The 63,100-nt window shown below is 42.3% G+C and overlaps 4 protein-coding genes across 5 annotated transcripts; 2 read left to right on the top strand and 2 right to left on the bottom strand.

The window, feature by feature from the left end:
- Positions 1 to 5,243: 5,243 nt before the first annotated feature.
- LOC138796059 (interleukin-17A-like) lies at positions 5,244 to 8,302 on the bottom strand. The gene is made up of 3 exons (XM_069975951.1): positions 8,092 to 8,302; positions 6,615 to 6,865; positions 5,244 to 5,569 (listed from the first exon to the last, which is right to left on the bottom strand). The coding sequence occupies exons 1-3, from the start codon at positions 8,119 to 8,121 to the stop codon at positions 5,335 to 5,337; spliced, it is 516 nt and encodes a 171-aa protein (XP_069832052.1). The 5' UTR covers positions 8,122 to 8,302; the 3' UTR covers positions 5,244 to 5,334.
- Positions 8,303 to 12,073: 3,771 nt separating this feature from the next.
- Positions 12,074 to 13,623, top strand: LOC138795295 (interleukin-17A-like). The gene is made up of 3 exons (XM_069974285.1): positions 12,074 to 12,100; positions 12,706 to 12,935; positions 13,386 to 13,623. The coding sequence occupies exons 1-3, from the start codon at positions 12,074 to 12,076 to the stop codon at positions 13,621 to 13,623; spliced, it is 495 nt and encodes a 164-aa protein (XP_069830386.1).
- An 8,673-nt stretch (positions 13,624 to 22,296) lies between these two features.
- Positions 22,297 to 26,096, bottom strand: LOC138795090 (interleukin-17F-like). The gene is made up of 3 exons (XM_069974047.1): positions 25,880 to 26,096; positions 24,358 to 24,608; positions 22,297 to 22,607 (listed from the first exon to the last, which is right to left on the bottom strand). Exons 1-3 carry the CDS (start codon positions 25,907 to 25,909, stop codon positions 22,373 to 22,375), a joined length of 516 nt encoding a protein of 171 aa, XP_069830148.1. The 5' UTR covers positions 25,910 to 26,096; the 3' UTR covers positions 22,297 to 22,372.
- Positions 26,097 to 57,229: 31,133 nt separating this feature from the next.
- On the top strand, positions 57,230 to 61,575 carry LOC138795089 (interleukin-17F-like). Of its 2 annotated transcripts, none has more exons than XM_069974045.1 (3): positions 57,230 to 57,269; positions 60,142 to 60,338; positions 61,166 to 61,575. In XM_069974045.1, exons 1-3 carry the CDS (start codon positions 57,231 to 57,233, stop codon positions 61,401 to 61,403), a joined length of 474 nt encoding a protein of 157 aa, XP_069830146.1. In that variant the 5' UTR covers position 57,230; the 3' UTR covers positions 61,404 to 61,575. The 2 variants fall into 2 exon arrangements, with proteins under 2 accessions (XP_069830146.1, XP_069830147.1); XM_069974046.1 differs by lacking the exon at positions 57,230 to 57,269 and adding an exon at positions 58,729 to 58,859.
- Positions 61,576 to 63,100: the final 1,525 nt, after the last annotated feature.

The following is a 63,100-nucleotide window of genomic DNA, read 5'->3' as shown; positions in this document are numbered from 1 at the left end:
CTGCTAACAGCACGGGAACGGCACCGAAGAGGAAGGTAAGAGACATACCTTCCTTCTCGGAACCCCATGCATAATAGGGGACTATAAGCAGGTTAGATTCTACTAACCTGCTGATAGTTTCCCTTTAACTAATGCGGCACCATCTCTATATATTTCTTATATATTCTTCATAATCTCATCCTTTTATTGAACAGTTTGTATCTGTACATATACATATACTGGCTGGTGATCTGCTCATGCAGCTCTATGTATACTGGTATGGCCGGGCCTTTGTGCATCCCCTGTGTCACTCCTATGTCCTATTGTGGCGCACGTGCCTAGCAGCAGGGGGTGCTGCTGTTGGCCAGGGTAACTAGCTGGGTGCGGGTCACTTGGGCACTTGTCACGGTAGCCTGGAGTGGTGTTGGTACCCACCTCCAGTCAGACAGGCACTGTTTCCGCAGGTTTGGATAACCCAAGGGTAACCTGGTGTGTAGGTGCAAAATTACTAGCAGAGTCCAGTAGCTTGACCAAAATAACATCTGTTTATTGAGGCACTGTTTCAGTGCAATACAAGCCAAAACTTTCATAACTACAGGTGCAGGTGAGAGGTAGAAGTAGCTGGAACAACAGAAGTGAGAGTACAGGAGCGTCTTGAGGGCCCTGTCCAATTTAGATTTACACTCTGCCAGGATAGTGTAGTTGAGAAGTGAAGAAGAAGAAAACTCGTACTCACAGGAGGACCCACATTCTTCTCTTACAAGAGACCCATTTCAAGACAAGTTCAATACCAGATATTAGGGACAGGTACTATACCACATGGTTCCACAGCTCTAACGCCGAGGGGAAGTCTAAAGGGGTATCAATAACAATAAATAAATCCTTACAGCATGAAATGGTCGAATCTGTGGTAGATCCTGAGGGCAGATTTGTGTTCATAAAGATTAGGGTTAATGGACAGATTCTTTCATTAGCAAATTTGTATTTACCAAATAAGACACAGGTACAGATGGGGAAGAAAGTCCTGAATATGTTCTATGAGTTTGCGGAGGGTGTATTGTTTGTTGGAGGAGACTTTAATCTTACATTGGACCCAAGGGTGGATAACTCGTCTGGCTATAGTTGTTTGTCGGCCTCACAGTTTCATCAAACAATAAGTAATCTTAGATTGGTGGATGTCTGGAGGGTTCTGAACCCAAAGGGCAGAAATTACACTTATTTCTCAGCTACGCACCGGTCATACAGTCGGTTAGATTTCTTTTTAATAAGCCAACAGGCCTTGGCCTGGCACCCTAGAGCAGACATTGAGTCATCAATTTGGTCAGACCATTCTATTGTATCCATATCTATGGAAATGCCGGGATTTAAATCACGACCTTGGACATGGGTATTAAACAACAACTTGCTAGACAGAAGGGAGTGCCTTGAGGAGGTCCAGGCGATGGTGGATGAATTTGTTTTAGTACATGAGGCCGATTCAACTTCTCTACCCTATCAATGGGAGGCACTAAAATGTGTCTTAAGGGGTATTCTGGTGAAATGGGGGGCTCGGGTGAAGAAGGAGAACGCGGCCAAAATAACAGTATTATTGGATAAAATTAATTAATTAGAAATACAACATAAACAAGACTTAGCTCAAGAGACACTATTAGAGCTGCTCTCGGTACGAGAGGAACTAAAAGAATTATTGGAAAAGAGATATAGATACCTCAGAGAATAGCAAAGGAGGTTTTTTTTTACGAGCGGTCTAATAAATGTGGTCATTCCCTGGCTAAACTTCTTCACCCGAGGGTTGCACAGAACAATGTAACTTGTGTCCAAGTGGCAGATGGCGTCTTGGAGCATGATCCCTCAAAGATACCTGAAATATTTAGGGCCTATTATGAGAAGTTATACAATTTGAGGGGACATTTTGATGACTTGTCTGGCGAAGAACTGAAGTCAAAGATGTCCACTTATATTCAAGAAACGGCACTCCCGAGGATTCCCGTAGAGTCCAAGGAATCTCTCGATAAGGATTTTTCTGTGGATGAGATAAAAGATGCAATTGGGGCCACCCCGTTGGGAAGAGAACCCGGGCCGGATGGCTTTACTCCGTTGTTTTATAAAAAATTTGGAGAGAGGTTGGCTCCATTTATGACAAGTGTCTTCAATAGTATATCGATATCTTCCCCTTTTGTAAAGCAATCCCTGGGGGCCAACATTTCGGTTATTCCAAAGCCTGGCAAAGACGGATCCCTGTGCTCCAGCTATCGCCCGATCTTGTTGATTAATGTGGATATAAAAATCTATGCTTAAATTCTTGCAAATCGTTTAAATCCCATTCTCCCCTCTGTTATCCATTGGGATCAGGTGGGTTTTATTAAAGGAAGAGAAGCCAGAGATAATATCAACAAGACGATCTTGGCGATAGCTGGTGCACAGGTTAAGGGAATCCCAATGTGCCTACTCTCGGTTGATGCAGAGAAGGCCTTTGACCGTGTGCACTGGGGCTTTCTGGGGGCATCACTGGAACAGATTGGCTTGGGGCCTAACTTCAGGGATAAGGTGATGTCCCTGTATACAGAACCTACAGCCCAGGTGCGGGTCAATGGCTTCTTGTCTCGCCCGTTTTCAATCCGAAACGGGACGAGACAGGGATGTCCCTTGTCCCCACTATTGTATGCCATTTTTATGGAACATCTAGCGGTTGCCCTCAGGGGTGGCTCTGGTGTGCACGGTCTAACCCTGGGTTTTTCTTCCCTATATGGGTTGAATTATCAGCCTCTGTTGGAAAGAATAGAATATGACTTGAGGAGGTATGCAGGGAAACCACTCTCATGGTTTGGCAAAATTAACGCCCTCAAAATGGATATATTGCCCCGTTTATTGTATCTGTTTCAGGCCCTGCCTATAGATATTCCAGCAGCCTTTTTAAAAAAACTTAAGATTATGTTTACGTTTTTTATTTGGGGGGGAGGCGGATGTAGAATAAGTTTCAGAACCCTGGCACGACCCAAAAAAATGGGGGAGTGGGGCTCCCCGATCCAAAACTGTATCATTCGGCGGCAGTATTACAGCGGGTATTCGACTGGCACTTTCATAAGGAAACTAAACAGTGGGTTGGGATTGAATTACAGTTAGTACACCCTCAATTATATAAATTTCCTTGGTTATCACGGTCTGATAGACCAAAAGATTGTAAGTTTTCACTTTTTTCAGATAAGGTTTTGAGTTTATGGGATAGTATTATTAAGGGGAAGGGGCTTATAACGGAAGTTGGGCCTTTGACTCCACTTTTTCACAATCCATCCTTTAGGCCAGGAATGACGGGAGGTAGATTTATGGGTTGGCATAAGGAAATGGATATTAGATTCTATCACATCCTAGGTGGGAAACCATTGTTGGCTCTAGAAGGAATGAGAGCACAGTCACCAGGGGTTTCTATAACATGGATGGAATATTATCAATTATCATCATTCGTTAACACTTCACATAATAAGTTTACACTTATAGCAGCACCTACAGCACTTGAAAAGAGGTTTTTGCAAAGGGAAAGTCCTACACAGACACTGTCACTTTTGTACTCAGTTTTGTTGGACACTGTTTCACGAGGTCTTCCTCCATATACTGGCTCATGGGAAAAGGAGATGAGGGTCAATATCTCGCAAGATGAGGGGTTTAAAGCCTTTAGATCCACACATAAGATAACCATTTCCTGTACTGCTCAGGAGAAGAATTATAAATTACTCTCCAGATGGTATAGATGCCCCGCTAAGTTACATAAAATCTACCCAGACGTGCCCAAGGAATGCTGGAGATGTGGAATGAGTGAAGGGACAATACTTCATATTTGGTGGGAATGTCCACTTATCCAGCCCTATTGGGGGAGGATATTTGAGGTCTGTGAGAAGATTTTGGGTTCTCCAATAGAAAAATCCCCTAAACTGGCTCTATTGTCTATTATACCTGAGTGTAGGGGCCTTGTGGGGAGGAAGTTAATTTGGTATTTATTGTTGTCGGCTCGAACAATAATACCAAGGAGGTGGAAGAGTCAGGACCCTCCTTCAGTTGTTGAGTGGATCCATGAGGTTAATATAACACAAAGGATGGAGGAATTGGTTGCAGAAGGGGAAAGAGCCCATAGGGGCTTTCAGAGTGTCTGGGGTCCTTGGGGTCAGATGTTGGATTCACAATTTATGCGTTCACTCATAGATTGAGTAAGTGTTTTGTTTTTGATGGTTGTCCCTTTTTTTTTTTTTTTTTTTTTTTTGTGTGTGATTTGGGGGGAGGTGGGAGGGGGGGAAGGGTTTGTACATGTGTTGTGAGTACAACAATACAGCAACGGAAGGGGGGGGGGTATGGGTGTAGTGCTTTTATGCTCACCCCTAGGTTTTTAGGTAATATGGTAACATGTTGTATTTGCTATGTACTTGTATTGTATTATTTGTTTGTTTGTTTTTTTTGTGAGAAATTTGCTAAATAAATAAAGATTAAAAAGAGAAAACTCGTACTCACGTACTTGAAAGCCTAATACCCTACAGTGTGGGGATACCCGTCCTATAAGGGTAGTATGAGGCTCCAGGTTTCTCCGCTGGGTGAAGCAGACTTCCTGAGCTGTGCGTTATGCTGTAGAATACTTAGGCTAGTTGCAGCTTTGTTCTACTGGGGTCACTGCCCTGTACTGTGTTGAGAGTATCCCTGGCGTGGACAAGGTGTTCCTCAGAGGACGTTCTTTCCTCCTGAGAAGTCTAGCACTGCTGCAGCGGTATTTACTGACATAAGAAATAAAGGTAAGTCTCTTCGTCCCTGAAAGGTCCTGGCCTAAGCCAGGCCCTGGCTTTACTGCAGCAGGTCTCTGTGTGTTCCTCTCTCCAGTTGAACTGACTTAAAGAAGACCCTCCCACCAGGAATCTCCTTTTATAGGGTTCCCTTAGGTAGCCTGTGATTGGTGGGGCTGTGTAGTGCAAAAGAAAGGAGAAATGAGGCAGAAAAGGGAGGGAAAACAGGCCTACATCTGTGACAAGAGGAAAACGAATATATGACATAAAACCCAGTGTTTCCTTCAGCTGTGCATAGAATAAGCCATACAAAACACAGTAGTGACACCTAGTGGGGAAAACACAGAACACCTCTGACCATATCCCACTGTGAGAACCTGATACGAGTTACTTTACCCAGGTGCAATAAAAAGCTAGTGGCACACCAGCACTGGGACATTACATTATAGAGTGTAAGCTCTTACAATCCCTACAAGCCCTATAAATAATATGAAATGATAAAAATAAGAGTAAGGAATCTGTTTATTTTTTATTTATTACTTAAATATAAGGGCAGCAAATTCCAAAAATCCCAAAAATATATATTTCTTCATATTCAGTAATAGGTGACGATAGGTGTGGCACATGTGCAGCCCACTGTGACCTCCTCAGTCTCCAGTCTATAGAAGAAGCTGCAGCCTTTCTGCTCCCGTCGTAGGACCATCATCTCCTGCTGGATGGGGTAGGACATCAGGTCGGGATTCTCATTGCCGTCAGCGTCTACACAAGCAAATGTGAGACAATTGGCCTCTGGGATTACGAAGGGAAGTCTGTTAGGATCTGTGTTGAGACTGAAAAGTATAATGCAAAGTATTATAGAAAATACATTACACTTGGTGCATTCCTATATTGCTATTGTGTATACTGTTAAGCCCCCTGCTACATCCTGTCACTTAAAAACTGCAGCTGCATCCCCCTCCTCCACTATAGATTGATTTTTTGGAGGTTTTTGAACATTTACTTGGGAACAATTTTCTGGCAGAGAAAGGAGAACTACAGGACATGAAGATGCCATGTTCCTCAATATAATATTTTCTCATGTACTGGTTATGGATTATGAATTATGGAAGGAAGAGAAGGAATAATGAGTTAAAGGGGTATTCCACTCAAACCAAACTTTTGATATGTTGCTGCCTATAGTGAGACTAACGATTCCTTCCATACTTATTATCTATTCAGTTTTCTTCCCCCAATTCTGAGCTACTGCATTCTGCTGAAGATACAAAAATCTGCGTGTGAGCCTTTCTTTCTGTCTTCCCCTCCTACCCCTCCATCCCGAGTCAGCTGATGTAAACTGGTCCCTGACTATCTTGATCTGCAACTTTGTAGCTTCTTTGTAATGCTGGGAGGGTTATTTTGAGGTCAAGTTGCTAATGAACACACTGTAATTAATCCCTCCTAGCATTACAAAGTTGCAGATACAGCCAGCCAGGGACTTGTTCACATCTACCGCCTCGGAGGGGAGGAGGGGGAGACAGAGAGAAAAGCTCACACACAGATTTGTGTATCTTCAGTAGAAAGTAGCAGCTAAAAACTGGGGAAAGGAGACTGAATAGATAATAACACGTATGGAATGAATTGTTAGTCTCACCATGAGCATATGAAAAGTTATGTTTGAGTGGAATACCCCTTTAAGGCCATTCGCATGCATTATCTATTGGCACTCATTACTTATGTATAGAGCTTTCACCCAAGACTTTTCCCATGAACTAAAAGTCGCTTCCTCTTACATGCTTCATTATGGAGTTTCAAGCTCTGACCTCAGTAGGTTTTATATAGGTTTAATATATATATATATATATATATACACTGCTAGTAACAGAGTAAGTACATTACCGATAGTCCCAGGGTGATAGAGAGCGGCTGTGGATATTCTCCATCCTCACCAAACTATGCAGATAACCGGTGTCGATGAGACTGGTGTCCACTGTCACAGAAGATGGCAGGCGCCTATTCCTTCTTCCAGGACATCTGTCTCTGGCCTCTAGGGGGAGCTCTTCATCTCTAGAGTCTTCCTCAGTATTTATTTGGGACAAATACTCATCTGGTAGAACGGCCGATGAGCAGAGTGACACCAGGAAAGTCACCTGAGGAATGGATAAAGACTTTGTGTGTCTTGTTTTTAAGAAAGCACAGCTACTTTCTAGCAAAAACAGTGCCACCCCTGTTTGCAGGTTGTGTGTGGTATTACAATTTCCCTTCATACACTTTAGCGTCTTGTTTAAAGAAATGTTAAAAGGAACCGATCACCACCAAATCATCCAGAACCCTAAACATATGGTGTAATAAAGCCTCCAGCAGTGCAGGCTCCTGAATCGAGAATTACCCTCAGAGAGGTGTGATCACAGATGAGTCTTCCCACCAGCCACCACTACTTCGGTGATGAAGACGACCCCGATGCCTAGATAAGTGTAGTTTACATATGGCATGGGAAATTTACAAAGTGTATTTTTGCAGGATATGAACTAAAGGGGAACTCTGGCGAAAATATTTTTATTACAAATCAACTAGTGTCAGAAAGTTATATAGATTCGTAATTTAAATCTATTTAAAAATATCAACTCTCCCCATACTTATCAGCTGCTGTATGTCCTGCAAGAAACAGTGTTTTCTTTCCAGTCTGACACAGTGCTCTCTGCTGCCACCTCTGTCCATGTCAGGAACTGCCCAGAGCAGTAGCAAATCCCCATAGAAAACCTTTTTTTCTCTCTTCACCTTGTATATTATCTTTACTGACAAACCAGTATACTTTACACCAGGAGGTGCTACACCTAACGTAATTCCACCATGCTGAATGTATGTTACCACAATTTTATATCTATATAATAATGTTATTACTGTTGTTTCTATATTCTTTGTTAACCCATATGTTAGCTTGTTGTACAAACATGTTAACTTTACTGTTGCCACTAAAGTCAGTGCTTATAGATTTTCTCTTTTGTAATATGTTCTTAAAAAACCTAATAAAAACATTGAACCAGAAAACCTGTAGATGTAGAACATTTACAAAAAAAATAAAAATCACTAACCCCTAAAAACTCAACAAAGACCCCAAAAGTCCTAAATGCTATTTTATGTATAAGTAAAATGAATTCTGTTTGTGGATCTAGCCATACAAAACCAATACGTCAAATCATATCTATATGTAAAAATTACACAAAAATCCCTTTAATCTGGTATCCAGAGTATCTAAGCTATAGATGTAGGCAGTGTTCTTTTCAATATTAGACTTGACTGATTGCTGGATTCTGGATTAAAGGATTTTACCAGAATCAACCTCAATACAATAGTGTAATACGGCCCTTACACTCACCAGTATCAGGGATGTTCTTGTAAGGACCATTCTTCCTCTTCTGTCGGACGCTCTGTAGGTTGTAGAGGATCTTTTGCTCTGGTGCCTGGATCCCCGTCTTTCTCTCTATTTATCTCGGTTGCAGCTCCAGTCGTCATCCCAGGAAACATAACTTTCCAAGAAGTTTCTGTAAGTTCCAGTGTGTGACCGGTGTATGGACTGCCCAACTCTATCAGGTTATGTCAGACTCTAATAGTAATAAACCGGCCTGAGATCTCCAGCACTTCCCTAAGTAGGAGCCATAATTTATCTGGACTCTCGACGGTTATCTCAGACCATAAAGATAACAGCCCAAGGTAATGATCGTCACCAATGTTTCCTAAAAAAACTAGGACCTAGATTTTTTTGTCTTGTAATATATCAATGTCTAATCTGAATCCGTTCTCCAATACCCCCCCCCCCCCCCCCTCATGCTCATTGGTGCCCCTGTTGGGCAATGCAATATCTGTAAGCTGCCAAGAGTAGTGGAAGCTGCTCCATACACATTTCTATGGATTATCCTGAATGTCCATCAATTACAAAGACAGCTCTGTAAATTTATTGGTAATGATGTAATGCATCTCTTCTCCTGCAGAGGCGCTGTAGGAGAATAGAACATATGCTGTTGTGTACCCCCAATCATTACAGCTGATCAATGGGGGGTCCAGTAATGGGCCACTCTGTGATCAGTTTATTTTTGAGGAACCCTGGTAAAAGAAGGTTGCTCAAAGTTAACAAGTTTCGTCCAGATCACTTCCATGTTGTCTATGTTTGGGTGGGGGAGTAGGACCCATAGATACCCACTATTTGAGTGGGTGGGGGAAACGGGACTCATAGTGGGATATTTATTAAGACTGGCGGTACTCGTGCGCCAGTCTTAAATTAGACCCCGACCCCTCCTCCCCACCTTGCCACACCCCCTGCCCATCCATTGGCCGAACGGGGGATATGGCAGGCATATGCCAGGGAGAAGGGGCAAATCTGCGCCTTCTCCCTGGCATATGCCTCTGGCGCAACAATGATAAATCCCCCCATAGACTCTATATAAGTGGCTGGAACAACCAGGACTCTTAGGGCCCTATTCCACCAGACGATTATCGTTCAGATTATCGTTAAATCGTTCGAATCTAAACGATAATCGTTCGGTTAAAATGCAGTTAACGATTAACGACCGAACGAGAAATCGTTGATCGCTTTATAAGACCTGGACCTATTTTTATCGTTGCTCGTTCGCAAAACGTTCGCAATTCGTTCGCATTGAATAAGACATCGTTCGGTCGTTCGCAATAGATACGAACGCAATAGCGAATAAATAGCGAAGAAGAAACGATCGCAATTACGATCATAAGTAACGATTATCGTTCCATGGAAATGAGTGAACGTTTTCAGGTCTTTCGCATTAGCGGTCGTTTGAGATCGTTAATCGTTAACGATTATGCAAACGATAATCGTCCGGTGGAATACAGCCCTTAGGCTGTGTATGAGAGGACAGGGGTATCAGGCCTCACAGGCTTTCTTTATATGTAGGTGTGGGAAAAAGGACTTATAGGCTTTCTCTATTTGCCAAGAGAACTCACAAACAGTATACTGAGACCTACAGTCCTGGCCAAAAGTTTTGAGAATGATACAAATATTATTTTTTTTACAAAGCCTACTGCTTCAGTTTTTAAAATGGCAATTTGCATATACTCCAGAATGTTATAAAGAGTGATCAGCTTAACAGCAATTACTTACAAAGTCAATATTTGCCTAGAAAATGAACTTTATCCCCCAAAACACATTTCAACATCATTGCAGCCCTGCCTTAAAAAAACCAGCTAACATCTTTCAGTGATTGCTCCATTAGCACAGGTGTGGGTGTTGATGAGCACAGGGCTGGAGATCAATCTGTCATGATTAAGTAAGAATGACACCACTGGACACTTTAAAAAAAGGCTGGTGCTTGGCATCATTGTTTCTCTTCTGTTAACCATGTTTATCTATAAAGAAACACGTGCAGTCATCATTGCACTGCACAGAAATGGCCTAATGGGGAAGAGTATTGCAGCTAGAAAGATTGCATCTCAGTGAACAATCTATCACATCATCAAGAACTTCAAGTAGAGTTCCATTGTTGCCAAAAAGGCTCCAGAGCGCCCAAGAAAGACCAGCAAGCGCCAGGACCGGCTCTTAAAAGTGTTTAAGCTGCGGGATCGGGCTACCAGCAGTGCAGAGCTTGCTCAGGAATGGCAGCAGGCAGGTGTGAGTGCATCTGGTCTCAAGGAGGGCAGCAAAGAAGACACTTCTCTCCAGAAAAAACATCAGGGACAGACTGATATTCTGCAAAAGGTACAGGGAGAGGAGCAGAATGCCCTCCAAGAGCAACTTCTCCCAACCGTCCAAGAGCAGTTTGGCGATCAACAATGCCTTTTCCAGCATGATGGAGCACCTTGCCATAAAGCAAAGGTGATAAATAAATGGCGCAGGGAACAAAACATAGAGATTTTGGGTCCATAGCCTGGAAAATTCCCATTGAGAACTTGTGGTCAGTCATCAAGAGACGGGTGGACAAACAAAAACCAACAAATTCTGACAAAATGCAAGCATTGATTGTGCAAGAATGGACTGCTATCAGTCAGGATTTGGTCCAGAAGTTGATTGAGAGCAGCCAGGGAGAATTGCAGAGGTCCCGAAGAAGAAGGGTCAACACTGCAAATATTGACTTGCTGCATTAACTCATTCTAACTGTCAATATAAGCTTTTGTTACTCATAATATGATTGCAATTATATTTCTGTATGTGATAAAAACATCTGATAAACACACATAAAAACCAGAGGGCAGCAGATCATGTGAAAATATAATATTTGTGTCATTCTCAACTTTTGGCCATGACTGTAGGTGTCTCCATGGTTACAGACTACAAAACTTACATGTAGTCTGATTTAGTCATTCGGTCATTCCCTCTTCCACCTGCTTTTTGGAATTTTATTATGTTCACACTATGGAATCAGCGTGGAATTTCACGCCACAGCTTCCGCTTAAAGTTCCACCTGTCCCATTGATTCAATAGGATGTCTCACGCACATGAGACAATTCTTTGGGCGCAAAAATGATAAATCCCCCCCATAGACTCTATATAAGTGGGTGAAGCAAACAGGACTCACAGACTGTGTATGAGAAGACGGGGGCATCAGGCCTCACAGGCTTTCTCTATGTGCGGGTGGAGGGAACAGGAATTATTGGCTTTCTCTTTTTGCCAACATGACTCACAGACATTTTTTATGTGCGGGACGGACTCACAAGCTTTTTTTATGTGAGGGTATGGGGGGGGGGGGGCAGGACTCACAGGCCTCTTCCATGTGTGTGGGGGGAAAATGTGGGGGGGATTAAGGCAGGACCTAATGGCGGTCTATGACTCCTGAGAGCATTTATCCCGGTTTTGACACAAAAATACTGGTCCATATAAATGTATTATTTGGTTTTCTGCGCTCAGCTTTTCCCCTTCTACAGTATATTGCCCCATTGACACTCAGCAGAATCATTTTTCCAGCTCTATGTGATTTTAGTACCCACCATTGAAGCCCTGGAATACCCCTCTAAGTATAAAGCATCACACAATGACTTCTACTTGTGAATCCTATTGGGTATTACAAGCTCCCGACTGGGTTTATGACTCCTTTTATCTCTATCAGATAACCAGATGAGTAGTATCCACTTGTGGTTAATCAATAATGAAGGGATTCCATAGCGGAGATGTTCCTGGTCCTGTAAATACTCAAAATATTTCCTATTCATTTCCTTAAGATTAAAATTATATCACAAAAAAATACCCCGAGCCAATAAAAGCGTAATATTAGGTGATGAACATTTCAGTATTTTGGAAAAATCCAGGAAGAGCTGTGATCCTTATATAATGGGCCCTGGAGACAGCAGCCCAGCACAGTACACCGGCAGAGCCTCACCGGAGCACATCTATGAGAACAATGGCCGCCCACTGGGAAACATCAATGGTAAGAGCTCTGATCCACTTCAATGGCATTTACCAGATTTAGGTTCATGTCAGATTATTATTTAGTAAAGGAAAATTGCTAAAATTGGTCGAGTAATGTACCTGTGTTAAGCCGGGTGTCATCTAACCTCTACAGCCAGCCAGCACCCAGCTCTGTACTCATGGGGGGGGGGGGGGCAATAAACCTAAAAATGCTTTGCTCCAAGGAGAATAGCCACTTCTTCTGCTGAGTTTTCTGTCCCGTCTTAGATCCCCAGTCATGTTATAAGGCTTCTAAATGGAGACAAAAACACATATGTGAAGGAAGGCTACTTCCAAAAGGGGAGCTGCTTTGCATATCATTCTACCCAGGATTCCCAGTGGAGCATGAAGGGCCTATATGCCTTTACGTGGCTTTATGGTGCAATTCTCATTGAGAAACATTAGCCCATTGGTCCCATAATACACCTGGTCAAGGCTGGTCTAACATGCTTTGACACAGAGCCTTTAGTTTTTGATAGGCCCATGAGTCATAGCATTCTACTGTATAAATCTGATGACCTTATTAGTCAATATATAAATCTGGATGATGTTGATCCATAATGACCTTATGTATATAATCCTCAGGTTCTTTCCATATGGCTTCTTCTGGGCCTCAGCTCTTGTGTCCATGGAACAGGAGAGCAGATACCTGGTGCAGATGGGTGGGATGTCCCTCCAGTGTTTGGTGGGGATTGTCTGTTCCCACCAGACACCACATTTCCATCACATGTGAAGGTTGATATGAAGGTCAGCAGTTCTGCTCAGCTCGTAACTGATGGTGTGAGAAGCCGCTCAATGTCTCCATGGGAATACAGGTAAATATATATATGTAATAATAGCTTATACAGTATAATGGTATTATAAAGAATTATAAAGAAAATCATAGTTAGAGAGTGGGTGAGACTTGTGCCCTGAGTGCCAGGTGGTACAATAAGCCTCTATGGCTTGGCCAGGGTATTTAAAGGGTATCTGTCAGCTGCAGTTCATGTTCCTGACACTGTGGATACTGTTAGATGTTAGCTGTTAGGGCAAGGAGACACATGGTACCTATTATATTTCTATCCGCACTTCCATGATGTATGAAAAAAAAAGTCTTACTGATATGTCTCAAAACCCATGTGAGGGCTCTAACGTCTCCTCATTCCCCCTCCCATCCCAATTCTTGATTGATTGACAGTCAGTTGGAAGCCGAGACGTGTTTCTAAATCTCGCTCCTATGTTGTTGCCCCTGATATGTATAATTTCTGGTTCTCTCCTTCCACCAGCTCTAATGTGGACCATAACAGGCTCCCTGTGGTCATCAATGAGGCCAGATGTCTCCACCATGGCTGTATGGACTCTGAGGGTAATGTGGACCTCAGCATGAACTCAGTCCCCATCAGACAGGAGATCCTGGTCCTGCATCGTGAGATGAGAGGATGCCTCCCTGTGTATAAGATGGAGAAGCAGATGGTCACTGTGGGCTGCACCTGTGTCCGGCCCATCACCCACTACCTCAAATAGAAGACGACATTGTAACTGAGCCCCATTCGTTAAGAAATTACGTTGTTACTAGGGATGGTCCGATCCTGGTTCGGTTCAGGTTTGTACGAACCCGAACTCTCGGAAATGATTCCTGTTGTCTGCCCGCTCCGTGGAGAGGGTGGATACAGCGGGAGGACCGCCTGGAAAACTGGGATACAGCCATAGCCATCGGCTGTATCCCAGTTTTCCTGGCGGTCCTCCCGCTGTATCCACCCGCTGCACGGAGCGGGCAGATCGGAAATCTGATTTCGAGTGTTCGGGTTAATACAAACCCGAACCTCGGCAAGTTCGGACCATCCCTACTTGTTACCCATAGTGACCAATCGGATGACACATCTAGCTTTCTACTATGATTTAAAGCAGAAATCAGATTGGTTGCTATGAGCAACAACGATTTTAGACCTACTGAGAATTCTTCTCTGTAAGGAATACTGTGTGTTGCTCATAGCAACCAATCAAATTCCAGTCATCAGTTTCCTTGCTATTATACAGCTACAGTCTGATTGGTTGTCATGGGCAACAGTTCCAATAACTTTATTTAAACATCAAAATCCTGCGATGTGTAATAGTATTATACAACTCTGTAAGGGGGGAATGCTCTATATTCTTGGCTTTATAATTTAAATATTTATTATTTATTATGTTTTATGGCAATGTTCCACATATTTATATGAATATTAATTAAATATGATTAAAACTGTCAACCTATGAGTGTATAGAGTGTTTATATAAATGTATATGTCATATAAGTATACCTTTTTAGTTCTAAAAGGATACAGATAATTTTGAAATAGTAATATGTATTACTAATAAAAGAAATGAAGAAAAATAACTTAAATATAATCTGTGTATACAGCTTTTATGCCGACCTATGTGTCTCCTTGGTTACAGACTACAAATCTTAAGTGTAGTCTGATTCAGTCATTCAGTCATTCCCTCTGCCACCTGCTTTTTGGAATATTCGGGTATGTTCACACTACGGAATCAGCACGGAATTTCAAGCAGAGTTCGCGGCGCGGACTCTGCTTGAAGTTCCACCTGTCAATTCTTTGGGCGGATGGCGGAATGCGCTTGATACATCCTATTGAATCAATGGGACAGGCGGGACTTCAAGTTGAGTCCACGGCACAAACTCTGCTTGAAATTCCGCACTGATTCCGTAGTGTGAACATACCTAAAAGTGTGCATTGCTCAGTGATTGCAGAACATAGTTCCCTTTTTCCTTGCTGCTTTTTCTTTCCTTTCTTTGTACAGAAGGCACGGCCCACGGACCTGATTATAGATTACTACTTATTTAGAGAGGGTTTTACTAGTGAGGATTTACATTGTAGCATTGTATGCTGTGGCCAGGGTTGCTGGAACTGGTGTTGGGCCTGCTGGTGGGTTCTGGTGTATGGAGGCTATTTGTCACGGTGGCCAGGAGCAGTAACAACAACCCCCAGACACACAGTAACTGGACCTTGGTTAGGACTAAGGTGAGGTGCAAGGAGTCCAACTTTAATAAACTTGTAAACTTTACTTGAAAAAGGTATCTTAGTGCAGTTAGAATCAGTGCTCAAGTGCAAAAAAATAATCAATAGAATAGTCAAACAGGTATATAGATGAGTTGATAGAAGAAACAGTAACAGGAGATAGAGACTGGATAGGAGGACCCTTGCCTAATGTACTATGTGCTCTGCTGGGATGTGGTGAAGTGTTGAGAAGTGTTAGTCTCAGTTATCTCACCTAAATGCCTTCTGCCCCGTCCTATTGGGGTAGTACGAGTGCCAGGTCTCTGCTCTGGGTGGAGCTGGCTTGTAGAACCCTTCCTACAAAGCTGAGTGTCTTGTCAGTAGAGAGCGGCAAAACTTGCACTGTGCTCTACCGTAGCATCAGTCTTAAGTTTGTCCGTCCATTTTCTAAGATGGTCGACTGTCCTGTTTTAGCTAGACTGTCCTCGGTGTAGGCAAGGGTGAAAACTCCCTTGTCTCCAGTTCCTTGTCTAGCAACCCATGAAGGTTGGGGAGTTAGTAGCAGGAACAACTATACACACTACTTCACTGGCCTGTAGACAGACACTAACTGCTAACTAAAGTAAGTTGTTACTAGAGAGGAAAAGGTGTATGTGTAGCTAGACCTAGAGTTAGCTGCCGCTGTGCTGTGGGAGAGTGACATCTAGTGGTTGGAGTAAGGAACAGCGGCCACCTATCTTAACCTGTGACACTAGAGTGATTACCAAGGTGTAAGAAGAGAAAGAAAAACACATAGCGGGACACTACATGTACCTCATGTTTATAGCATGCAAAGGCAATTTCTTTGGTCATGATCACGTCTATTATTTTTAAGTGACCCTCCCTACTTTTTTTTAGTGGGTGGTGCTTAGCTGAAGAGGGTAGAGCCTCCCCTCAACCCAACACATTTACTAGAATTTATGCTACTAATTTGAATTATTTAAATTTGAATTCTAGAACTCTAGGATTCAGTCTGTGGCAAACAGTTAGCAAGAGATGCATCACATTGAAAAAGTATCTGACCCCCCCCCCTTTACTAAATTAAATAAACAAGCTGAATAAATATGCTGAAGCATTTCCATTTGAGCCCTGGGCGTGCACTACAAATACAGTGTGACAGTAGCCCTACCTTGGGAGTGCAGCAGTTACCATAAAGCATTAGCACAGAGTATACATAAGTTAGTAATATTTTTGTTCTGATCCAACTTTACTTCAGAGTGATATTTTTTTTTATTAAGGATTATTACTAATGCACAATAAAAACATTTTTTATTGGTGCATTCCAAGGCCAATAGCTTTTTCCCATCAATGCTTGATGGTTATTTTTCCAGCACAACATGTAATTGGTTTCATATTGCAGTGTATATGCAGTGCATTGATTTATTTGTTCAATTTTTTGGAAAATGAGACAGACTGAAATTTGCACTTTTTTTTTTCAAACAATTTATTTATTTATATATTTTTTCCCATTTACTAAGAGGCACAAACAACATATTGATTTTCCAGTGTTGTGATACCGGCTATGTGATTTTTTTTTATTATTTGTATTTTTTAAACAATAAAAAAGGAAAAAAAGTTTATTTCTGTAAAATAACTACAACAGTAACAGAAGCATCTGAGTTAAAAACATCCTAGTCACATAGAGGGGATTAGATGAATGAGCGCCCATCTTCTCAATCCTTTATTTAAAATTTTTTTTTTTTTTAGAAAAAAGACTTTCTTATATCACAATTTGAGAGCTAGTTTGCTTACTGATTGATAATAAAAGTCCAGGTGATTTATGCTCACAAAAATTTGAATTAGGAATAGAGCTGGTAATACAAAGGCATTGGTCATTTCAAATATACAAAATACAGTGGACAAACCAATGTGGAGGTCCTTTTGCTTGTCCCACTGGCCTACTCCACCTATCTAGTCTTGCGGTGAGGCGCAGGGAGTGTTTGTCGAACTCCCGCCAGATCAGCTGTTACGCTGGTGTGGTAGCTAAGTGGGTCTAGGGTCGCTTGGGCACTTGTCTCGGTAGCCTGGAGTCAGGGCCGGCGTTAGGGGGGGGCAAAGTAGGCACTTGCCCAGGGCCCCCATCCCCCAGGGGCCCCCTAGCTCCTTCCTTCATTAGTGGAGCAGGAAGCAGAGCAGCACAAGCAGCTCCCCTGCTCCACTAATGAACGAAGGAGCTGAGCTGTGAGGACGGAGCGCCCCTCCTGCAGAGCTGCCTGTGCCCTACAGAAGAGGAGGAACGGCAAGCCCAGGTAAAGAAATAGGGGGGGGGGGGGGGGTTAGAGGGTCACGGAGACTGGGGGTGGGACTTGCGGCCAGGGGGCGGTGCTTACGGCCGCGGGTGGGCGGAGCCTCGGGTGTCTTTATAAAACAGTAACCCCCTCCCCATATACTAGCCTAGCGAACAGTATACAGGAAGGGGGCAGGGGATCTTGTATGATGCAGTCCCCCCTTCCACCATATACTGTTCAGGGCCCTCCTCCCTCTGTATCTATGGCCACCAGGCCCTGAGCAGTACATGATGGAGGTGGGTGCTGAATCACACAGTATCCTGTATGATAAAGTACCCCCATATCTCTCCTCTGCTCTACTACTACCCCCAATACTACTCCTAATACTGCTCTACTATTACCCCCAATACTACTCCTAATACTGCTCTACTACTACCCCCAATAGTGCCCTACTACTACCACCATCAATACTACTCCTAATTCTGCTCTACTACTACCCCCAATAGTGCCTTACTACTACCCCAATACTACTCCTAATACTGCCCTACTATTACCCCCAATAGTGCCCTACTACTACCACCATCAATACTACTCCTAATACTGCTCTACTACTACCCCCAATAGTGCCTTACTACTACCCCAATACTACTCCTAATACTGCCCTACTACTACCCCCAGTAGTGCCCTACTACTACCCCCAATACTACTCCTAATATTGCTCTACTACTACCCCCAATAGTGCCCTACTATTACCCCCAATACTACTCCTAATACTGCTCTACTATTACCCCCAATACTACTCCTAATACTGCCCTACTACTACCCCCAATAGTGCCCTACTATTACCCCCAATACTACTCCTAATACTGCTCTACTACTACCCTCAATACTACTCCTAATACTGCCCTACTACTACCCCCAATAGTGCCCTACTACTACCACCATCAATACTACTCCTAATACTGCTCTACTACTACCCCCAATAGTGCCCTACTATTATCCCCAATACTACTCCTAATACTGCCCTACTACTACCCCCAATAGTGCCCTACTACTACCACCATCAATACTACTCCTAATACTGCTCTACTACTACCCCCAATAGTGCCCTACTATTACCCCCAATACTACTCCAAATACTGCTCTACTACCCCCAATACTGCCCTACTACTACCCCCAATACTACTCCCAATACTGCTCTACTACTACCACAAATACTACCCTACTACTACCCCAATACTACTCCTAATACTGCTCTACTACTACTCCCAATACTGCCCTACTACTACTCCTAATACTGCTCTACTACTACCCCCAATACTGCTCTACTACTACCCCCATACTGCCCTACTACTACCCCCAATACTGCTCCTAATACTGCTCTACTACTACCCCCAATACTGCTCTACTACTACCCCCAATACTGCTATACTACTACCCCCATACTGCCCTACTACTACCCCCAATACTACTCCTAATACTGCTCTACTACTACCCCCAATACTGCTCTACTACTACTACTCCCAATACTACTCTACTACTACCCCTAATACTGCTCTACTACTACCCCCAATACTGCTCTACTACTACCCCTAATACTGCTCTACTACTACCCCTAATACTGCTCTACTACTACCCCCAATACTGCTCTACTACCATTGCTATTATTACCTCCACTCCTGATACTACTACTACTCCCAAAACTGCTACTCCCCTTATCTACTACTACACCCCTCATCTTATATGCTTCTACTATTGCTACACCCCTTATCCACTATGCCTATACTACTACACCCATCAAAAAATAAATAAAAAAAATCGAGAAAAGAAAAAACGAGATTTTATTTTTTGCCCACATCACCCCAGCCCTAGGAGATGCTATGTGCTGGGGGCGGGGGGGCATTTAACTATCAGTGGAGATGCTATCTGCTGAGGGGGCAACTATCAGTGGAGATGCTATGTGCTGGGGGGGGGGGGGGAACAGGGGAGATGCGATGTGCTGGGGGGGGGGGGGGGGGTAACTATCAGGGGAGCTGCTATCTGCTGAGGGGGCAACTATCAGGGGGCTAGCTAACAGGTGTAAAACCTACAGTGAGATGCCTCCTATATTGGTGGATACTACATACTGGGTGGTGGAGGTAACTACCAGAAGAATTACCTACAGAGGGATACCGACTATATGTACTATGGAGGCACAGAGGGACCTATCTACTATATAGGGCACAGAGGGGTCTTATTTAAGGTCACAGAAGATCACCCCACCTCGAGCAGCGCGCCAACCGCTGACAAAAAAGTATCGGGACCTTAAATTGCTGCTACAATGTTTTAGCATTTGGGGCCCCACCTTCAACTTTGCCCAGGGCCACATTTTGTCTAAAACCGGCCCTGCCTGGAGTGGTGTAGGACCCATCCCGGACAGTCTGGCACCTCACCAGCACAGAAAAGAGATTAAACCAAGTGTAGAGCTGTGTGTGGGTGCGGAAGAGATAAGCCAGAGTACAATGCTTTTGCAAAGTTGAACAATTATTAGGACAAACATAGTGCAATACAAGAATAGTACTCCTGGTGGTAATACAGTCCAGTGCAATACAACAGTTATAGTCTTGCAATAACTCAGGTGCTAATAGTTGAGGTAGAGACCAGGTGCTTTTAGTAAGAAAGTGCTTTGCAGTAGAGAGAGTAGAGGAGAGGAATTGCCAGAGGGGCCTTGTCAAATGTAGAAGTGTACTCTGCCAGAACAATAGAGGTGCATAGAAGAAATAATAGAGAATACTCATACTCACTGACGACTTCTAGTCTTGACCGCCTTATGGCCCCTAGTTGCGAGCTACCCATCCTAGGTGGGTAATACGAGCTCCAGGCCTTGTTATATGAGTTGAGCAGACTCCCAAGCCTTCCCAGTTGAGAATACTCGTACTCACAGAGGACTTCTAGTCTTGACCGCCTTATGTCCCCTAGTTGCGAGCTACTCATCCTAGGTGGTTAATACGAGCCCCAGGCCTTTTTATCTGAATTGAGCAGACTCCCAAGCCTTCCCAGTTGTCTTGCGCTGCGCAGTGGAATACATAGACTTTCTGTACCTTTGTTCCACTGGGGTCAGTTCCTATTACTCCAACAGTAACTTCCCGGCACAGGTTCCGGCTTGGACAAGGTGTTTCCTGTTTGGCTTCTCTTTCTTTAGCACTGCATAGCGGTTCTTGTGCTCATCCAAAGAAACTGACTTGTCTAGTTGTTTCCCTGTTAGAGGACCTGGCCAAAGCCAGGCCCTGGCTTGGCTTCTGCAGAGACCTGTCTGTTGTGCTCTCTCTCTCTCTCTCTCTCACTGAAACTAGACTACAGACTGAATAACTCCTCCCACTGGGAACTATGGCCTAACTACAGGGGTTATCTAACCCCGTCCGTGATTAGTGTGGCTGTGTGTGTAAAGAGAGAGAGAGAGAGAGAGAGTGAAGAATATAGGCTAGAGAAAGGAGGCAAAGCACCTGCACCTATGAGTGGGTAAAAGACAACATGTGACACATAACAGTTAACCCTTGGGGACCTTCAGCTGTGCATAGAAATAAGTTACATAGAAACACAGTAGTGACATTTACTGGGAAAAACACTAACTGCAGTGGATACCTCATCCCACTTGTGTGAACCCGAGGGAGTTACCTTACTCAGGTGCAATAGAGACTCAGGTCTAGTAGTCTGACAACCCACTTGTCACATGACCATGTTCAAAAAGGGGCCCAGGAAACAATCTGCCGCTTTTTTGCCTCCCACATCTTGCTGTATATTTCTGTACAGTGCTACGATGTTGGCACTGACTGTGAGTGTAGCAGGAGCCGCTCTCTACTACATTGGTGAGAGGGTGGTGTGACATTGTTGTGCCTATACCCCCACCAGTGATTGGATCACAATTTGAAGTTCATGCCTCTTACCCACAAAGTTCTCACAGTTTTGCACCTCCTTAAAGGAGAAGTCCAGGCAGACCTCTTTTTTCACCGGTTTGGCTGTATGTGGCCACCAGCGCTGGAGCCAGGGAGGTGAGAGAATGTTATTTCTTTCATCCTCCCTGGAACTTGTGAAAAAGAGATGTCTGCCCGGACTTCCCCTTTAAATTTCCTCCCTCATCTTTGACTACTAATCCATCTGAGCTAACTGATCAGACAACAATGTAGTCTGAATAATTTCCATAATCCAAACCTCCCATCACTGTTTATTGGGATTATTCTTCATAATTTCATACCTTTATTCAACAGTTTCCCCCTGTACACCCTACACCATTATACACTTTATAGCTATGTTCACATAATGTAAGTTTCCTAACAATCACAGATGTTGTTGCCAATTTGCGACAACGGCCGTGATTAATAGGAAATTTATGTTGTGCTGCCATCTATGGAATCATGGCCGAGTGTATAAACATAGTATACACTCTGGCCGGGATCGCTAGCGGCCACACAAAAAACTAATATGTCAGTTTTGTGCGGCCGCTATTCATTGAATAGCCTGACAGTGCACACAATGGCTTCGGCGCGCACACACGCATCCCAATTCAGCACAAATGAAGATCATCCAGTCGGGATGATCTTCACTAACACCGGCCGTTCCGTAATCCGGCCAGGACACAGAACGGCCAGTGTTTTACATAGTGTGAACCTGGCCTTTATCTATATACACATATACTGGCTGGTGGCTCATGTACGTTTATGCCGACTAGTCACCTACTCAGCAGAGAAGACAGCCGGACCATTGTAGAATACAAGCACTCTGATCTCTTGTGTCACTACTATGTCCTATAGATTGTCAGCTCCTATGACCAGGCTCCTTGCTCCTTTTTGTTTCAGTACTTTATGGTGATCTTGTGTGTATGTGTGCTCTTTATTAGAATAGAATAGAATATAAATAATATGAAATGATATCGACAAGACTTAAGAACCTGTTTTTTTTTATTTATTACTTAAATATAAAGGAAACAAATGCCCCAAATCCCCCCAAACTCTGTCCATATATATTTCTTCATATTCAGTAATGGGTGACGATAGGTGTGACACATGTGCAGCCCAATGTGACCTCCTCAGTCTCCAGTCTATAGGAGAAGCTGCAGCCTTTCTGCTCCCGTCGTAGGACCATCATCTCCTGCTGCATGGGATAGGACATCAGGTCAGGATTCTCATTGCCATCAGCGTCTACACAAGCAAATGTGAGACAATTGGCCTCTGGGATTACGAAGGGAAGTCTATTGGGATCTGTGTTGAGACTGAAAAGTATAATGCAAAGAAGATATTAGAGAAAATATACTTGGTGTATTCCTATATTGCTATTGTGTATCTTGCAGATTTTGGTTGTTTTTCCCCCCTTGCCGGGCAAATTCTTTCTTCATATTTGATAAGTAAGAAGGTTCTTCTTGTTAAATTCAGTGCAGAGCCCCCTGCTACTTCCTTTCACTTAAAAACTGCAGCTGCATCCCCCTCCTCCACTGTTTTCTATTTATTGTATTACTCTAGATAGATTTTTGGGTGCTCAGTTTTCTGGGTATTTACTAGGAAGATGCTGTCAAGGAAAGGAGAACTAGAGGATGCCGGGAGGAAAAAGAGGAAGAAGAGGAATGATTAGTTAAGGCCATTCACATGCATTATCTATTGGCGATCATTACTCACATATATTATTTTAGGCCAAGATGTTTCTTGGGGACAATGAAGACGCTCAGGTTACACTGTATTGTGTATCTTTAGACCCACTTCCTGTGGCATCTTTACTTGTGGAGCTTCCAGATCTGTGCTCAAGTTTGTGTTCTCTCTGATGCTCTTTTCTATTCTCCTCTCCCTCTTCCTTTGCTATAGTCTGTGTATCTGTGTCTCCTTTCCTCTCTTAACTGTGACTTCTTGGGGAAGAAAGGAAAGGGGTAATGGTAAAAGGGCTTCAAATTATGCTTTCAGTGCGTATAGGACGCCAATGACGGTATCTGAGCCTGGGCCCACTGGAGAATCCTAAAAGTATCCCGCTGACAACACTTCCTGTCCTGAGCATTGGTTGTATATCTTTGTTATAGGGATATTGGGGGATATTTACTAACAAATCTAAAAACACGATTTTGTCAAAGATGTTTTGGCATAATTTCCAATCTAATTTGTTTAGTCAAATTTATGTAAATTGTCTAATAGCATAGTAAATGTGTCCTAAAAATAATGGTCTTTTTATTAGTCGAATAAATTCACCTGGTTCGGAGCAGACGTAGCGGTGCGCCAATATATGCGACCTTTTTAAAAATTGCGCAGTTAATAAATTTAGCTAAAAAAGAATTCTGGCGCACTTTTGATCTAATTATCAACAAAAAATCTAATTCAAAAAGTCGCATCTAATTTGGATAGTCTGGTCTAAAAAAGCTTCATAAATTCATATTAGATTTATTTTGAGCGCAAACTAGATATATTAGACTAAAAACAGGCGCAATTAGTTTGATAAATGCCCCCCATTGTGTTTGTACAAAATAATGTGCCTGTACCCACCTAAATTTAGGGTGCTTGACCTTGCTGTGAAATAGATGGTTTTTGAGTTGTTAATGGCTATATGAGTCTGGGGTTTACCAACTAAACAAATTGCTATTAAAGGGGTTCTCCAGCGCTACAAAAACATGGCCACTTTCTTCCAGAGACAGCACCGCTCTTGTCTCCAGTTTGGGTGGGGTTTCCCACTTAGTTCCATTGAAGTGAATGGAACTTAATTGCAAACCGCACCTGACCTGGAGACAAGAGTCATGTTGTCTCTGGAAGCAAGTGGCCATGTTTTTATTGTGCTGGAGAACCCCTTTAACAATTAATTTGAAAACTGCACCATATTACGGAAAGGCCACCTAGTGGAACGGCTACATCATTACCAGCTACGCCTGGAATTTACATATTTTTTATATTCTGGCTAGGGTAGTGGAATTTACACACAAACACACACACACACACACACACACACATATATAATTATGAGCACTGCTAGTAACAGAGTAAGTACATTACCGATAGTCCCAGGGTGATAGAGAGCGGCTGTGGATATTCTCCATCCTCACCAAACTATGCAGATAACTGGTGTCGAAGAGACTGGTGTCCACTGTCATAAAAGACTGCAGACGCCGATTCCTCTTTACAGGACATCTGCCTCTGTCCTCTAGGGGGAGCTCTTCATCTTGAGATCCTTCCTGAGTATTTATTTGGGATATAATGTCATCTGGTAGAACAGCTTGTGAGCAGAACGACACCAGGACAGTCACCTGAGGAATGGATAAAGAGTAAGACTTAAAGGGGTAGTGCACCAAAAAATTTTTTCTTTCAAATCAACTGCTGCCATGAAGTGCCAGAGATTTGTAATTTACTTCTATTAAAAAATCTCAAACCTTCCAGTACTTATCAGCTGCTGTGTGTCCAGCAGGAAGTGGTATTTTCTTTCCTATCTGACACAGTGCTCTCTGTTGCCTCCTCTGTCCATGTCAGGAACTGTCCAGAAAAGGAGCAAATCCCCATAGAAAACCTCTCCTGCTCTCCAGACTGGAAATAATACCACTTCCTGCTGGGCATACAGCAGCTGATAAGTACTGGAAGGCTTGAGATTTTTTAATAGAAGTAAATTACAAATCTCTGGCACTTCATGGCAGCAGTTGATTTGAAAGAAAATTTTTGGGGGTGCACTACCCCTTTAATAGCGTCCTGTTTTTAAAAGAAATCTTATTTAATCTGTCTACTACTAATATATCTCAGTGCTTCTCAAACTTTTCCTACTAGATCCTCACCCAACCAACAAAATGATGCCTGGGCCTCACCAGACTGACCAAGAGGATGCCAAGGCCTCACCATCTATGGTGAAAGTCCATGCAAATATAAAAACTGTTGCTCAGCCTACCCTCCATTTGTCTCCTAATCTCTGTATAACATTAAATAAGTACAAAATGAGTCAATAATGTTCCTAAAGCAGAGATTGTTGCAGTCAATGAAAGGACTGTGCAGCTTATGGTCACTTTAGTGAGAACTGCCGCCCCCCCCCCCCCCCCCCCAAAGCTGTGCCTTACCAGCAATTTTGCCCTGTTAGTTCCATTCCATTTTTGATCTAAAAAAGACTTAGGGAAATTCTGTGTATGAACATAGCCTTATTGTGTTTGGGCCAAAAATTGTTGTAAATTTTTGAGCTGCTGCTGGAACTTCATAGCCGGTCTGTGCAGTGACAGGCTGCTTAGCCAATCACTGGCTGTGGTGCTGTCCCATCTCGGTCAGTAATTGGCTGAGCAGCCTGTAACTGCAGAGATGGGTGTGGGAACTTCCGTGGCGGCTCCTGACAGCAGGGAAAAGCTAGGAGGACACAGAGGAAAATGGAGAGGTAAGTACATTTTTAAAAATTTCTATATATATAGCTGGGGCTGCACAGACATTGCTAACAATATATTTACTGCCCCTGCTGCACGATAGCCGAGCAGTGTAATAGGCTCTGTAAGCGAGCACCAATCTAGTAGATTGGCGCTTTCTTATCCAAAATATAGGCCCTTACACTCACCAGTATCAGGGATGTTCTTGTAAGGACCATTCTTCTTCTTCTGTCGGATGCTCTGTAGGTTGTAGAGGATCTTTTGCTCTGATTCCTGGGTTCCCGTCCTTTTCTCTATTTATCTCGGTTGCAGCTCCAGTTGCCATCCCAGGAAACATAACTTTCCAAAAAGTTTCTGTAAGTTCCAGTGTGTGACCGGTGTATGGACTGTCCGACTCTATCAGGTTATGTCAGACTCTAATAGTAATAAACCGGCCTGAGATCTCCAGCACTTCCCTAAGTAGGAGCCATAATTTATCTGGACTCTCGACGGTTATCTCAGACCATAAAGATAACGGCCCAGGGTAATGATCGTCATCGATGTGTCCTAATAAAACTATGACCTAGATTTCTTTTTGTCTTGTAATATAACTATATATCAATGTCTAATCTGAAGATGTTCTCCAATACCAATGTAATAACAATGATTTTTTATATATATTTTTTTAATTAATTTTTTTTCACATTTTTCAACAAACAAGGGATGTGAAGTAGAAATAATCCCCAATCCGGCTAAAAAGAGTACAAGATACAAAAGGACCCACAGGACCTCCAATAGGAAACATCTAAGGCACTTTCATAAGATCTAGGTCACAGCCAAACAACACAAAACATATAACATGATATCCCCCCCCCCCCACTCTATCTTGCGGACCGACCCCCCACGTTACCTGATCACAAAAGCCAAAGCAAAGGCCTCAGTCCACCACCCCGACCAATACAGACCACACACTACTGGAGTTTAAGCCTCCCCAACCTAACCGCCTGGTCTGCCTTCAAGTACCAGTCATTGTGGCGGAACAGAGAGACTACCTAAACAATTTCACCCTGGTCTAAGAAGGCACAAATAAAGGACTTCTACTTACTCATAAAATGTTACTTTTTTGGTCTTACATTGTTCAGTATCTAATTGATCCATTTTCGGATATTGTTTGGGATATAACCTCAGAAATGGGAGGAATGGATGGCTGCAACCACTGGGCCAGTAAGCACCTCTTATCTACCACCTGGGGCAGGCTGTCAAGCGGTTGGGAACTAGGGATGGTCCGAACCCGCCAAGGTTCGGGTTCGGATGAACCCGAATGCTCGGCATCGGATTCCTGCTGTCTGCCCGATCCGTGCAGCGGGCGGATGCAGTGGGAGGACCGCCTGGAAAAATGGGATTCAGCCTATGGCTATGGCTATATCCCATTTTTCCAGGCGGACCTTCCGCTGGATCCGCCCGCTGCACGGAGTGGGCAGACAGCTGGAATCATTACCGAGGATTCGGGTTCGTACAAACCCGAACCGAACTCGGTTCGGACCATCCCTATTGGGAAGTAGGCAGGGAGAAGCCATGAGCAATGTTATTTCTTTCTCTGCCAAGAGTAGTGAAAACTGCTCCAAACATTTTTGGTTCAGAAAAGTGGTTAGTCCTTTGGATTATCTGGAACTTCCATCAATTACAAAGACAACTCTGTAACGTAAATGGAAACTATTTAATGCATCTTTTCTCCTGCAGAGGCACTGTGGGGGAATAGAACATATGCTGCTGTGTACCCCCCGGATCATTACAGCTGATCACTCTGTGATCAGTTTATTTTTGGGGAATCCTGATAAAAGAAGATTGCCCAAGTGTGGTCCAGATCACTTCCTCACCTAATAAGTAATTTAGTGATCTATGAACATTTGTATGGGTGGGGTGTAAACACTTCAGGTCTAATTTCTATATAGTTTTAATGGAGCAAAGACTTACTGAGAATTCTTATAAACCCCTCTTTCTTTCCTCTTGTATAGAAAAAGTGTCCTAATTCCCCTTAAGAGAGTCTGTACAACCCCCCCCCCCCCCCCCCGAGAAATAGAGTATCGCTTCTGCAACTCATACGCAGCCAATAAAAACTCTATCCATGTAATGGTTTATAATCAGAAATGTACTGGGTCAAGCTCTTTCACACGTTCAGTGATTTTTCTGGGCCGCAAAACCTACCGCATTTTTTCCTCCGTGATTCGTGGAAAATCATCTGTAACTGCATCCGTTTCCGTATCTGTGAAATGTGAATAGTACTAGTTTGCTTAGATTTGATCTGTGGTTTTTACCAACTTCACGGATGTGTCCGTAAAAAATAAGGGTCCCATATAATTCTTACTGCAATCACTATCTGCACTAGGACATGTCCTTTTTCTTATGGAACGGATTACGGATCAAGATTGAAACGGACTGTGTGAATAGCCCAATATAAACCAACGTGCAGTAAATTGAACCGTGATTGCAGACAACTTTACTAGGAGTGTGAATAAGGCCTATGTGTTATAGTATGATCGTATAAGGTTGAAAAAAGACAAGCGTCCATCAAGTTCAAACTAGAGAAACCCTACTGTGTTGATCCAGAGGAAGGCAAAAACCCTTATGAGGCAGATGCTAATTGCCCCATCACAGGGAGAAAATTCCTACCGACTCCAAAATGGCAGAATAATCCCTGGGTCAACGTCCTATCACATGAAATGTCTGAAGGGAGAGAGGCAGGTCCTGAGAGCATTCACACAGGTTTTGAGATAAAAATACGGAATCGGTCCATAGAAAAGTATGTTTTTCTTTTATGTATTCAAGCCCTGAATACCCCTCTAAGTATATAGCATCACACAACGTCTTCTACTTCCCAATCCTATTGGGTATTACAAGCTCCCGATTGGGTTTATGACTCCTTTTATCTCTATCAGATAACCAGATGAGTAGTATCCACTTGTGGTTAATCAATAATGAAGGGATTCCATAGTGGAGATGTTCCTGGTCCTGACCTGTAAATTCTCACAATATTTTCTATTAATTTCCTTAAGATTAAAATTATATCACAAAAAATACCCCCAAGCCATTAAAAGGGTAATATTAGGTGATGAATATTTCAGTATTTCAGGAAAACCCAGGAAGAGCTGTGATCCTTATATAATGGGCCCTGGAGTCAGCAGCCCAGCAGAGTCCATCGGCAGAGCATCACCGGAGCACATCTATAAGAACAATGGCCGCCCACTGGGGAACATCAATGGTGAGAACTATGGTCCACTTTTATGCCATTTCCCCACTATGTTAGGTAATTATTTAGTAAGGAATATTTGCTAATACTGGTCCAGTGCTGCCAGACAGTACCTTGGTCTGTACTGATGTGGGGCAACAACCCTAAAACAACTGTCTACAGATGGGTCATCCCTCCTTCTAGCCAGGTTTAAATCCCTAGTCATCTTGGAAGGCTTCTTAGAAGCATTAGATAGTAGAAAACTGCTCCATCTTATTAGTCATTGTAACCCTTCCTCTTACTATTATACTGTACGATGTTGATAAGTCCATAAAGACCTCATCTAACACATATGATGTATATAATCCTTAGGTTCTTTCCATATGGCTTCTTCTGGGCCTCAGCTCTTGTGTCCATGGAACAGGCGAGCAGATACCTGGTGCAGATGGGTGGGATGTCCCTGCAGTGTCTGGTGGGGATTGTCTGTTCCCACCAGACACTACATTTCCATCACATGTAAAGGTTAATATGAAGGTCAGCAGTTCTGCTCAGCTCGTAGCTGATGGTGTGAGGGGTCGCTCAATATCTCCATGGGAATACAGGTAAATATACATGGAATATTAGCCTATTATACAGTATTATGATATTATCTTTATTGTCATGATTATTAGAATTTTTTTGAGACTTATCATGATAATTGCCCTGTTTCCAAATCTCGCCTCGATGTGCAATATTTTTCCCCCTGATATGTATAATTTCTGGTTCTCATCTTCCATCAGCTCTAATGTGGACCATAACAGGCTCCCTTTGGTCATCAATGAGGCCAGATGTCTCCACCATGGCTGTATGGACTCTGAGGGTAATGTGGACCTCACCATGAACTCAGTCCCCATCAGACAGGAGATCCTGGTCCTGCGTCGTGAGATGAGAGGATGCCTCCCTGTGTATAAGATGGAGAAGCAGATGGTCACCGTGGGCTGCACCTGTGTCCGGCCCATCACCCGCTACCTCATATAAGAGACAACATTGTACCTTTTACTAATGAAAGTCAGAATTTATTTATTACATTGTGTTACAAAAATATTCTTGCAATGTCTATAACTATTGATATAAATGTTTTATTTTAAATATTTTATTTATTTTTTACAATTACATTTTTAATACTTTACACTATGTTTTAAAATATTTCTTGGGATTTTTTTTATTTATTTTTCACAAATATTTGTCCTTTTCTGTATTTTTTATTATGTGGATTATTTCATAATTAAATTATTTATTGGTTCTGTTATGGTAATTTATTAGAACTATTGTTGATATTTTTTTTATATCTATATATTTAATAAAACCATTACCCCAAAAGGTTACATTATTTTCTATAAATTTTTTTTATTGCCTTCGCAAAATATCTTCGTAATGAAACTGCTTTGGCTCGCAGGAGGATACTCTTAAAGGTGTTGTCCAGGCCTAGAGAAAAGGGATGGCTTTTATAAAATCTTGGACAACCCCTTTAATGGGTTATTTCACCTTTAGCGGAGAACTACCTAACACTAGGCTATACAATAAAATGCAATTTTATAAGGGATGGACAACAGGACTTTACAGCAAAGTCAAAACAGGAACCCTTCCATGTGCAGGCTTACCAAAGGGTGGCATCAGAGAGCTGCTATGAATATTTTTCTTCCCAGAATTCCCAGTTGAAGATGAACAGCCAATGAGTCTATTTTGTTCTAAAAACCCATTTAAGGTTTCACCATCATTACAGATGGGGATTCTTTATTGTAAGAGCAGTGAGACTATGGAATTCTCTGTCACATGAGGTTAAAGTGGTAAGAGTATAATGAGCCCCTATAATGTTGGTATAAACCACCCAGGACAGACAATCCTACCATTGTGGCTGCGGCGGACACCCGCGGGCTAGGCCAGTGCTGCACTCGTTCTTCCCGCCGGCACTCTGTAGTAGACGCCCGAGCCCATGTTCAGGGGCCCGGTGCTGCTGTCTCTTCGGCGCCACCTTCTAGGGTGCACGCTGGCTCTTAAAATTTAAAGGGAAATTACATTCCTAATTGGTTAATTGCACCCAACACTCCCCCATAAATCCAGGCACCTCCTTGACCCCTCTGTTGGAGCCTCTGCATACTTTCCTTATCGTGTTGTCCTAGCTGTCTGTGATTCCTGCCCATGGTTCCTGCCCCCTCTGGGTCCAGCCATGAGTGGTGCTGTCCTGCCCCATTGATAGTGATGGTACAGCGGATCTGACGATCCTGTGGACCATTTTCCCACACCTTGCTTGATAACATTGCAGCTATACGGGAATGGGACTAACCCTGGCTGGGCATCGTCACCTAAGGTCCCATCCTTGGCCATGCACTTCTTGTCGATTGACTCCTCCTGTATTGTATGTATGATTTGTACCAGAAGATGGCAGTAGTAGATTAGCCTGAAGCACCACAACAGTGACCACTGCAATGTAACAAATGGTTGACCACAAACCAAGTGTGGTCATTTATCTAAAGATCTACGTTATCAAAACTCACCATATAAGTAATAAACTAAGGTCAACTAAGATTTATTTATTGTAAAAAAAAAAGTTGAAAAAATAATACAAAGGATTATTTTATAATACTAATAGTAGTAAAAAGCAAAAATTAGAAAAAAAACAGCACCAAAATTCTAAAAAAAATATTTTTAACATAAAAAACTTGATTTAATAGGTCAATAGGTCATTTTCTGTTGATACATTCCCTTTAAAGAGGACATGTAAGCTTTCCTAAAATCAAAGTTTTTAGAAAATGCTTATATTTTCAAAAGTTTCTTAGAATTCTGTGTGTGACGGCCCTCTGTTATCCCTCCTGGAAATATAATGCTTATTTGACGACTGGATGTTGCCATTCTACTAGTCGATAATGTCCACATGAAACACAGTTGGCACTGATTGGATACTGTCAGGGTTTAGGGACACGCCCCATTGACAAAGGGGATTGAAACACCCAGTTGTTAATTTAGTCATACATTTCCCAATGTCATTAGGTGGTCAATTTTTGCCACCAGCTGTAACTGTGTTGGTGGTCTGGTCTGATCAGTTATGTAAAAATCTTAATAAATTTTGGGTAACTCATATAACTTTATACCTTCCAACTTTTAGAGCAAAAAAGCAAAAAGTAGATTCTTACTATACTATCACACTGTTACTGACCATATCCAGTGTACCAAGACCAATAATACCAGTATATAAAAAGCACATATTAGCACCCCACCTTCACCTCATGGTGACTAATACTCCCATACCATTTCTAAAATCCAGTATACCAAGACTAATAATACTATTAGTATATAAATACACACTGTTATCATTACACCGTGACCACTACCATTACCACCAATACCACCATACCATTACTAAAAAAATTCACTGTACACAGATAATTATCACCCCATACACTGACTCATATAGAGGTAGATACCAAGGATGCATAGGCTTTGCACACAATGTAAGTGATTACAGTGCAGTCACATACAGTGACTCACAGGGGGTATAACTTCTGATTGGAGTTGCTCACCTTTCCTTTCTTCTCCATTTGGCTCAACATCATAAAACTTCGCCTGGCGGCTACTGGTCTCCGCAGAATCTGCCAAACATTTTAGACTTTGTTGCAGCACCATTTTAGCCTCTTTACAAAGTCCACATCATTTTGTGCCCACCATAATTTTACACATGTAGGAGAGCTGCACATTATCCTGACGTTTGATCTCTTCTTTATTCCTCACGCTATGATCTGATGTGAGGCCAGGCCTCTTCTTCATCCCTTGATACTAGGTTCCTATACATGCGCACTATATCTAGAAGAAAAGAGAGAGAAGACTAAGTTTAAAAACATGCAGGGAGACCCCACTTCCTACTTTTGGTATCTATAGCCCTAGGTATTTAGTGAGTATTTCAACAGTAGTGACTATATTTTAAAGGGGTACTCCAGCAAAAAATAAAAAATCAATCAGTTTAAGAAAGTAATTTAAAGATAAACAATATTTTTTCCAGCTCTCGAGACAGAAAAGAATACACAACTTCCTGCAGGACACACAATAGCTGATAAGTACTGGAAGACTGGCCTTAAAGCCTTAGGGTAAATTCACACGGGCGTCTCGCATAAAAAGATCCGCAGCTAATCCGCAATACACGTATTAATAATAATAAGAATAATAAATGTATTGCGGATTAGCTGCGGTTTTTTTTATGCGAGACGCCCGTGTGAATTTACCCTTATAGTTACAGGTTTCAGGAAACAACACCCTATTTCATAGCAGATGAATCTACTGTGGTGTCCCAGCAAAGGGTGCTGTTTCTTGGCACCTGTGTAAAGTTTTCTCTCAGGTTAACCAGTGGGAGATGTAGTACCTTATTTTGCCCACAAGGTGTCACTACTGGTTATAGTGTACAAAACAAAAAAGGAGTTTACCTCCGCACAGACCGCATGAACCAATTAAAAATTATTTTATTGATAGTGTTCGTCATCCACAGGTAACACGTTTCTGGAGCGCTGGGCTCCCTTTCTCAAACTTCAAAAAACCTACTGTTTATGTCTTTTATGCATGACTGTAGAGCCTAGGGTTAACTGTTGTATGTCATTTGTTGTATGCTGACCAGTTGCAGGTGCTCTTTTTTTTTGTCCTATCCTGTTCTTCTTCTCTTACCCACACTCAGCCCCACCACTCACAGGAGGGTTTAGATATAGCCCCTGTAGGAGGAGTTAACCGTGTGGAGGAAGTGAGTTCAGTGCAGTACTAGTTTTCAGTGCGACCAAGTTCCTGCAGAAGTTAAGCCAGGGCCTGGCTTTGGTCAGGACCCCTAACAGGGACCAGAGACAGATGCAGCAAAAGACTTTATTATTTGTACAATTAACCACTACAGTTATGCAGTGCTGAGCTCCAAGTAGGAGAGAGAAGCCACCTAGTATCACCCTAGCCCACTCCAGGAACCTCTTGAAAAAGAGCAGGGCAGACTCCTGAAACAAGAGAAGCTGACCCCAGTAGGACAAAGCTACCAGAATAGGTCTGCGTATCCTACTGCACAGTGCAAGACGACCTGGTAATCTTTGAAGTCTGCTACACCCAGATAACTGAATACTGGGGCTCGTGCTACCCACCTAGGACGGGTTCTATGCAACTAGGGGGCAGAAGGCGGTCAGACTATAGTCTAAACGTGAGTACGAGTTTCACTTACAGATTCCACAGATTCAGAGGGGAGGGCTCCTCTGACAACTCCTCTCCTCTTCCTTCTCTTCACCAAGCACTTACTTCTAACAAGTACCTACTTCTAAAAGCACTGATTTACTCTACTGTCAGCAACCACCTTTGTCAAGATTTGCACTACCCGTATTGAGTGTACTGTTCACCTGCAACGTTTTTCAGTAATCTATTTTTGTACGAAACGCACAAGACTCTGTCTTGTATTACTGCACCCACACACACCACTGTCTACCTTGGGCTATTTTTCCCCTTCTCTGTGGGTGGTGGTACCAACATCCCGGGTGGGTCTACTACCACTCCAGGTTGCTGTGACAAGTGCCCAAGGGACCCGAAACACTCCCGGAGATTGATGACCATTTGGGGATGTAAACCGGCCAAAAAAGGTACCAACATCACACCTGTGTACTACCACAGTACTGGCGTTACGAAAAACAACACGACACTGGCGAAGTACTACATTACCCCCTTCTCTTTAAAGGATAACTCTTTTAACCCAGGAAGTAGCATCCTTCTATGTCATGAGTAAGCCTTGGGCAAGTCTATAGTGAGAGTCCCCAATCACCCAGCCTGTGTATCTCAGCTTCCTAGACACCCGTGGATGTGAACTGCAGATAAAGAGTCAGTTCACACCACAGTCACCCCTGAGTTATAAGGGTATTGAGGATCATTAGTCTTTCATAATACCTGCATATCAAATCTGAAACTTCAGCTTGAATGTTTAGGTGGCAGCGGATGTTAAAGAATTTTCCAAATATGTTTCTGAGGTGATAAGTTCTGGGAATTTTTAAAGAAACAAAAATTTTCCTATGTATAATTCATCCATAGAAGCTTTAACCAGTGACGCATAAAGAGGCCAAACTATTTCTAGGACTGGGTTTGCTGTATCACTGACCTAATTTCTAAGACTGCAACATGCAAATTCTGTGGTTGTAGTTCTAGGGATCCCATCATATGTGGTTCAATCGAGAATCGTATCTTCCATAGCAAGTGCAGAGTATCCTATATTTACCGTATCTTAGTTTAACCCTTTACATCATCTTGTATATAGTGATATGAAGCATGCTGGTATAACCTGGGTATCTCCTGTGTATAATTATGTATGTACAGCTAGTATAACCTGGGTATATACTGTATATAGTTATATATGTACAGCTGGTATAGCCTGGGTATCCCCTGTACATAATATTATATGTACAGCTGGTATAAGCTGGGTATCTCCTGTGTATAATTACAGTATATATGTACAACTAGTATAACCTAGGTATCTCCTGTATATAATTATATATGTACAGCTGGTATAACCCGGGCTTCTCCTGTATATAATCATATATGTACAGCTGCTAAAACCTGGGTATATATGATATATGGACAGCTGGTATAACCTGGGTATCTCCTGTATATAATTATTTATGTACAGCTGGTATAACCTGTATATAGTGATATGAAGCATGCTGGCATAAACTGGGTATCTCCTGTATATGACTATATATGTACAGCTGGTATAACCTGGGTATCTCCTGTATATAATTATATATGTACAGCTGGTATAACCTAGGTATCTCCTTTATATAATTATATATGTACAGCTGGTATAACCTGGGTATCTCCTGTATATAATTATATATGTACAGCTGGTATAACCTGGGTATCTCCTGTATATGACTATATATGTACAGCTGGTATAACCTGGGTATCTCCTGTATATAATTATATATGTACAGCTGGTATAACCTAGGTATCTCCTTTATATAATTATATATGTACAGCTGGTATAACCTGGGTATCTCCTGTATATAATTATATGTGTACAGCTGGTATAACCTGGGTATATACTGTATGTACAGCTGGTATAACCTGGGTATCTCCTGTGTATATATATTTACATCTGGTATAACCTGGGTATCTCCTGTGTATAATTATATATGTACTGCTGGTATAACGGGTATCTCCTGTATATCATTATATATATACAGCTGGTACGAGTTATATATCTCCTGTATTTAGTGATATGGAGCATGCTTGTATAATCAGGGTATCTCTTGTATGTAATTATATATGTACAGCTTGTATATGTTATATATCTTCTTGTATATAGAGATATAAACAATGATGGTATAACCTGGGTATACTGTATATAATTGTACATATACAGCTTGTATATGTTATGTATCTTCTTGTATATAGTGATAGACACAATGCTGGTATAACCTAAGCATCTCCTATATATAATATTATGGAGCATGCTGGTATAACATGGGTATACTGTATATAATTGTACATATACAGCTTGTATATGTTATATATTTTCTTGTATATAGTGATAGAAAAAATGCTGGTATAACCTGGGTATCTCCTATATATAATATCATGGAGCACACTGGTATAACATGGGTATACTGTATATAATTGTACATATACAGCTTGTATATGTTATATATGTTCTTGTATATAGTTATATACACAGTATTGGTATAACCTGGGAATTTCCTGTATATAGTGATATGGAGCATGCTGGTATAACCTGGATATACTGTATATAATTGCACATATACGTCTTGTATATGTCATATATGTTCTTGTATATAGTGATAGACACAATGCTGGTATAACCTGGGTATCTTTGGAATCCCTAAATTCTAATTACATCTGAAAAAAGGAAAAACCCCATACGGTGAGCAAACATCGTCCGTTCTTATCAGTAATTGTTTACCTGGGCGGCTGCCAGATGCCTTATATCCACTCCTGTGTTTTATCAAGAATTGTATGTCCTGAAATGTAGGTCACAAACTCCCATATAACAATCTCTATCTATCTCAATGACCTGGTATAACCCAGCTGTGCTCTCCTCTTGGGTCTATATCAATACCGGAATACTTTACAATCTATAGAGTCATGTTGGCACTGAGCTTAGGATTCTGGGTTATATCAGGTTAATAAGAACTAAAGCTATCTGATCCGATGTACAAGACACCTCCAAGACACGAGACTGTTAGCACTTCTGTAGTATAGAAGGTGGCCGTGTGTGGTCCACAGAAGACCCGGGAGCAGGGATGTGGGTGAATTCTGGTGAAGCCATGCCCTTAGTGCTGGAGAGGGGGGCCACGTTGTATACGGCCAAGGTGTATATATCTATATCATAAAAATCAAAGTCTGTCTGTCTGTCTGTCTGTCCCATATAGACTTCCAAACGCCTGAACCGTTTGACCCCAAATTTGGCACACAGATACATTGGGTGCCCGGGAAGGTTTTAGCGAAGGTCCCGTCCCCGCCAGATGTACAGGAGGGGAGGGGGAGGGGAAAGAGCGGCGCCCCATAGAGATGAATGGGAAAATCTCCTCACTGCAAACACAGGAGATATAATTAGCTGCAGGTGCCCAGAGAAAACGGCAGTTGGAGCCTTAGCAACCAATAGGATTACTGCTTTCATTTTCACAGGGAGTTGTGGTTGCTAGGGAAGCTGCCTCACACAGGACCTCCTACTCCATCTATACAGGTATACAGGGCAGTATTACCAGCTGCTGCTGCCCTAAGCACTAAACCTGAGGATGCCCCATCCTCACCCACCAATTAGCATCAGGACTGGTAGGTAATAGCTCCAGATGTCACATTTAACACCGCTACACCAGACCTGACCAATACCACCATACTGTGACTGGATAACACCGCCACACCAGACCTGACCAATACCACCATACTGTGACTGGATAACACCGCCACACCAGACCTGACCAATACCGCCATACTGTGACTGGATAACACCGCCACACCAGACCTGACCAATACCGCCATACTGTGACTGGATAACACCGCCACACCAGACCTGACCAATACCGCCATACTGTGACTGGATAACACCGCCATACCAGACCTGACCAATACCGCCATACTGTGCTGGATAACCAGACCTGACCAATACCGCAATACTGTGACTGGATAACACTGCCACACCAGACCTGACCAATACAGCCAAACTGTGACTGGATAACACTGTCATACCAGACCTGACCAATACCGCCATACTGTGACTGGATAACAACTCCATACCAGACCTGACCAATACCACCATACTGTGACTGGATAACACTGCCATACCAGACCTGACCAATACCGCCATACTGTGACTGGATAACACTGCCATACCAGACCTGACCAATACCGCCATACAGTGACTGGATAACACCGCTATATCAGACCTTACCAATACCCCCAGACTGTGACTGGATAACACCACCACACCAGACATGACCAATACCACCATACTGTGACTGGATAACACCGCCATACCAGACCTGACCAATACCGCCATACTGTGACTGGATAACACTGTCATACCAGACCTGACCAATACCGCCATACTGTGACTGGATAACACTGCCATACCAGACCTGACCAATACCACCATACTGTGACTGGATAACACTGCCACAGCACCTCCACCAACTCTATACTACAGGTATACAGAACCCCAAACTATACACTACAGGTATACAGGATCCCCGAACTATATACTTCAGGTATACAAGACCTCCACCAACTCTATACTACAGGTATACAGGACCCTCTATACACACTGACACTTTATACCTGGACAGCGCCGGGTACATTTTCTAGTATATATATATATATATATATATATATATATATATATAATGATAGAGCTGTGAACCTTTTTCCCAGGTGAAGAACAGCTTCCATTGGTGGTGCCCAGGAAAATCAATGCTCCTTAAAGGGGTTGCTGGGGGGAGAAGACGACAGCTGAAGCCTTCTGCTCCAAGACACTGACTTCAGTTTTTTCTACATCTTGGAAGTGAAGGTGGCCATACACCTTATGTAAGCCAAACCCACTGCTCACGACAGATTCAGGCGTCAGTCTATGGGATATGGGGCCCCCCGAGCAACCACCGACAGATGATGTAGTTGGTGATAGGGGTCGGCCTGGATGAAAAATCAGAGCCCCTCCTGAGAGTCGGCATTTCTTATATTTCCACCCTTGGTTGGCCTAATTGTTGACTTTCTAGCGCTCCCTCTTGTTACTGTCGCTGCAGTACTCGTCTTTTTCCTGTTTGATCTCTTATTTTGCTTTGAATATTGTAAAATGTTAAATAAAGTCTTTGAAAAAAAAAAGAGAGAAAACACGGCCCATCCCTATGTTAAGAAAATGATAAACCTACAAAGGTCGAACCCCCTACCCCTCCCTGGTGTCTTACTTTAGAGGGGATGGGGATAAGTTGATTTTGACTGGACCACCTCTTTAAAGGGGTACTCCGGCACTGATAAAAAAAAAAACAATCAATCAATCAATTGTAAACATAGTTTTCTCACTTACCATCCCTCCTGAGTCTGTCTCTGTTTGAATTTCTCACTGTTTACAGGTCTCTGAAGCTCTAGTTGGTGTCTTCATTTTTTCTTTACTTCCTGGTTTGGGCTTTCCCATGATGCACTGTGTCTTCTGTGATGTCTAACTGACTCTGTAAAACTGTTAGATGGCTTACATCTTGCTCAGCCAATCAGAGCTAAGCAACCTGAGTCATCTGACAAAGGTGAGGCTGGCTTTACAGGGCTTAGATCCGACTCCCTCTTGATGATGTCATTGTCACAAAATGGCTTCCACAGAGCAGCCTGGGGTCAACAGTCATTAGGTAAGAATGAGTTTACGTCACTTCCTGGTGGGGGATCGAGGGGGAAAAGATAGGGAAGGGGGGCAGATAGGTAATTGAAGCCTATTAAAAAGTTATATAATTTTGTACTGTGTTTCAATTACTGGGAAAAAGCTGATGTTATACTTCACTTGACCAATTGACATATAAAAACATATATATTATAAGTAGATTTTTCTTTAGTTTGTGGCCTTTCCCCAAGGCAATCCTAAAGCACATGCCTACAGGCCTATAGGTAAATCTGTCTTTTGATGGAAACGGACCTTCACTCTGATGGACTGAAAGATCAGTGGATAATATGGATAATAAATGAAATGGCATTAGTATTACTTCCCCCTAAGACATTGTATAGGAAAAAGGTTAAAGTTTCTGAAGTTACGATGATGAAATCGCGCCTGGTACCAAGAAACCTTTCTTCACTGATTTCTGCAGTAGCGGAAACTTTGGCGGTTAAATTTGATTACCAGACTTTATATAAAGACACACGACCACAGCGTCTAATAATAGCTTTTATTACTGACGTAATTTATTCTTTCCAACACAAACCCTCAGGTTGCTTTTACCAAGTATGGGTCAAAGGGTTGGACCGCCGGCTAAAAATAAATACTTGCTTGCTCTCCTGATGAGCGGTGACTATCTGGGGACCAGCGCTCGTGCACTGACATTGTTTGTCAGCCATTAGTGTTGAGTGGAGTCGCCAAACTGTTCGAGTTTGGCATTGTTCACTGATCCTGAATGGGATCTGACTCCTGGGATCTAAGAAGTTGGATGCCGCCCTTGGGAGTCCTGGAAAACATATGTGGTGTCCCACCACAGGGTGCTGTCTATGGCACCTTAGTCACTCCCTCAGGTTCATATGAGTAGGAGATGTAGTATTGTGTTTTCTACTACTGTCTCTAGTCAACCTACTGCACAGCTGAAGGAGAGAAAAGGGTTAAACTGTTTGTACCAGGTGTTATATGCTGACCAATACCAGGTGCCAGTTCTCCTCTATCCTATCTCTTCTCTTCTCTCTCTCACACACACTCAGCCCCACCACTTACAGGAGGGTTTAGTTTAGCCCCTGTAGGAGGAGTTAGTTCTTGGTGGGAGGAAGCTAGGAGTTAGTGGTTGGAGGTCCAAGCGGACGGATTTGTGTGAGACCCTACTCAGTTACAAAGTTCTCCTACTAAACACTAAACTATGCAGGGCTAAGCTCTACTAGGAAGAGAGTAGCCACATAGGAAACATCTTGCCCATGCCAGGAACCTCTCTAAAACATGTAGGGTAGTTACCTGAAGCAAGAGGAACTGACCCCATTAGGACTAAGCTACCGTGAAAAGGTCTATGTATCCTACTGTGCTGTGCAGGACAACTGGGAAACCTCGTAAGTTTGCTACACCCAGATGACCGACGACCTGGGCTCATATTACATACCTAGGACAGGTATCCTGCAACTAGGGGGCATAAGGCAGTTCAGAGCATGTATAGGCATGTGTAAGTATGAGTATTTTCTTATCTCTTTTGTCTCTACACCTGTTCTGGCAAAGCGCATTTACTATTTTGGGCAGGGCACCTCTGGCAACTCCTCTCTTTCTTTCTTTCTTTCTTTCTTTCTTCCTTCAAAACACCTACTACTACAAGCAGTGGTTCTACCTCAGTGTCACCACCATTATATGTCAAGATTTGAACTGTTTGCATCACGTGTTCTGTTGATCCTGAGTTATTCTACAGTAAAGTATTATATTTTTACTAAAACACATGGGAATCTAGCCTATTCTATTAGCACCTGCTCCTACACACGATCTTATACTTGGGTTATCTCTTTGTTCTGTGAGTGGCGATACCAACAACTCAGGGTGGGTTCACTACCACTCCAGGCTACTGTGACAAGTGCCCAAGCGACCCTAAACTCCACTGAAGGTTACTGACCATAGGGGCAGCCAACGACCATCAATATCCATCTATCTAACTACCATCACACATGAATATAGCCAGAGCCCATAGGCTGTATCCATGTTTTCCACGACTTCCTAAGACGGCATCCAACTTCTCTAAATGCCAGGAATCAAATTCAGAGCACTAAGGTTTGAAGAATGTTGCCGAACTCGAACAGTTCCAAGTCTAACACTAATGGCTGACGAACAATGTTGGTGAAAGAGTGCTGGTCCTATTACACGGGACAATATGGGCTGATAATGGCCTTTTTTTTAATAAGGGCACCCATGGCTGATTCTACAAAACAAAGACCCCACATAGTTACCGCTCATGAGGAGCACATAGTAATTTTTGCTTTTAGCCGGCGGTCCAACTGTTTGACCCATACTTGGTAAAAGCAACCTAAGGGTTTGTGCAGACCACCTTGTGTTGGAAAGTATAAACCATACACACTATTTGTGCCAAAAAGGAAACCAGTCAGGTGGAGACATATGTAACAAAGTATAAACTATGCCAGTAATTATTATATAGCTATTATTAGACGCTGTGGTCGTGTGTCTTTATATAAAGTCTGGTAATCAAACTTAACCGCCAAAGTTTCCGCTACTGCATAAATCAGTGCAAAAGGTTTCTCGGTACCAGACGCGATTTCATCATCATAACTTCAGAAACTTTAACCTTTTTCTATACAATGTCTTAGGGGGGAACTAATACTAATGCCATTTTATTTATCTTCTTTATATCATATGATTTGCACAATAGTAAACCTGGGGCACCGCAGATCGGCATAATTTGGCGGGAGAAAAAACATGCCATGCGCCCACTTCTGGCTCAATGTAATCTTCCGACTACATAGTCTTCGTCAGCAACATAAAGTTCTTTACCCTGAGGGGTATGTACTGACCTAGGCCCAGGTAGAGTTTGTGGGTATACTGTGGCCTCTTACACCGGGACGTCACAAGAATAAAAAGCTTCCTTCTGGAGACTGGACCTGGATTTCAGAGAAGTATAGCCTATAAAATTAGATATAAGCACGAAAGTACTCTCCAGCTCGCTTGATTACTTTTAAACCTTTATTGTATAATGTTTAAAAGGCCGACGCGTTTCGGGCTCTCTTGCCCTTATTCATGGCCGCTACTGACGCCACTCTGCTCACCTTTCTCCTTTATCATTGTAGGGCATGGACAGGGAATAGTCCCCCCTTATATTTTGGGTGACGACTTCTTAATTCATGGGTCGTCTCGGGACCTCCTGACAGAGAGCCATGAATAAGGGCAAGAGAGCCCGAAACGCGTCGGCCTTTTAAACATTATACAATAAAGGTTTAAAAGTAATCAAGCGAGCTTGAGAGTACTTTCGTGCTTATACCTTGTTGGATGCCCTTGGGTCCGGGGGTTTTTTCTCGCGTGCTCGTGGAGAGGCATACAGCCATAATAAGAACACCACATTCCATCTAAAGGGACTTTTATGTTGTGAGTGCTGACCACTCTTTGTTTTTTAAAATTAGATATAGTATGTTATTGAAGGTCATGCCAAACTGGCATACCGTTAACCCCTTAACGACACAGGGTGTAATAGTATGCACTGGCGTCGTTAGGGGCGTTCAGCGGGCGGCGACCCCACTCTGAACCACCGCAAACCTGGGTACTATCTGCAGCTCAGGACTGCGGCGATTAGAGGGCACGGTCCGATCGCCGTGCCCGCTAATTAGCCTTTTAAATGCAACTGTAAAAGTTGACAGCTGCATTTAAAAGGCATTTTTTCCCTTCCCTGGTGTCTAGTGGGATGGATCGCCCACCACGCCACGCGATCGCCGAGGACCAATCCCTGCATCCGTCCCCAACGGGGGTCTGCTATTGTTTCTGGCTGCAGCAGCCGAGAGCAATAGATCTCATTGATCTATGCTGCATAGATTTCAATGAGAGATCAGAGTAGTGGTACTAGAAGTCCTCCAGGGGGAATAACCCTAACCCCAGAGCGACTTCTCGTTACAGTGTAAATATAGATTTTTTTTTTTTAATTAATAAAAAATCCCCTCCCCTAATAAAAGTCAGAATCACCCCCTTTTCCCATTTTATAAATAAAAATAAATTAATAAATAAATAAACATATTTGGTATCGCCGCGTGCGTATTCACCTAAGCTATTAATTTATCACATTCCTGATCTTGCACGGTAAACGGAGTAAGCACTAAAACCCACCAAAGTGCAAAATTGCGCATATTTTGTCGCATCAAATCCAGAAAAATTGTAATAAAAAATTGTGTTTTATTTTCAATTTCACCACACATATAATTTTTTTCTGGTTTCACAGCGTATTTTATGCAACAATTAAGCCGGTCATTGCAAAGTACAATTAGTGGCTCAAAAAATAAGGGCTCATGGGGATTTCTAGGTGAAATAATGCAAGCGCTTTGGCATTTTAAGCACAAGGAGGAAAAAAACAAAATTTAAATTGGCTTCGTCCTTAAATTGTCACTGTCGTTAAAATTTTATTGCAGAAATCAATAGTACAGACGATTTTAAGAAACTTTGTAATTGGGTTTATTAACCGGAAAATGCATTTTTATCATGAAAAAGCAGTTTGAAGCTCTGCCCCTGTCTTCATGGTTTTCCTATGGAGAGAGAAAGTAAAGGCAGCAAAAACAGGACAACAAAGAGTTAATTTACATTCACATCAGGGCTCTCTCTGACAGGGACCACTGAGCTATCTGACCTCTAATTAGGGCTCTGAATAGCTCCCTGCTGAGCAATCCTTTGTTCTCCCTCTCAGCTGCCCACTAATCTCCCTCCTTCCCCCTCCCCCCTCCCCTCTTCATAGACCAGACAGGATGACTGATGAAAGTGATGAAAAAACAGTCGAGATTTTCTGATTCTGAGGAGTGGACAGCAGAAAGGAGAGGAGGGGGGGACCTGGGAAAAGGCTTTTTACACGCAGATAATGGCAGATTTGGCTAATAAACCCAATTACAAAGTTTCTTAAAATCGCCTGGACTATTGATTTCTGCAAAAAAAAAATTTAACGACAGTGACACTTTAACCCTTTAAGGACATGGCCCATTTTCGTTTTTACGTTTTCGGTTTTTCCTCCTTGTGTTTAAAAGGCCATAGCACTTGCATTTTTCCACCTAGAAACCCACATGACCCCTTATTTTTTGCGTCACTAATTGTACTTTGCAATTACAGGCTGAATTTTTGCATAAAGTACACTGCGAAACCAGAAAAAAATTCGAAGTGTGGTGAAATTGAAAAAAAAAACGCATTTCTTTTATTTGGGGGAAATGTGTTTTTACGCCATTCACCCTGGGGTAAAACTGACTTGTTATGCATGTTCCTCAAGTCGTTACGATTAAAACGATATAACATGTATAACTTATATTGTATCTGATGGCCTGTAAAAAATTCAAACCGTTGTTAACCAATATACGTTCCTTAAAATCGCTCCATTCCCAGGCTTATAGCGCTTTTATCCTTTGGTCTATGGGGCTGTGCGAGGTGTCATTTTTTGCGCCATGATTTGATCTTTCTATCGGTACCTTGATTGCGCATATACGACTTTTTGATCGCTTTATATTACATTTTTTCTGGATTTGATGCGACCAAAAATGCGCAATTTTGCACTTTGGGATTTTTTTGCGCTGACGCCGTTTACCGTACGAGATCAGGAATGTGATTAATTAATAGTTCGGGCGATTACGCACGCGGCGATAGCAAACATGTTTATTTATTTATTTATTTGTTTACTTTTATTTAAAACCTGGGAAAAGGGGGTGATTCAGACTTTTATTAGGGGAGGGGGCTTTTTACTATTAACAACACTTTTTTTTTTTTTTTTACACATATACTAGAAGCCCCCCTGGGGGACTTCTAGTATATACACTGTGATCTCTCATTGAGATCTCTGCAGCATAGATATGCTGCAGAGATCCATGAGATCGGCACTCGTTTGCTTTCGGCTGCTGCAGCCGAATACAAACGAGTGCCGAGCCGAGGACGGCGCCATCTTGGACGCGTCCCCGGCCGGCATCAGTAACGGAGATCGCTCCTCCGGGACAAGGTCCCGGAGGAGCGATCTCCCCCACTAGACACCAGGGAAACGTTGCCTCCGGTAATCGGAGGCAGCTGTCAACTTTGACAGCTGCCTCCGATTAGCTAATTAGCGGGCACGGCGATCAGACCGTGCCCGCTAATAGCGGCGGTCCCGGGCTACACGCGGCACCCGGGATCGCGGCACAATAAAGCGGGGCCGCCGCGCGGCCCCGCTTTGAAGTGCAAGTGAGGACATAGGACGTACCGGTACGTCCTATGTCCTTAAGAGGTTAAGGGGTTAAAGAGATCTTCTAGTGGAAAAAAAATCCTTCAAATCAACTGGTGTCAGAAAGTTATGCAGACATGTAATTTACTTCTATTTAATCTCACGTCTTTCAGTACTTATCAGCTGTTGTATGTCCTGCAGGAAGTGGTGTATTCTTTCTAGTCTGACACATTGCTCTCTGCTGCCACCTCTGTCCATGTCAGGAACTTTTCAAAGCAGCAGTAAATCCCCATAGAAAACCTCTCCTGCTCTCCAGACTGCAAAGAATACTTCCTGATAAGTACTGGAAGACTTTAGATTTTTAAAATAGACGTAACTTACAAATCCCTGGCACTTTTTGGCACCAGTGTATTTAAAAGAGATTTTTATTTTTATTTTTTTGCTGAAGTACCCCTTTAAGAAGAAAACTAGAAGCCAGTGACGATGTCTCTGCATATTATAATCTCTTGTTGGGCCTGTAAATTTTTCAAAAGTGACATAAGTCTACCTAAAATAAAGTTATAAAATACAATAAAGACACCACACACAGCAGATATTTGTAAGGTATCGCCACCATTTTTACAATGTGTATTATACATTTACACCTATTTAAAAAAAAGCAATGGGCTGTAATGTGTGCTGAAATCTAGCAGTAAGTGCTGTGTTTCTCTGCAGCACCCCCACAGGGGAAAGGAAGTATTACACAGTTCTACACATTACTAGCTGCTCTGGTAAAGGAGATGGTCCCCTATTCAGAACCTTTATCAATTTTAACTAATCTCTAATAGAGTCTATAAAATGAATTTGAGGTTGGACGGACTGTGCTGACTGAGTAAATATACAGATCTTATCTACAAAGGAAACTCCTATACTACAGTACACTTTGACATGTGATAAGTATAAGCTGTCTAGGTCTTTTATTGTTTCTTTTTATTATTGCCAGAGCACGACCTTATGTATTTTTTAGATAGTGCCCTGATATGACTTGTTCGTCATCCAGATCTATTTGCCATTGTGGCGTTACGAACAGTTTATTTACAAGTCCAACTATACGGAATAGAGAGCACTGTGAGGAAAGAGCATCACCACAATAATACATTTGAGTACTTCTTATGGAAAGTATACTTATAGAAGAAATAGAGGCAATGTGGCACTGGCTAAACTTTCCACGTTTTCTTTATTACACCATCTTTACAGTCAGTGATACAAAGTGCAGATCGGCAACGAACGTTTCACGCTACAATGCGCTTTTTCAAAGCCATGACATCATATCCTCCACCTGTTCTATTTATATGGAGTCTCTTAAAGGCACCATTACACCCAACATATTAGTGCAGGATACAAACAAACAAATTTCTCACATATGTGTGACTCTGATTTTATAATTTTATAGCAACTATTTTTTAGAGACTATTTTATTATCCTTTGGACATTTTTATTATAACCATAAATTAATTTCCGAGCGATCATTGAAACCCAAAGGTCCTAACGCTCCAGTCTTTAGAATGAATTCATTTTCTTTTTCAAGTAATTTTCTATGTCGATCTCCTCCTGCTCTTAACGGTTCTACTTTATACAGTCCCATAAAGTTCATGTGACATATGTCCCCATTATGTACAGATCGTATATGTTGTATGAGACGGGGACAGCCTTTTCCCGACGTTATCGATCTCTGATGTTCTGCAAATCTCCGATATAGGGGTCTAATGGTTTTTCCTATGTAAAAGGAACCGCATGAACAAATTACTGCATATACCACAAAAGATGTTTTGCAAGTGATAAAACTATTTACTGTGATAATGTGGCCTCCCAATTGTACCCATTTCACTTTTTTCAAACTCTTACAGTGATTACAGTGGCCACATTTAAAGTTTCCTAATGGTAGCTGTTTAGTTAACCAATTGTCCTCACGTATCTCTTGTGGATCTATTCGTCCTCTGACCAGCTGATCCCGTAAGTTGGTACTTCTCTTAAAGGACACTAACGGGCTCTCTTGTGTGTATTTACCCAAAACATCATCTCTCTGTAAGATATGCCAATTTTTATTAAGAGCTGCACGTAGTACCTGATTCATAGGGCTATGTCTGAAGCTGAAAACACATCTCTCCATTTTCTTTTTACGTGTAGATTGTTCTATGAGAGTATATCTATTTAGTTTTCTAGCCCTTCCCAGTGCTCTATTCACATTAGACTTTGGGTAACCCCTCTCTACTAAACGTTGACTTAGCTCCGGTGCCTGTATCTCAAACTGCTCCACCGTGTTATTTATCCTACGTAGTCTGACAAATTGTCCATACGGGACTGCTTCCTTTACATGTTGAGGGTGATAGCTATCAAATCTCAGTAATGAATTTGTGGCTGTTGGTTTTCTATAACTACTTATTCTTAATGTATTATCAGTAACCTCCAGACTCACATCTAAGAATTCTAACTTAGAGTCTCCAAAGTTGTGAGTAAAACGCATGTTGTGTGAATTAGTATTTAAATATTCTAGGAATTCCAGGAAGCGTTTTTTGCCTCCTGACCATATAATTAATATATCGTCTATGTATCTGAGGAATAAACTGATATCTCTAGCATATGGGTTATTAACATTGAAAATGTTCTCATCTTCCAAATCTGCCAGAAAAATATTTGAAAAAGTAGGAGCTACCGGAGTTCCCATCGCTGTCCCAGCCCGCTGGCAGTACCACCTGCCAGCGAACTGGAACGAGTTATGGGAAAGAACAAAAGAAAGCAAGTCACAGATATACTCCACAAAAACCGCATCATGTGAACTGGAGTGTAGCAATCGACGCCGGACCGCCTGCACACCCGCATCCTGCGGGATGCGAGTGTACAGGCTCTCCACGTCAATGCTCACCAACGCAAAAGTGGGGTCCCAGGGGAACGTTTCCAAAATACTTAGTAGTTCTTTTGTGTCCTTCAAGTATGCTGGAATTGTACCTAATAGGGGGCGAAGAATCCAATCCAAATATTTGGAAATTGGTTCAGTAACCGAATTTATACCTGCTACGATTGGTCGCCCCGGAGGGCGTTCGATCGACTTGTGTATTTTCGGGATCCAATACCAATATGGATATTTAGGGTATTCATTAAACAATTTCTCCGCAAATCTTTTAGAGAAAAAACCCATCTCTACACCCCTTCTCAGTAGTGATCTCACCTTCTCCTTATATCCCTGGATTGGATTCTCAGATAGCAGTTGATATGTTGTCTCGTCCCCCAGCTGACGATCAGCCTCTTGCATATAATATTGTAGGGGGATTAACACAACATTTCTCCCTTGTCTGCCGGGCGCACAATAATGTCCTTTTTTGATTTCAACCATTTCAGGGCTTGTTGTTCCCCCACTGATAGGTTAGACCGATCCGTGGGGTAAACTAACGCATGTACATCACGGAGGACATTGGAAGTAAATACATCCAAACTGCAGCCGGCAGGCATGGGAGGGTTAAAAGATGACGGGGTTCCCCCCAAAAAAGGATTATGCTGTATGTTATCAGATGCAAAGTCACCATCTTGCAATTGCATTAACGTTTCCACTATCTGTTGATCCTGATCACTAAAAGCCGGGCACATACTAAATCCTAGGGGTCCAATAGTAACAGGTACTTCCCCCACCCCCTTACTTTCCTCTAAGTCATTACTTTTTGTGGCAAAAAAACGTTTTAAGTTTAGCTTTCTAATTCCCCGATGTAAATCTGAATAGAACTCCATATAATCAAAATCCTGATAAAGACAGTAATTTAACCCCTTCTTAAGCAATGTAACACAGTCTAAAGATAACGTATAGTCTGTCAGATTAATAATCTCATTTGCAGTATATGTATTAGTGGATACAGTGAGACTACTACTATCATCTACGATACCTGTGGTGTGCTTGAGGGCAGAGTCCTCTATTTTCTCCAAGAGACCTGCTTTCTCTTGACACCTGTGTTTTTGGGTTTTTCGACCCCTTCTTGTATGTTTCCTAAAGGGGTAGCACCTTTAGCTCCACTTGGAGCACTCAGGTTATGATGATCAGTCTTTGGAGTCTGTCCCTCCTCTGTTTGGCTGGAGTCCGAGCCCGAGTCTGTTGTCCAGTAATCAGCAGACTTCTTTTGTTGTTGTTGAGTCTTACGTCTTCTTGGGAATCTTCCCCGTTTTTGGTTCCAATTGAACACTCGGTTAGAGGCATAATCTTGTTTATCTCTAAGAAACTTTGTGCGTTTTCGCTCCTTTATCTCTGTCTGAATTGGTACAATGCGTTTTTCCACTTTTTTGAGAAAAGTTGTAAAGTCCAATTCTGATAGTCTGGTCTTTAGTTCCATTTTAGCTTTCATTAGATTTGCAGTTACTTCCGCATATTCTTTATCAGTACGTCTTAGGATCAGTTTGGTTAGGTTGGAAGCATGTAGTAAATGTAATTGTTTCTATTCCTCTAGAAATTCTTCATCATCATGAAATTGGGAAATGTCCTTATATATTCGTAAACCTCTTGGAGTACGGTTACTATTCACATACGATTGTAATGAATTCACTGTCCAGAATAATTTCACCTCTTTGTCTGCCAATGACATTATACGTTGCTCTAGTGCTTTAACACTTAGTAGTTGTAATTCATCTTTTTTGTCACACATAAGAAAAAATTCCTTTGCATCATCCCGACCTTCTGAGATGGTTATAGTATCCTTTCTTATGGAAAGGGTTCAATACTTTTAGGCTATGTTCACATGGCGTAAGAGACCGGCTGTTCTGTGACCTGGCTGGGTCCAGAGCGGCCGGTCTCTGAAAAGATCATCAGCTGCTGCACCGGTCAGATGATCTTTCACGCCGCAGAGTTCTGATGCGGGCGCATCCATGCGCGCCTGCATCAGAACTCACCACGGCACACTATGAAGCTTGCAGACATGTCAGTTCTTTTTCACCGCGAGGGATCCCGGCCGGAGCGTATGCGATGTGTATACGATCCTGCCGGGATCCCACAGAAGGCAAGGCAAGGTATGTTTTCATACAAAGTACGGCCGTTGTTGCCGTTTGCAACAACGGGCGTACATTTACAAAAACATATGTTGTGTGAAGATAGCCTGACTCTGTACAAATCTAACTTCATAGCATTTTTTGCTGATCACTTGTTGAAATTATTAAAAAAATAAAAAAAGTATAGAATTATAAAGATTTTACTAGATTTAAAGCAGACCTGTTCTAACATTCTGTCAGACCCAAACTGAACAGTAGAATGAGCGGGGAGACCTGGACGGCCCGATAGACTTGCACTGGAAGTCATGTGACATAGAGCTGGGAGAAAAGTTTGCACTTCACCTTACTTGTTCTTTTTGGAATCGGTTGGGACTAGAGATGAGCAAATTACAGTATAAGTGGAGCCAAGCACAGATCGGCAGTGTGCTTATCAGCCTGCTGCCTTTGAAGTTTGTGCCGCTTCGGGTTCCTGGAAAAGCTGGATCCAGTCCTGAGAAACTTCTAGTTTCCCAGGACTGCATCTAGCTTTGCTCTAGTTGGGACCTGTACTGTCTGTATGACAGATCAAAAAAATTTTTTTTTGCTTTAAATGTCCATAACTTGCTTATTAGGTGACATATACATTGATAAGAGGGGATTTCTAAAAGGGAATTATTTAAGACATCTGGATAATGGCAGCAGCACTGGGCACAATGCCAATACAAAATGTCATGAAATTTTACTGCAAACACAACCTTAGCTATATAACAATAAAAAAAAAACTACTGCCAAAAATGCCTTTATGGCTGGGTTCACACTACGTATATTTCAGTCAGTATTGTGGTCCTCATATTGCAAAAACCAGGAGTGGATTGAAAACACAGAAAGGATCTGTTCACACAATGTTGAAATTGAGTGGATGGCCGCCATTTAATGGCAAATATTTGCTGTTATTTTAAAACAACGGCCGTTATATTGAAATAATGGCCGTTATTTACTGTTATATGGCGGCCATCCACTCAATTTCACCATTGTGTTGACAGATCCTTTCTGTGTTTTCAATCCACTCCTGGTTTTGGTTGCACTATGAGGACCACAATACTGACTGAAATATACGTAGTGTGAACCCAGCTAAAAGCGTAAAAAGTATAAAAACAATGCATTGCTTCTACAGAGTGCAATCCCATAGTGCAAATACACCTCTTTTTTGACCTTTAATGACCAGCTGTAATCTGTGGGGAAGCCACAGGAGAAATAAAGCATAACACAATGACTATTAAAATCAATGTGCTGTCTGTGCAGGACATGGCCATACTGGGTTCTCCGAGTGAGACGCTGATAAAGGAACCCCCTCTATTAAAGGGGTAGTTCACAAAATTTTTGAAAATGTTGATTTAAATTTGCGCTATGTAATGCTTTATTTCCCCTGTGGGGGCAGTATAGGAAATTGTGGCATGGCCAGGTTCTCTACAGATTACAGTAAATTATTGGAGGATCCGGCATAGAAATACTTTATAGATTGTAGAGTTATGTGGCCTCAGGGTGATTAGATTTGTAGGACTGGGACACGCTGAGATTTACACACGTCACTGCCGATTCTCTTTAGGAAGGTCTGACAATAGCTAAAAGTCATTCAACGAGACTCTATGGCTCTATAATTAGAAAGCTGAGGTGGTTCAGCAGCGCTGCCATTTATCTCATATTCAGGTCTCACACTTATGCTTTTAACCACTGAGGCTTCCTTGACTGAACTTTCCAGTAAGTGTTCTGAAATCATGACATAAACAATATGTTTGTCTGGTCTCCTGCTGTGTGCTAATGGAAAAAATAAAGCCAATTCAGCACCCGGTAAAAGAAGAAAAAAAAATCTCTTGTGGCCTTATTGTCTGTAAGGTTCTACTGGTGTTCAGTGGGTTTGGTGCACAGTCCTTGGTGTTGTGTGGATAAGTCCACCATACAGTCTTTGGTGTTGTGTGGATAAGTCCACCATACAGTCTTTGGTGTTGTGTGGATAAGTCCACCATACAGTCTTTGGTGTTGTGTGGATAAGTCCACCATACAGTCTTTGGTTTTGTGTGGATAAGTCCACCATACAGTCTTTGGTGTTGTGAGGATAGGTGCACCATACAGACTATGGTGTCCAGTGGTTTGGTTTACTATACAATCTACGATATCCAGTGGGTTTGGTGAACCATATAGTCCCTAGTGTTGCGTGAATTATTCTACCATACAGACCTTGATGTGGAGTGGTTTGGTGTACCATACAGTCCCTGGAATCCAGTGGCTTTGGGCTATCATATAGTCCCTGGTATCCTTGGTTTCAAGTAGTTGATGTACCATAGAGTCCCTAGCGTTTAGCGGTTTGTGCACAATATTGTCCTCGATGTCCAATGATATGGTGGTCAAGTCTAAGGTCCATTTTACAAGGCAGCAAAATGGGCGCTGATCAGCTACAATTGCAGGTCGAATCGCGAACCCATTTAAATGCAATGTTATCAGCCGATAATTTATATGGTTGCACAAAAGATTTAATTAGCCGATGGATTAGTGTTTTTTCATTCATCAGTTAATTGCTGATATTTTTGGACACTTGGCCCATGTAAAAGGGACCAAATTCTTTGCGGTTCTAAATAGTCTAGAGTGACCAGTAGTTTGGTGGTCCAAGCCTCTTGTGGCCATTGGTTTTGTACTCTTCATTAACCTTGATAGTATCATACTAAAGCTAAGATAATGGCTCAAGAGGGCAATGGTGGTTGAAGACGATGCAACAAGTAAGACCCCTAGTAACTATGCTATGAATATGCTTCTGTATTTTTCTGTGGAATATGAAAGCCACAAAAAACAGACAATTAGAAATTTTTGAAAAACCTATGTCAGACAAGCTTATCACTGGCGATGGGTTTGGCTATCAGTATATATGTGTATGGCGGCTTCCCAAGTTGATCAAGATAGGGTTTGGGCATGAGAGAATTTCACTGTCTGACTCCTTTATTCTCGCAGGGATAAGCCAGCACCAGAGCTGTCCGGTAACAGCCTATCCCATCCCCATAGAGAACACCGGAATGTTTGGCCATATACAACGTTTTTGTGTATGGGGAGGACAGGAGAGATAGCTGTCAGCTGAATAAGCGAAGTTGAAGAGAATGATTGATTGCATATAGGCACCTTACGAAGAAGGATGGGTGAGAAGACTCCTTCTGCAGGGAAAGGAAGGCCTCATTCACATGTCCAGTGTGATTTTGTCCGTGTCGTGAAAAACACTGGACACATGGTTTGCATCCATTTGGATGCGCTGGGTTGGGGGTGGGGAGGCGCTGGTTTTGTCCTGGGGTGGAATGCACACATAGGATTTAATGGGAATGCACACATAGGATTTAATGGGCCCTAACCCTGCAACCATGGACAATTTTACGGGACGTGTGAATAACCTGTTGAAAGACCTTAATCAGCCAACATTGTGCACGCCAGATAATTGTGGTCTTTTAACATGTCCTATTACACAAGACTATTATCGGACCAGTAAGTCGCCAAGTATGACCGATAATCGTTTTGTGTAGTAGGGGCTTACTTCTGTCCACAATCCACTCCAGACATTCATGGTGTATCCACAGGATTACAGGTATTGCAGATCTTGCTGTCTCACTCCGTTCTGTAACTCACAGACATGGAAGTTACAGAAACAGCATGGCGGAGTTGGCACAGCAGTCTGAGATGGTTCCATAATCCCACCAACTTCTCTTGGATGGGACCGTCTTATTATTTTGCCTCTTTTTTTAGTTTTTTTCTCCAGGTTAACCCTTTTATTATCATATTAAAGATATTTTATAAGTTTGTGGTTGTCTGGGGGTGATCTTTTTATCAGGACTGCGGCTCTGAATAAAACTTATCAGAAACTTTCTGAACTCGCCTGTCAGCAGAATAAGATACAGCGATGACATTTCATTTGTGTTTCTGTGAATTGTTTCATATTTCTATTCTTGTCAGGTTTTCTTGGAAGGCGGCTTTCAATCATCTTCAATTGTAACCTTTTCCTTGGAAATGTTGGTCTACAATTTTAACTGAGATGGTACTAGTGGTCTGTGTATTCATTGTATTGATTGTTTGCATATACATTTCTATTCTTTTAACTAGAGATGAGCAAAGCCGTCTATCTATCTATCTATCTATCTATCTCCTATCTATCTATCTCCTATCTATCTATCTATCTATCTATCTCCTATCTATCTATCTCATATTTATCTATCTATCTATCTATCTATCTATCTCCTATCTATCTATCTCCTATCTATCTATCTATCTATCTATCTCCTATCTATCTATCTATCTATCTATCTATCTATCTATCTATCTCCTATCTATCTATCTATCTATCTATCTATCTATCTATCTCATATTTATCTATCTATCTATCTATCTATCTCCTATCCAGTGGCATAGCCACCGTGGTCGCAGGGGTCGCCGCTGCGACCTGGCCCGGCGTCGAGGGGGGCCCGCGCCCAACAATCTATCCCCTGCTCCCGGCCGTCCTCCGCCGCGGGTTCCCGTCGCACTGATCACTCTTGTGACCGCAAGCATTCCTTCGCTTGCGTTCATAAGAGTCAGTGTTGGACGGGCCCCCGGCGATGCTCAGCTTCCCAGTGGTGTCCCCGGCTTTCCCGGGCAGCATAGGCACCAGGGAGCTGTGTGCACCGGAGTTGTTACTTCCGGGTCAGGGAGCGCGTCGCTCCCTGACCCGGAAGTAACAGCCCCGGCAGCGCACACTGAGCTCTCTTGTGCATATGCTGCCCGGGAATGCCGGGGACACCACTGGGAAGCTGAGCATCGCCGGGGGCCCGTCCAACACCTCAGAAGAATAGAAGAGAACGGAGCGAGGTGTTAGGTGAGTTTTTTTTTCTTTGTTTTTATCTGCTTTTCAGGTGACAAATATAAAAGGACAACACAGGCAATCTACAAGGGGGGTGGCAACAAAAGGGGGGCATGTATAGGGGAACAACACAGTGGGGGCATCTACATGGGGGGCAGTATAAGGGGGGCAACAGAGAGGGGCCATCTATAAGCGGGGGCATCAATATGGGGGACAACATAAGGGGGGCATGTATAAGGGGGCAACACAGAGGGGCCAGCTATAAGGGGGGGCAACATAAGGAGGACAACATAGAGGAGCCATCTGTAAGGGGGGCAACACAGGGGGCTATCTAAAAGGGAGGGGGGGCAACATAAGTGGTCCATCTACAAGGGGGGGCAACATAAGGGGAACAACACAGGAAGGCATCTATAAGGGGGGGGGGCAACATAAGGGGGCCATCTATAAGGGGAGGCCTTGTAAGGAGGGCATCTATAAGGGTGACATCACAGGGGGCCATCTAAAATGGGGGCAGAGGGGGACAACACAGGGGGCATCTTTAAGGGGGAATACACAGAAATGGTCAATCTGTAAGGGACACTACACAGAGGGGGGCATCTATAAGGGGGACTACACGGGGGGGGGTGTATACTATAGGGGATACAGAGGGGACCATCTATAAGGGGGACTTCAAAGGAGCCATCTATAAGGGGAACTAAACGAGGGGGAATCTACTATAGGGGACTACACAGAGAGGGGCTGCACAAAGGAGATGCACAAGGGGCCATCTATATGGAAGACTGAACTAGGGACCATCTACACAGAGGGGGGCATCTATAAGGGGGACTACACAGGGGGGGGTGTATACTATAGGGGATACAGAGGGGACCATCTATAAGGGGGACTTCAAAGGAGCCATCTATAAGGGGGACTAAACGAGGGGGAATCTACTATAGGGGGACTACACAGAGAGGGGCTGCACAAAGGAGATGCACAAGGGGCCATCTATATAGAAGACTGAGCTAGGGACCATCTACACAGAGGGGGGCATATACTATCATGGGGATGACATAGTCAGCCTACCCACTTAAAATGACTGTACCACCAAGCCCAGGCTGAAGCACTGGAGGCGACCGACCCACCCCCAGTGGGAAGAAACCCTAGCCCCTCTATGACGTGTCTCCATTAGAATCAATGGATCCCTATCATAGAGGTGCGGGGGTTTCCTCCCACTAAGGGTGGGTCGGCCGCCTCCAGTGCTTTAGCCTGGGCCTGGTGGTACAGTCACTTTAATGAGGGTGTAAAGGGGCCAATACAGATGTGCAGTGTATAGAGATGAGGATGGTGCCAGTATGAGTAGCCTAATATGTTTGTCTGTCAGATTCTGTGGATTCGTGGCTCGGAGAAGTTCTCATGACGGCCCAGGACAGACGGAGAAAAAGATGAAAAGGAAAGAACTCCAATTAGAGAAGACGTCCAATGTGAGTCACTTGATATAACTGCACTGTAATGTATATGGTGTACAGAGCCTGTGTAGAGATGGGGCTGCCTCTATATGACTGGATGAGGTGATGGTGATCTGTGTACAGTGGATGTTAGTCAGTATGCGGTGGTGTTAGTCAGTATGTGGTGGTATTTGTTACTTGTAATCTGGTACAGTGTTTTATTGGTCTTAGTATTCTAGATTTGGTCAGTAACAATATGGTGGTGATGGTATTGGTTGTGGTGGTAATATTTCCCCCTTGTATACTGGTATTATTGGTAATATCAGTCTCAGTATACAGGATTTGGTTAGTAACAGTATGGCGGTAATATGTATGGTGATAATATTTCCTATATACTGGTATTATTGGTAATATCTGCCTCTAGCTATTATCTATGTATCGTATCGCTTGGTCGAGGAACGGGGGAAGGGGGGGGGGCAAAGTTGAACTCTTGCACCAGGGCCCAAGGGACATTAGCTACGCCCCTGCTCCTATCTATCTATCTATCTATCTCCTATCTATCTATCTATCTATCTCCTATCTATCTATCTATCTATCTCCTATCTATCTATCTATCTCCTATCTATCTATCTATCTATTGATCGTTATTTGGGTGCAGCCATCAAACGGCCAAAAAATGACACTGTTTTCTTTATCTATAAAACATTCCTTTCTTCTAGGTTCATATACAATAAAATAAAAGGTAAATGTGAGAATAAAAAGCTAAAAGTGAGAATAAAAAAAAAACATTAGAACAGGTGACACAAAAGTCTGTGTTTTGCAAAAGCAAGTGGTAAATAATAAGCATGTCCGTTATTTGGACGGACACAATTACGGCTGTTATTCTATACAGTGTGCGCACTACCGACCAATTTCCCATTGACTTTAATGGAGCCAAATTATTAAGTTGAAAATTTTTACTTTAAAATGATGGCCGTATATATTTATTTTATTTTACGGTGTGTGAACATAGGTAATATCTGAAGTCTGAAGTTAGAGAGATATCTGCAACCGATATAACACATGTGAATATAACCTTATAGTGACCCGGTGATTTATATCATTATCAGACATTGTAATGTTAACTTTTGTCCTATATACAACCCAGTTCTTTAGACCTCGGACTTTTTGATATTTGCTTATAAAATTCAGAAAGAATAAAATGCCGTGAACTAGTACACCTGATGTAAGGCGAGACATAGATTACAGAAGCCACAATCTGCTTCCACTGTGACGTCTTGTCTATCAACATGCAAATGTGTTACTGAATCCTGGGCCGGGCCTTCCTGACTGGTTACATATCAGCAGATTCCAGCTCAGGAAGCCTATAGCCGGCTGTCATTTATCAGCTAAGAATTTCCTACCTAACAAAACCTGGGGTTAATGCTAAAATGTCACAAAGGAAACCGCTCCACACTAAAACCACAGGATGAACCAGATAGCAATGGTGCGCTCTCTATATAATGTGAGGTGTAGACCTGAGCACCTCACAGCAATCACCTACCCAAGACCAGCAGACAGCCAGAGATCAAAGCAACAGCCAGCAAATACAGAAGAGCCATGGAGACCCTGACAGGAGCCGGCAAGGTGAGAATCCCACCGACTGCCTCTCATAGGCAGCCATCATCACTTTTATACTTTTTGTGTTTTAATTGATTTGTGATATATCTATATATATATATATATATATATATATATATATATAATTATATATATATAATTATTGATTGTATATGTAATGTTTTATTATAACTATTTTTGTCATTTTATGTTTTTTTTTATTTGTTTTTGTTTTATTTGATATATATAATTTATTAATTCTATAATTATAATGAATAATTATATTAATTATTATTAGTCTTTTTGTTATATTATTGTAAATATTTAGAGCTATTTTTATTACTGCTTCACAATACATTATATTAAGTTAATTTGGCGGGGGGGGACTGCTCTCAGAAAAAAGAAAAACTATGAAAATTTGTTGAACCTCTCTTTTGCTATCTATCTATCTATCTATTATCTATCTATCATATCTATTATCTATCTATCTATCTATCTCCTATCTATCTATCTATCTATCTATCTATCTATCTATCTATCTATCTCCTATCTATCTATCTATCTATCTATCTATCTATCTATCTATCTATCTCCTATCTATCTATCTATCTATCTATCTATCTATCTATCTATCTCCTATCTATCTATCTATCTATCTATCTATCTATCTATCTATCTATCTCCTATCTATCTATCTATCTATCTATCCTCTATCTATCTATCTATCTATCCCCTATCTATCTATCTATCTATCTATCTATCTATCTATCTATCTATCGAAGTAAATGCAGTACTTTGAAAAACGTTGGTATGGTGCCACGTGGTGTGCACCCACTTTACCAAAGATGCAGGTAAGTACTGAGGTTGAAATTTACCACAGCACTCACCTAAAGTTAGAAGAAAAATGTTTTTATTTCACCCACAGCATGCAACCTTTCAATCCAACAACAGTATCTTGTTCAAGCCGTGGACCTGCTTTAAAAAGATACTATTTGAAATGGTTGCATGTTGTGGGTGGTGCTGTGCTGTGGTGAATCTCTACCTCAGTACTTACCTGCATCTTTGGTAAAGTGGGTGCACACCACTTGGCTCTATCTATCTATCTATCTATCTCTCATATCTATCTATTTCTCTCTTATCTATCTCACATATATCTCCATCCATCTTGTACCCACATCTCTCTTTCTATCCATTATCCATCTATTGATATATTCTGCATATGTCATGTATTGCACATTGTATGATCAGTACCTTGAATGAGATAAATGTAGAATATACAATATCCCCTAACGTTTATTTTCCCATTCAGTTTACAGTAGCAGTGCTGCTTCTCCTTGGCGTTACCTCTTTGATGTCCGTCCAATGTCTGGATCTTAATCATGCTAAGAAAGCAGCATGTCCCCCCATAACGAACACAGTGAGGGTCAGCCTCAATGTTACCGGCCACGACTCCCTTCTGCTGAGCGGAGATGTGAATAAACGCTCCACTTCTCCATGGAAGTACAGGTAATGGACATTCAAATATACGATCATATCGCGTTTATATCTAATGCTTTAGGTGAGCCTATTGACATTGAGCTGTTGTAGTCTGTTAGTATATGTTGTATTCAAACCTTAAAAGGGTACTCCGGCCCGGGGGTATTTTTAAGCTATGGCCGTTGAGGGGATGGTTATGGACGGCGGAGGTCACTTACCTCCCTGGTTCCAGCGCCGGTACTGGAACCGGGACCATAGCTTGAAAATACCCTGGACCGGAGTACCCCTTTAATTAAAGGGGTAATCCAGAATTGCAAAAACATATCTTCTTTCTTCCAAAAGCAATGCCATATCTGCCTTTGGGTTGTGTATGGTATTACGACTCAGCTCCATTCACTTCAATGGAACTAAGCTGGAAAACCTTGCACAAACTGAGGACAGGGGTGGTGCTTTTTCCGAAAAGAAAGTTCCATCTTTTTCAAATCTTGGATAACCCCCTTTAAGCCTTTTTTCTACTCTAATATTAATTATACATGTATATATTGCCCTAAGCAGGGGCGTGGCTAGAATTCATACAGCCCATGAGTAATTTAAGCAAACCCCGCCCCCAAGCATCTATGCAGTAATCAGAACTGTAGTCATGCAGCCGGCTGTGGAACAACAAATGCTTGAGTAGGAATAACATAAGAATAGTCCTGTTTATTACATAGAGAGGGTACATAGTAGAGCAAGGATCACATGAATGGAGCCCATTGGGGGTACTGGGTAGAAAATTATATCTTGCTTCACACCTTGAATTTTAGGTAAAATTAAATCAGCATCCTCATTTGACATTTTTTTTTTCTTTTTGTTTTCAGCTATGACAGAAACATGCACCGACACCCCATGGTTATTGCCGAGGCCAAGTGTGACATGGCGGCATGTGTGGATGCTGAGGGTAACGTGGACAGCAACCTAAACTCCGTCCCCATCAGACAAGAGATCCTGGTCCTTCTCCGTGAGATGAAAGGATGCGCCCACTCCTTCAAGCTAGAGAAAAAGATTGTGACCGTGGGCTGTACCTGCGTACGACCCATCACCCAGGAGCAGCTATAGAGGGGAGAAGATCCAGCCCCGCCACTAGAGAAATCCCCATGTTTTACTATTTATCTTTTATAGTTTAGGATAATGAAGAATGTAGCATTGGATAAGTGCGATTCTCCTGGTAGCAATGTACATTGCAAAGTTCTCAACCAATTTTTACATTATTTCTATTTATATATTTATCTTTTTATATGGAATTGGAATTCAATGCATTGTATTTATTCTTGTATGAAAAGCAATAAATTCAAGACGTAAATAAGAAATGGTGACTGGTATGTGATTCAATCAACAGATTAGCAGAGATAGAGCTTAAGATCCAACCATAGGGGAAACTAATGTAGGGCCCACACATTCCATGTGCCATTAGTTATACTGGAGTCTTTTTGTAGGGGTATTACTAGTCAAGTTAAAGGGGTAGTTAAAAAAAATTCTTTCAAATCAACTGGTGCTAGAAAGTGCCCGAGATTTGTAATTTACTTCTATTAAAAATTCTCAAGCCTTCCAGTACTTATCAGCTGCTGTATGTCCTGCAGGAAGTGGTGTATTCTCTTCAATCGGACACAGTGCTCTCTGCTACCTCTGTCTATGTCAGGAACTGTCCAAAACAGGAGAAAATCCTCATAGAAAACCACTATACTGGATAAATACTGGAAGATGAGATTTTTAGAAGTAAATTACAAATCTCTGGCACAGATGATTTAAAAGATTTTTTTGTGTGAACTATCCCTTTAAATATTTTTGCAAATACATTCATTTACCAAACTTCCGTCATGAGCTTATGTCCGTCATCAGCTTCTCAGCCGTGATTGGCTGAGCACTTTTATGCTCAGCCAATCACGGCTGAGCAGCTGATGACGCGATGGAGGGGGGCTGGAGCAGTCAGGCCGGCCTCCTGAAGATGACATGATCATCCCAAGATGGCGGCCAGGGTCGACAGTGATTCCGAAAGTATAGTGTATCACACTTTCGGGTCCGCGGTCGGGGTGGGGGGAAACATGGGAAAGGGGGCCATTCACTTTAATAACACACATTACAATGTTGTATAACTGTGTAATGTGTGTTATTTACTGAAAAAATGTCTTAGACCGCACTACCCCTTTAAGGTCTTTTGATAGTAAGTGCATCGTGACTCACTTTTATGTCATGTGATCACATTAGCATTGTCACTGAGCCGATTTGATTTGACTTTGAGCGTGACTTTGTGTTCATTAGATGTAAAAATGATCTGTATTTTAACGTACAGTAACTGGAGAGGGGGGGCTCCACAATAAATTCCAGTGGTGAGCCCTTGCCACCCTAGTCCAACACAGGACAGTTCTAAACTAAAGTACAAAAAAGAATATTTTCTTGGAACCTCTATAAGTGTGAGCTTCCCACTGTAGTCAGATGACCCAATCATGCAAAAGTGCAATTTAAAGACACACAGTAATGGATTCTAGGGCATCAGAAGGGTCAATTACTAAAATAATATCCACTGCTGCAAAATATGAAGCAAAGAAACTTCATAATGAAACAACGAACAAATGTTAGGAAAGTATGACCAAGGTGATTAGGTAGGGAAGACATGACAGCGAGCCCTAGTGCTAGGCCCGCCAGCTGTCCCTGCCTACTTGCCCATCTGACCCTAGGTGGTTGGTGACAACTGATCGACGTTCCCTTTGTACACTGGAGTGCACACAGAGACAAAACAAGACAAACAAACACTAAAC

The sequence above is a fragment of the Dendropsophus ebraccatus genome, chromosome 6 (genome assembly GCF_027789765.1).
Source record: "Dendropsophus ebraccatus isolate aDenEbr1 chromosome 6, aDenEbr1.pat, whole genome shotgun sequence".
NCBI lineage: Eukaryota > Metazoa > Chordata > Amphibia > Anura > Hylidae > Dendropsophus > Dendropsophus ebraccatus.
Note: the sequence above shows the minus strand (reverse complement) of the source record. Positions and strands in the feature narration are given on the sequence as shown.

Excerpts from the sequence above, each read along its gene's own strand:
- LOC138796059 (XM_069975951.1), bottom strand. The coding sequence starts at position 8,121 with ATGGTCCTTACAAGAACATCCCTGATACTG. Across the intron at positions 6,866-8,091 it reads CAAGAACATCCCTGATACTG|GTGACTTTCCTGGTGTCACT; the intron begins GTGAGTGTAAGG and ends TCCATTCCTCAG. Across the intron at positions 5,570-6,614 it reads CTATCACCCTGGGACTATCG|TCTCAACACAGATCCTAACA; the intron begins GTAATGTACTTA and ends TATACTTTTCAG.
- LOC138795295 (XM_069974285.1), top strand. The coding sequence starts at position 12,074 with ATGGCCGCCCACTGGGAAACATCAATG. Across the intron at positions 12,101-12,705 it reads CCCACTGGGAAACATCAATG|GTTCTTTCCATATGGCTTCT; the intron begins GTAAGAGCTCTG and ends TATAATCCTCAG. Across the intron at positions 12,936-13,385 it reads ATGTCTCCATGGGAATACAG|CTCTAATGTGGACCATAACA; the intron begins GTAAATATATAT and ends TCCTTCCACCAG.
- LOC138795090 (XM_069974047.1), bottom strand. The coding sequence starts at position 25,909 with ATGGTCCTTACAAGAACATCCCTGATACTG. Across the intron at positions 24,609-25,879 it reads CAAGAACATCCCTGATACTG|GTGACTGTCCTGGTGTCGTT; the intron begins GTGAGTGTAAGG and ends TCCATTCCTCAG. Across the intron at positions 22,608-24,357 it reads CTATCACCCTGGGACTATCG|TCTCAACACAGATCCCAATA; the intron begins GTAATGTACTTA and ends TATACTTTTCAG.
- LOC138795089 (XM_069974045.1), top strand. The coding sequence starts at position 57,231 with ATGAAAAGGAAAGAACTCCAATTAGAGAAGACGTCCAAT. Across the intron at positions 57,270-60,141 it reads AATTAGAGAAGACGTCCAAT|TTTACAGTAGCAGTGCTGCT; the intron begins GTGAGTCACTTG and ends TTTCCCATTCAG. Across the intron at positions 60,339-61,165 it reads ACTTCTCCATGGAAGTACAG|CTATGACAGAAACATGCACC; the intron begins GTAATGGACATT and ends TTTTGTTTTCAG.